This window comes from Salarias fasciatus, unplaced genomic scaffold (genome assembly GCF_902148845.1).
Source record: "Salarias fasciatus unplaced genomic scaffold, fSalaFa1.1, whole genome shotgun sequence".
NCBI lineage: Eukaryota > Metazoa > Chordata > Actinopteri > Blenniiformes > Blenniidae > Salarias > Salarias fasciatus.
The window spans coordinates 369,018-439,202 of record NW_021941396.1 but is presented as its reverse complement, the minus strand read 5'-3'; the positions used below and the strand labels follow the sequence as shown (position 1 = coordinate 439,202).

General features: G+C 44.0%; 5 protein-coding genes, 1 long non-coding RNA gene and 1 pseudogene across 6 annotated transcripts; 6 read left to right on the top strand and 1 right to left on the bottom strand.

Moving 5' to 3' along the window:
- Window positions 1-246, bottom strand: part of LOC115385636 (chymotrypsin A-like) — a 2,031-nt pseudogene extending 1,785 nt beyond the window's left edge.
- An 8,677-nt stretch (window positions 247-8,923) lies between these two features.
- Window positions 8,924-10,966, top strand: LOC115385639 (chymotrypsin A-like). Its single transcript, XM_030087707.1, has 7 exons — window positions 8,924-8,981; window positions 9,092-9,195; window positions 9,268-9,347; window positions 9,871-9,949; window positions 10,027-10,207; window positions 10,419-10,552; window positions 10,805-10,966. Exons 1-7 carry the CDS (start codon window positions 8,930-8,932, stop codon window positions 10,964-10,966), a joined length of 792 nt encoding a protein of 263 aa, XP_029943567.1. The 5' UTR covers window positions 8,924-8,929.
- Window positions 10,967-38,669: 27,703 nt separating this feature from the next.
- On the top strand, window positions 38,670-40,612 carry LOC115385640 (chymotrypsin A-like). Its single transcript, XM_030087708.1, has 7 exons — window positions 38,670-38,727; window positions 38,838-38,941; window positions 39,014-39,093; window positions 39,617-39,695; window positions 39,773-39,953; window positions 40,065-40,198; window positions 40,451-40,612. Exons 1-7 carry the CDS (start codon window positions 38,676-38,678, stop codon window positions 40,610-40,612), a joined length of 792 nt encoding a protein of 263 aa, XP_029943568.1. The 5' UTR covers window positions 38,670-38,675.
- Window positions 40,613-51,662: 11,050 nt separating this feature from the next.
- LOC115385634 (uncharacterized) lies at window positions 51,663-52,599 on the top strand. The gene is made up of 4 exons (XM_030087704.1): window positions 51,663-51,768; window positions 51,906-52,009; window positions 52,102-52,374; window positions 52,477-52,599. The coding sequence occupies exons 1-4, from the start codon at window positions 51,663-51,665 to the stop codon at window positions 52,597-52,599; spliced, it is 606 nt and encodes a 201-aa protein (XP_029943564.1).
- Window positions 52,600-52,727: 128 nt separating this feature from the next.
- On the top strand, window positions 52,728-53,213 carry LOC115385641 (uncharacterized). Its single transcript, XR_003931158.1, has 3 exons — window positions 52,728-52,796; window positions 52,921-53,109; window positions 53,200-53,213. It is a non-coding gene; the product is annotated as an uncharacterized LOC115385641 (long non-coding RNA).
- An 8-nt stretch (window positions 53,214-53,221) lies between these two features.
- LOC115385633 (uncharacterized) lies at window positions 53,222-56,616 on the top strand. Its single transcript, XM_030087703.1, has 13 exons — window positions 53,222-53,262; window positions 53,355-53,483; window positions 53,646-53,708; window positions 53,883-54,002; window positions 54,093-54,155; window positions 54,293-54,355; window positions 54,581-54,700; window positions 54,791-54,853; window positions 54,949-55,077; window positions 55,237-55,299; window positions 55,790-55,828; window positions 56,100-56,555; window positions 56,602-56,616. The coding sequence occupies exons 4-13, from the start codon at window positions 53,949-53,951 to the stop codon at window positions 56,614-56,616; spliced, it is 1,065 nt and encodes a 354-aa protein (XP_029943563.1). The 5' UTR covers window positions 53,222-53,262; window positions 53,355-53,483; window positions 53,646-53,708; window positions 53,883-53,948.
- A 2,384-nt stretch (window positions 56,617-59,000) lies between these two features.
- On the top strand, window positions 59,001-64,416 carry LOC115385632 (uncharacterized). Its single transcript, XM_030087702.1, has 2 exons — window positions 59,001-63,969; window positions 64,063-64,416. Exon 1 carries the CDS (start codon window positions 59,001-59,003, stop codon window positions 63,522-63,524), a length of 4,524 nt encoding a protein of 1,507 aa, XP_029943562.1. The 3' UTR covers window positions 63,525-63,969; window positions 64,063-64,416.
- Window positions 64,417-70,185: the final 5,769 nt, after the last annotated feature.

Here is a 70,185-nt window from a genome sequence, read left to right as displayed (position 1 = left end):
GCCAGGAGTGAGGCACAGCCTCCTCGCCGTTGACGATACGAGAGTACCCAGTGACGACAGGAGGAATGGCGGGAGTGCCGCAACCTGGACATGTTGGAATGTGGAGAGTCCCGACTCAATGTTCTGCCACGATTCAATCAGAAAACTTTAAAGAGACGTAAGAAGTCAGCGTGGTGGATGTGGCGCTGTCTCACCGTAGGCGGCGCCAACAAAGGCAAGGCAGGACAAGATCCAGAGGAAGGCCATGGCTCGATCATGGTAGAAGCGTGTGAGCTGGGAGCTTTTATAGCCACCAGCTTTGATATGATTGGACAGACATGGAAGGATGTCTTATCAGAGAACGGTGGGAAAATGGACAGCAGGAGTCAAACCGTGGACCAACTCAAACACATTTCCACAGTAGGCCAACACAGCAGTTCTTCTCTTTTGCCAGTGATCACAGTTTATCAGTGAACAACTTCTAAATCAAAGATGTCAGAGTGACGCTGCCCTAACGTGCTCACAGTTTGGAGACAATCTTTGATTCTCTTGAGGCATTCTAAAGTGCAGGAGTAGAACCAAACCCTCAGGTAGAACCACGGCCGTATGAAGGGTGAAGACAGAGAAAGACCCACACACACACACACACACATATATATATATATATATATATATATATATATATATATATATATATATATATATATATATATATATATATATATACATATGAGGGCTGTCAAATGATTAAAATTTTCAATCAGATTAATCACAGCTTACAAATTAATCATGATTAATCACAAATAATTGCAATGTCTAACTATGTCTGAAATATCCCCTTTTTTCCTGTACTGCATCAACAAAAAAAACGACAGGACATGATTATATATATTTAACACGTGATGTGTTTTATATTTAAGGCTCCAAATAAAAATAAATTTTCAAAAAACTAAAACATGCACACCATAATGTGTGTGTGAGCAGCGCTCCCTCTGCAGTCCCTCTAAAGTTGGCTTTTGGCAGGAGTTACATTTTTAGGTCTGTAACAAATGTAGCACCACAAGAAAAGTAAAATGAAGAGATACTACACTTTTTTCTTGCACAATTAAACAGGTGATTCTAGCCAGTGTTCCTTTTTGTGGGGAAAACAGAAAACTGCTTCAACATTTTTTTAATCAAACAAGTAGAATCCATGGTGCCAGCTGGCTTCTCTCCCTCCATACTGCTTTCTTCTCCTGTTTTGATAAATGAATTGACTCCAGGCCTCCTCTGCCTCCTGTCTGCTGCCCGTCCAGCTTCACATGTCCACGTGGGTGCGCGTTGGTCCGCGTGACGTAAAAATCGTCATGAATTCCTGTCCGCTAGTTTCCACGCAGACCGATCCGCGGACGTCCGCGCAGCAGACCAAACATGACGGTAAAGTGAAAGTAGACGGAGCTCCAGCCTGATGGCTCCACTTAAAGACATGGAAGAGTGAAAAACTGGTGGAAAGAGAGAGAGGACTGTCTGGAGGGAGGAGGAGGTCTGCAGACAGAAGTGAAAGTAAACTAATCGCTCCAGCGCCGCCTCCGCGATCAGAAACAGAAAAAAAAGGCTAAATAAACTTTAATACTTAATGATAATGTACTGACAGTGTATGTGCTTAATTTTCTCTAAATAATCCGTAATAAAGGAACAGATAAACAGTCTGTAGAGCCGAAAAAGCTTCTCGATCAGCCGAGGCTGAGGTGAGGCTTCTTCTTCTTCTTCTTCGGTTGCAGGCAGCTTGCATTCCACGCGGGTGCACTACTGCCACCCGCTGGTAGAGGTGAGGCTTGTCATGATGCGCATGCGTTAAACTGCGTTAAAAATTTTAATGAGATTGATTACATAAATTAATTAATCAATAATCAATATTAATAAATTAATATCAATTAACGCGTTATTTTTGACAGCCCTAATATATATATGTATATATATATATATATATATATATATACATATATACATGTATACTGTTTTTTTCAAAGTAGCAGTGTGGTGCTGTTGGATTCATTCGACTGCTCCATGTGCTGTGTTGTGACTTTTGTCAATTTCTAATGTTTAATTTCAATCTTTCAAATTCAGGTGTTCAAACAGTTTTGGTCATTTTTCTGATAATCCTACATCAGATGTGGACAGTGGACAGTTTAAATCCCAATCTCTCATCTTAAAATATTTGAATGCAATCAAGAGGTTTTCTTTCTAATGAGCTGATGTTTGTTTCATGAGTATTTGTCAAAATCTAAACCTCTGATTGGTTGTAGCCCAGCCAGAAACATGCAAACTAATCCTGTTTTTTACACTGACTGAATGAATGCTTGAAAATGAAGAATGTTACAAGGAGAATCAGAGCAGCAGATTGTTCAAAGTGTTTCATTGAAACTGATCAGTCCAACATGGTTCCTCAAGCACTTTCCATACAGTAAACTGCAGCTCAGAGTTCTTTCCATGTGAACACAGAGGTCCTCTCTTCACCCACACACCTCTTTATTCACAGCTGACTCTGCAGTATCATGAGCTGATTTCACAAGTTGCAATGCACACATGTTGAACGTACTGATAAAGGGTGCCAATGGGAAAGTCAGCCTTTCAGCCAGGTGGCCTTTCGCTCTGCAGACACGTACATTAGTTCTGATGTTCATCTTATAACTTGCAGACCAGTGTTTAATGGGCTCTGTACTGTCTCTGATTCAGTGAAGCCTGGTAAAAGTGGCCTATAAAAAAACTGTGTTCTCGCCACCCCGGCGGTATTGTGTCTGTCTCCTTCAAGCTCGGGTCCTCTACCAGAGTCCTGGGAGCTGGAGGGTTCTGCAGGGTCTACCAGAGTCCTGGGAGCTGGAGGGTTTTGCAGGATCTACCAGACGCCTGGGAGATGGAGGGTTCTGCAGGGTCTACCAGAGTCCTGCGAGCTGGAGGGTTCTGCAGGATCTACCAGAGTCCTGGGAGCTGGAGGGTTCTGCAGGATCTACCAGAGTCCTGGGAGCTGGAGGGTTCTGCAGGGTCTACCAGAGTCCTGGGAGCTGGAGGGTTCTACAGGATCTACCAGAGTCCTGGGAGCTGGAGGGTTCTGCAGGGTCTTCCAGAGTCCTGGGAGCTGGAGGGTTCTGCAGGGTTTACCAGAGGCCTGGGAGCTGGAGGGTTCTGCAGGGTCTACCAGAGTCCTGGGAGCTGGAGGGTTCTGCAGGATCTACCAGAGTCCTGGGAGCTGGAGGGTTCTGCAGGGTCTACCAGAGTCCTGGGAGCTGGAGGGTTCTGCAGGGTCTACCAGAGTCCTGGGAGCTGGAGGGTTCTGCAGGGTTTACCAGAGGCCTGGGAGCTGGAGGGTTTTGCAGGATCTACCAGACGCCTGGGAGCTGGAGGGTTCTGCAGGGTCTACCAGAGTCCTGGGAGCTGGAGGGTTCTGCAGGATCTACCAGACGCCTGGGAGCTGGAGGATTCTGCAGGATCTACCAGAGGCCTGGGAGCTGGAGGGTTCTGCAGGGTCTACCAGAGTCCTGGGAGCTGGAGGGTTCTGCAGGGTCTACCAGAGTCCTGGGAGCTGGAGGGTTCTGCAGGGTTACCAGAGGCCTGGGAGCTGGAGGGTTTTGCAGGATCTACCAGACGCCTGGGAGCTGGAGGGTTCTGCAGGGTCTACCAGAGTCCTGGGAGCTGGAGGGTTCTGCAGGATCTACCAGACGCCTGGGAGCTGGAGGGTTCTGCAGGGTCTACCAGAGTCCTGGGAGCTGGAGGGTTCTGCAGGGTCTACCAGAGGCCTGGGAGCTGGAGGGTTCTGCAGGGTCTACCAGAGTCCTGGGAGCTGGAGGGTTCTGCAGGGTCTACCAGAGGCCTGGGAGCTGGAGGGTTCTGCAGGGTCTACCAGAGTCCTGGGAGCTGGAGGGTCTACAGGGTCTACCAGAGTCCTGGGAGCTTGAGGGGTCTGCAGGATCTTAGCTGGTCCTAGGATTGTGCTCTTCTGAACAGAGCTCTCAGATGTTGTTCCTGGTCTCTGCTGGAGCCATCCTCCCAGCTTGGGGGTTCCTGCTCCCAGTGTCCCGATCACTACTGGTATCACTGTTGTCTTCACGCCCCACTCTCTCTCTCTCTCTCTCTCTCTCTCTCTCTCTCTCTCAGTCCTTGGTGCTTCTCCAGCTCCTCTGCTCCTTCTTCCTGATGTTCCATCTCTTGGGATTGCTCCATCTATCACCACAGCTGTCTCCTGCTGTTCATCCTCCACCACTATGTCAGGTTGATTGGCCATCACCTGCTGGTCAGTCTGGATCTGGAAGTCCCACAGGATCTTGGCTCGATTGTTCTGGACCACCTTTGGAGGTGTCTCCCATCTGGACCCTGGGACCTCCAGTCCATACTCGGTACACATGTTCCTGTACATGATGCCCGCTAACTGGTTGTGCCGTTCCATGTCTGCCTTGCCTGCCAGCATCTGACCCCCTGCTGTGATGGTCTGTACTGTCTCTGGGGCTTCTTGGCACAGTCTGCACCTGGGGTCTGGTTTGGTGTGGTAGATCCTGGCCTCTGCTGGTCTTGTGTTCAGGGCCTGTTCTTGTGCAGCCATGATTAGTGCCTCTGTGCTGTCCTTCAGTCCAGCCTTTTCCAGCCACTGGTATGTTTTTCCAATGTCAGCCACTTCTTCAATGTGTCGGTGGTCCATGCCATGCAGGGCTTCGTCTGTCCATGATGGCTCCTCTGGCTCCTCCTTACTGGGCTTTTGGTGTCTGAGGCATTCACCTAGCAGATCATCACCGGGGGCCATCTTCTTGCTGTACTCATGGAGGCTCTTGGTTTCCTCCTGGATCGTGGCTCTGACACTCACTAGTCCTCGGCCTCCCTCCTTTCTCTTGGTGTACAGCCTCAGTATGCTGGACTTAGGGTGGAACCCTCCGTGCTTTGTAAGGAGCTTTCTTGTCTTGATATCAGTGGCTTGCATTTCTTCCAGTGGCCAGGATATTATGCCAGCAGGGTATCTGATTACTGGTAGGGTGTAGGTGTTTATGGCCTGGATCTTATTTTTGCCATTCAGCTGGCTCTTCAGGACCTGTCTTACTCTCTGTAGGTATTTGGCTGTGGCTGACTTTCCAGCTGCCTCCTCATGGTTACCATTTACCTGTGGGATCCCCAGGTACTTGTAGCTGTCCTGCACATCTGTTATGTTCCCTTCAGGCAATTGAACTCCTTCAGTTGTGATCACCTTCCCTCTTCTAGATACCATTCGTCCACACTGATCCAGTCCGAATGACATCCCGATGTCATTGCTGTATATCCTGGTGAGGTGGATCAGGGAGTCGATGTCTCGCTCATTCTTGGCATACAGTTTGATGTCGTCCATGTAGAGGAGGTGGCTGACAGTTGAGCTCTTGAACTGGTATCCAAAGCCGCTCTTGGTAATGATCTGGCTGAGGGGGTTCAGGCCTATCAGAACAGCAGGGGGGACAGGGCATCACCTTGGTATATGCCGCATTTGATGCTCACCTGTGCCACTGGCTTTGAGTTGGCCTCTAGACTGGTCTTCCACAGCCCCATTGAGTTCTGAATGAAGCTCCTTAGAGTCCTGTTGATGTTGTACAGTTTCCAGCACTCCAGTATCCACGTGTGGCATTGAGTCAGAGGCTTTCTTGTAATCAATCCAGGCAGAGCACAGGTTGGTGCTGCGGGCCTTGCAGTCTTGGGCGATTGCCCTGTCAACCAATAGCTGGTGTTTGGCCCCCTGGTGTTATTGCCAATCCCTTTTTGTGCTTTACTCATGTACTGATCCATGTGCCTACTTATCTTGGCCGCTATGATGCCTGATAGGAGTTTCCATGTGGTGCTGAGGCAGGTTATAGGCCGGTAGTTTGATGGTGTTGTTCCCTTCTGGGTGTCCTTCATGATGAGGACTGTCCGACCTTGGGTTAGTCACTCTGGGTGGGTGCCTGATATTAGCAGCTGGTTCATTTGTGCAGTTAGCTTCTTAAGCCAGTAGGTATGAATCCTGGAGCTGTCCAGCTCTTCATTTTGGCCACTCTTGCCTGTACACCTGCTGTTGTAATTACTACTGGGTCTTGTTCTGGGAGGTTGCTGTGCTCTGCCTGCAAGCCTGCCAGCCATTGGGCATTGGTGTTGTGTGACACATTTTTCTCCCAGATACTCTTCCAGTATTGCTCAGTCTCAGCCCTCGGTGGGTCTGCTGTGGTCTTACTACTCTGCCACTGAGAGTAGACCTTAGCTGGATTGTTGGAGAACACCCTGTTTATCCTCCTGGTCTCCACTTCTCTGGTGTATCTCTTTAGGCGGGTAGCTAGGGCTGTGAGTCTTTGCTTAGCAGTCTCCAGTGCCTCAGTTATTGACAGCTTTCTGTATTTCTTGGGAAGTTCTTTCTTGAGATTCACCCCTCTGCTGAGTTCTGTGAGGAAGCTGACTTCCCTCCGTGTTGCCATGATTTTTGCCTCTGGCCTTCTTTTCCATGGAGGTTCTTGGTCACTCTGGCTACTCATGCTGTTCATCTTGTAGCCAAGCATCTCTAGGATGACTGTTTCTGTTGCATATATCAGCTGATTGGTCTCAGTGGTGGTGCTGGTAGGGATAGTTAGCAGTGCTGTGTTCACATCTTCCAGTAGAGATTCCGATGGTACTTCATCATTACTTAGCCTTGGCAGCCAGGAGGGTGTTGAGTTCCCCCAGGACGTCATGATCTTCTCTCTCAGGTCAGCTGCTCTCGTGTTCAGCTCTGTTATTGGGTCTTGGTACCCAATCTCGTAGGACCTGTCATCCTGGCTCCCCCTTGTTGTAGCATCTTGTACCATGGGTGAGGTGCTGGGTCTTGGTACCCATTCCTGTTGCACCTCATCAATCTCCAACTGCGACAGTAAGTTCCTCTTGCGGATATTTGAGCACTGACTTAGTAGATGTTTCTTAGTTAGCTTGGATGTTGGGTTTCGAAGTAACCATTGTTCCCACATTCTCTGCATGTATCCCAATTTGCTGGGATTACTGCTGTAGTAGCATTCCATTAACGCTCTGTTCTCCGACCTACTCCACGAGTGTCTTGTTCCAGTAGCCAATTTGTCATCAGTATGCCCTGGTTCCACAAAAACTGACGCGGACCTTGTTGACCTGGGCGACGTCCGAGCCGGTATGACTCTGTCATTTATGGTGTTGCTCATGCTGAGGTGTGGACATGTATGTGTTAAGGGCCTTGTCCAAGGGTCCAACTGGATTACCATACGCCCTGACCGGGATTCAAACCCCCCGATCTCCTGTTCCAAAGTCTGTGTCCCTAACCACTAATTAATTTATGTAATCAATCTCATTAAAATTTTTAATGCAGTTTAACGCATGCGCATCATGACAAGCCTCACCTCTACCAGCGGGTGGCAGTAGTGCACCCGCGTGGAATGCAAGCTGCCTGCAACCGAAGAAGAACAAGAAGAAGCCTCACCTCAGCCTCGGCTGATCGAGAAGCTTTTTCGGCACTACAGACTGTTTATCTGTTCCTTTATTACGGATTATTTAGAGAAAATTAAGCACATACACTGTCAGTACGTTATCATTAAGTATTAAAGTTTATTTAGCCTTTTTTTTCTGTTTCTGAATCGCGGAGGCGGCGCTGGAGCGATTAGTTTACTTTCACTTCTGTCTGCAGACCTCCTCCTCCCTCCAGACAGTCTCTCTCTCTTTCCACCAGTTTTTCACTCTTTCCATGTCTTTAAGTGGAGCCATCAGGCTGGAGCTCCGTCTACTTTCACTTTTACCGTCATGTTTGGTCTGCTGCGCGGACGTCCGCGGATCGGTCTGCGTGGAAACTAGCGGACAGGAATTCATGACGATTTTTACGTCACGCGGACCAACGCGCACCCACGTGGACATGTGAAGCTGGACGGGCAGCAGACAGGAGGCAGAGGAGGCCTGGAGTCAATTCATTTATCAAAACAGGAGAAGAAAGCAGTATGGAGGGAGAGAAGCCAGCTGGCACCATGGATTCTACTTGTTTGATTAAAAAAATGTTGAAGCAGTTTTCTGTTTTCCCCACAAAAAGGAACACTGGCTAGAATCACCTGTTTAATTGTGCAAGAAAAAAGTGTAGTATCTCTTCATTTTACTTTTCTTGTGGTGCTACATTTGTTACAGACCTAAAAATGTAACTCCTGCCAAAAGCCAACTTTAGAGGGACTGCAGAGGGAGCGCTGCTCACACACACATTATGGTGTGCATGTTTTAGTTTTTTGAAAATTTATTTTTATTTGGAGCCTTAAATATAAAACACATCACGTGTTAAATATGTATAATCATGTCCTGTCGTTTTTTTTGTTGATGCAATACAGGAAAAAAGGGGATATTTCAGACATAGTTAGACATTGCAATTATTTGTGATTAATCATGATTAATTTGTAAGCTGTGATTAATCTGATTGAAAATTTTAATCATTTGACAGCCCTCATATGTATATATATATATATATATATATATATATATATATATATATATATATATATATATATATATATATATATATATATGTATGTATATATATATATATATATATATATATATATATATATATATATATGTGTGTGTGTGTGTGTGTGTGTGTGGGTCTTTCTCTGTCTTCACCCTTCATACGGCCGTGGTTCTACCTGAGGGTTTGGTTCTACTCCTGCACTTTAGAATGCCTCAAGAGAATCAAAGATTGTCTCCAAACTGTGAGCACGTTAGGGCAGCGTCACTCTGACATCTTTGATTTAGAAGTTGTTCACTGATAAACTGTGATCACTGGCAAAAGAGAAGAACTGCTGTGTTGGCCTACTGTGGAAATGTGTTTGAGTTGGTCCACGGTTTGACTCCTGCTGTCCATTTTCCCACCGTTCTCTGATAAGACATCCTTCCATGTCTGTCCAATCATATCAAAGCTGGTGGCTATAAAAGCTCCCAGCTCACACGCTTCTACCATGATCGAGCCATGGCCTTCCTCTGGATCTTGTCCTGCCTTGCCTTTGTTGGCGCCGCCTACGGTGAGACAGCGCCACATCCACCACGCTGACTTCTTAGGTCTCTTTAAAGTTTTCTGATTGAATCGTGGCAGAACATTGAGTCGGGACTCTCCACATTCCAACATGTCCAGGTTGCGGCACTCCCGCCATTCCTCCTGTCGTCACTGGGTACTCTCGTATCGTCAACGGCGAGGAGGCTGTGCCTCACTCCTGGCCTTGGCAGGTGTCTCTGCAGGTGAGCACAAACACACACACATTCATACACAAGCACTGGTGTGCAGAACCCTGACTGTGGCTGCCCTTTCAGGATTACACTGGCTTCCACTTCTGCGGCGGCTCCCTCATCAACGAGAACTGGGTTGTGACGGCTGCTCACTGCAACGTCAGGTAAATCAGACACACACTACACCGTGACCTCCACTTCAGCCCCCTGCTGTGCTGCAGCAACACATAGAAATGAAGGCGCTGAGAAACAGGGTCAGTCAAGACAGTAAAGTCAAATGAAGTCAGAGGCCTCGTCCTCTGACTGAGTTCAGAGACAACAAGAACCCAGCTGTTTGGATCAGGCTTTGTCCTGCACCGTGGCACTAAACAGCCTCATCCAGGAGGCTGCTCAGCTGGAACTCATCTGCTGGAGGTCTTGTAGAGTCATGGTTCAGAGTTCAGAGTCGGATGTACCTTATTAATCCCCAGAGGGGAAATTCTTTTGCCCCGCAGCCATTTTGACAGGCGCCCATCTGGGGGGCAATAGCAGAGTGGGGGAGGGGGAGGGAAGCCGAGGTCGATCAAACATAGCCATCCTCTGGACCTGCTCAGTGCACAGGGAGGCTGGACAAGACTGAAAGTCACCAATCAGGAGACAGCGTTTAGCGTCTCAGACTGAAGTGTGTTTCCGCTGACCTGTGGACAGGACGTCTCACCGAGTGATCCTTGGAGAGCACGACCGCTCTTCCAATGCTGAGGACATCCAGGTGATGAAAGTTGGCAAGGTGAGGGACATTTGACATCGAGACATCATGGCTTCCTCCGTCCCTACATCCGTCCTCACAAAGTCTGTGTGCGCCAGGTGTTCAAACACCCCCGCTACAACGGCTACACCATCAACAACGACATCCTGCTCATCAAGCTGGCGACTCCCGCCACCATCAACATGCGCGTGTCCCCTGTGTGTGTGGCCGAGACCGGAGACGACTTCCCTGGAGGCATGAAGTGTGTGACCTCTGGCTGGGGTCTGACCAGACACAACGGTGAGACACTTTCAGCTCCGTCCAGCCACACAACACTTCATCCTTCACACACTGCACACCTCCAACCAGCACTGGGCCAGCCACACATTACGTGTGTGTGTGAGTGTGTGAGTGTGAGAGTGTGTGAGTGAGTGTGTGAGTGTGTGAGTGTGTGAGTGACATGTCCTGTTTAACAAACGCTGTCTCTCTGGCTGTACTGTGTGTGTCACAGCCCCCGACACGCCGGCCCTTCTGCAGCAGGCCTCCCTCCCTCTGCTGACCAATGAGCAGTGCCGTCGTTACTGGGGCAGCAAGATCTCCAACCTGATGATCTGTGCTGGTGCTTCTGGAGCTTCTTCCTGCATGGTGTGTGTTCCCCACACCTGCCAGACCTTCACCCTTTCTTGGTCCATTGTTGGACTTTTGTGGAGCCGTTGTTGGTCCTGCACAGAAGTGTTGTTGCTCTTCCATTGGTCCCTTGTTTTTCCATGGGTGGTTTCTCATGCGTCCTTTGATGGACCTCTTGTCTTGCGTTTGTCTAATTTGTTTGTCCTCTCTTGGTCTTCCACTAGACCTTGACTGGTGGCACTCACGTCTTGTCTCCCGTTGGTTTTTCAGGGTGACTCCGGTGGCCCTCTGGTCTGCCAGAAGGCTGGAGCCTGGACCCTGGTGGGTATTGTGTCTTGGGGCAGTGGAACCTGCACTCCCACGATGCCCGGCGTGTACGCTCGTGTCACCGAACTGCGTTCTTGGATGGATCAGACTATTGCTGCCAACTAAACATGTTCCACGTTTTCTGAGTTCCAGCCTCAATAAAAGCTCCCAAACTCAAATTGCCTCATGTGGTTCATGTTTTCCCCTTGAGGTTCTTCATCATCAGGTTCCTCCGTCTCCTCCTGCTCCTCCTTAAAGTCCCTGTGTCTTCCCTGTCCCACCATCCGTCCCTGTCAATGATGCCTGTCTCCACACCTCCAGTATCTCACCTTCCTATTGGCCTACTGAGTCTGGTCTCCTCCCTCCTGGTTTAGTTTAGTTTAGTTTAGTTTAGTTTAGTTTAGTTTAGTTTATCTAGCACATACAATAAAATATACCACATAGACAAGTGCAAATTAAAAGAAACAGTGCAGGGAGGAGCGAGCAAGCCAAAAGGCTTTTGAAGAGCCCCCACCTAATAAAATTATACAGATATCGTTAGAATGAAAAAATAAAATAAAATACAAAACACGACAAAAAGCATCTTAAACTTTCATGCAAAACATAAAAGAAAGAAAGAAGAAAAAAGACAAAAGAAAAGAAAATTGCTGTTGACCTTATAGGGACATGCTCATGAAAATGAACATTTTGCTGATCAAATATAGGCAACACTGAAAATAAACTAAAAAATACAAATTAGCAGTCAAGGGAAAAGCTGAAGTACAGAGCTCTCTTGGCTACACTTTTGGATTAGATGCTCTCTTGACTGACTTTTGAAGATGGATAGAGACCTACAATTTTTGACAATGCGGTACCAACTGTTCCAAACTTTGACACCTCTATACCTAAACAAAAATTGACTTCTGGATTTAAAGATGCTGTAGGCAGGATTTGGCATCTCCGCCATCTTGCTTAGGTTTACCTAAGCAAGATGGCGGTTTGACCCATCTAAGATGGTGATTTGAAACCCAGCACAGCCAATCCTGTCCTGTTTTCTCTGACATCACGCCCTTACGGAAGTTGAGCCCCTCCCACAAGAACGTGCGATGAACGCCCCTCGACCAATCACGGTTAGAGCCTCATGGGCTCTTCTGATTGGTCAAAGATACCTGGAGCTGTGGAGATTCCTTTTCAGCTCAGAACAGAGACAGATGGAAACGCTGCGCCCTCGCGGTAGTGCAATTATGCTACACTCCTAAAGGATTATCAATGGATACTCTAACATTTAATCCAAAGAAAACACAGAAAAATTAGCATTGACTAGCAAAATCCTGCCTACAGCAGCTTTAAGACATTTGGGCGGATGCAGAGCTGAGGCCTGTCGTGTTGAGTAAGAATGAAAATGAGAATTTGCTGCAAAGTATGTCCTAAAATGCTCAGGGACCTTTTCTTCTGATGAAAATATCTTGTACATAAAAATGCATGTTTGATAACTCTTAATATCGAAGATAGTGAGAATCTGGAGCTTTTTAAAGAGCAACTCCGTTTTTTTTTGACACCTGTACCTTATTTATAGGTGTGTCATGCTCATATACTCACTTAGACAAACATGATGCAGCTCGGAGTCCAGAAGTTATTTAGATCCAACCGATTTAGCGGGGGCCACGGCAGGGGAGCTTTAGCACGGGACATAGTCTCTGCAAAATCACTCATTTCGGCTGTATTTCTTCATCCATCGCCAGTGTTATCATAAAGTCAGCTCGTCTACCGTCTTCAGGTGGGTCAGCTGACAGTTTTCGCTAACTTAGCCACAATTAGCTCGGATGGGAACATTGCAGCTCCTCTCCCCAGCAGAGAGGCAGTCTGAGTCGGCTCTGCTCTGCTCTGATGGGATCTGCTGTGCTTAGGTTAGCTCTTCTCAGGATTGGCTCCTGGGCTCTTGGACCTTGGGCTCTCGGCCCTGCCCGCCCCGGGCGTCCGGCGCCCGGGGTGGACCGGCTCCTGCCGGTCGTGGCTCCGCGGGGCCCGGGCCCCGGGGCTGCCGGGGTCCCCGGCCGGGGCTTTCCTCTGCCCCGTTTCTGGACCGGAGCGGGGGCGTCTGCCTGGGGGGGCGGCTTGGATCCGGGCTCTGTGATGACCGCCGGCTGTCTGGGCTCTGAGGGCCTCTCTGGCCTGCTTCTGGCCTTCTCAGGGGTCAGAGGTCATATATGCATGATCACTGTCACCATCATATTTGCATGATCACGCTGATCTTTAATCACTCTTCACATACTGGGTTACCTTGTCTTCTTGTGGTGGTTAGACTAATGGTGATCTGTAGCAGACCTCTCTTGATGCACGCCCCGAGTTTACTACTAGTTACTACTAGTTACTACTAGTTACTACTAGCTATATTCTCAAAGAAAAAAAAATAGGTTCGTGGTGCCCTTGCATTTCCTTCCTTCCCTACACCTCCTTTTATTTTTGTGGCCTGGTCTGTTCACTAATATGGTTCGTCAGGGGGAAAGAAAAATGTATGTGTGTATATATAAATAAATAAATACATATATATATATATATATATATATATATATATATATATATATATATATATATATATATATATATATATGTGTGTATGTATGGTTCTGTCAGTTCTTGTGTTGGTTGTCGGCTCTGTTTTGGTGTTGTCCAGATTGGGGTTTGGGATGGTTCTTGGTTGTGTGTGGTGCGTCGACTACACTGCCCTGGTGAAGAGGCCATCCCATAATACCCCCCAAGCTCTGCGGTGGTCAATCTCAGATCCAATCCGAGTGAAAACAAAGTTGCTTCAGGGGCTCAGCCCTTCCACGCCAGAGGCCCCCAGGGCCGTCCAGACTCCAGTCCAGAAACTCTTCCTCAGCTCTCTCAGCCACAGTTCCAAGTTAGAATGAAATTATTATTACAACCCAATTGTCACTAATCATTAGCAATTGATTGATAAGAATCAATCAAAAATTTAGGGACATCTTTGGCTCTTTATGTTTAGAAATTAGCTTTTACAATTCAATCAACTATGAAATAGTTCTTTTATCTAGTCAATCATCCCCACAGGTAAGGCATTACTTCCTGAGTTAAATATTTAACAGAGGAAACATTTGCACTCACCTGGTTTATGTTGTATTTAGATCCCGGACGAGCCCCAAACTGTTGTGGAATTTTTGGTGAATCAGAGCCAAAGATGAGGAGTCCAGGTGTTGACGCTGCACAGGGAGGATTTATTGAGGACTGCAGAGGAAGCACACACAGATCAGCTGATTGAGAGCAAGGCTGCTGCTCCGGGGAGAATCCAGCCCGACTCTGCAGGACTTCTGGCCACGCCATCTCATATAGCGAGATCTCAGGAGACCAGCAGACGCTGTTTCCAAGTGACTTCAGACAAACAGAGCGGCCTTCACACTGTGTTCCTGAGAACTTTGAAAACAAAGCTTTATTCCATATCATTACAGGACAACATCCAGGTAGAGTTAATGTCAAGAACAAAAAATTACATTCATATACTGTGTAGGCCCTGCAGTATTTTAATATTATTGACGACAATGTTTATAATGTAATTTAATGTAATCAATACTTTTCATATCATTCAAACATGGACCTGTGTGCAGACGTCTGAGTCAAACCCACCATGGCTGCTGAGGACCTTCACAGGCTTATGAATCTGCCATCCAGGCCTTGGCTGCTCCCTGTTTCTGATGACTGAATGGAGCTTATTGGTGTCCTTGGGGTTGAGTGGGAGCCAGAACACTTCATCCCCGTCAATCCAAGTGCTTGGAATAATTTCTACAGCACCACTACTAAGTTTAACCATGTACCATTGTTTGTTTGTCCTCTCACTCATCTTGAGGCAGACTATTGAACACACAAGCAAAAAAAAGGGAACCGATTTCATGAATTATCAGACAGATCAAATGAAGTTTTTGGAAACTTCATGTCTTTATTAATTAGTATGGACAATTGGGACAGCAATAAATTGTGTTTTGTCAGGGTAAAGTATGTACTTTTTGACAATATGCTGAAGCTTTGCCACACTGACTGCCATGTTCAGCCCCCAAACTGTAAACACCCCAATCCTCTCAGAGGGAAACGGATACTGGGCGAAGGACTCTTTCTTGGTCAACTTTCGAAAGATGACAAAGGTCTCTTGAGCCTCTGGGATCCTGACAATGTTTTCAATAAGTACAATGTCGTCAAGAATCAGAAAACAGTTATCCCCAGACTTGGATGACAAAGTGAACTTCTCTGTTTGGAGCTTGCGGTATTGCTCTCCATGTCTAGTGCAAGATGTCAGTGGGCCGTCATGGTGAGGATGCATGAATTTGTGTCCTGTCTTGACAGAGATTGTGGTCTGCACCGAGAGAAGAGACACCGCAGACAGCGGAAACCATTGACATCTCAACCACACCGCGAAGAGTTCATCTGCAGTGGCTGCGGCAGGATCTGCGGATCCCGTATTGGCCTCTACAGCCACGCCCGGCGCTGCAGCTCCCTGACTGTAAATCCACGGCACAAACCCCCCCCATGATCTCTCGAGATCGATGGAGCCAACATGGAGCCAACTGACAGAGATTGTGGTCTGCACAGGTTTTTCTGAAAGCCTTTTAATCACTTGTTGTAGAGGCAAGTGAGGCTTGCGCAACAGGCGCTTCAGCTGACCCAAGTAATTCTCGTATGGAAAGGCTGATATGTTGTCTAATGGACCAAAGAGATGGTATTCTGCTGCCAAGTGTGTCAGCTGATGTACATTATATGTTATTTCATTTCTGCCATACAACTGCCCAAAGTGCCTCACAAATGAAATTAACAGTTCTTGAGCAAAATCAATTATCTGTTTAGATGACTGTGGAGACAACAGTAGATGCATGGCCACTGAAAACAACATAAAATGGTTGTACATTGCAAGGGGAATTATGTCTCTCAGTACTACTGGGCCAGCATAAAGCATGAAGCACCGCAGCTCTGTTGCCTTCCACCGATCTATTTCCGACAGTTGCCTGGGTTTGCGAGAAAATTCAGCAGGCGTATAAGATTTTAGTCTCATCAACTTTAGGGAAATATCTTCAATTGTTTTACTGGGCAGCCTAGTGGCGAGTGACCTGCCTTTAATCCAAATATACAGCAACTTCCTAGTTACCCCCAGACAGCATAGATGCATGTAGTCTAATGGGAACACTGTCACCATCTTCACCAGACCAGCAAGTGGGGGCAGTGTTTGACACAAGTGGTGGTCTTCATCAGTCATAGAATTAAAGTCTGTGTCCGTTCTCAATTTGACATTTGTGTCTGGATAGGTCATTTTGTTGTGCCATTCACCAACTTGAAAACACTTGTCACATCCAGAGTAACCATTGTGGCTTTCAGTATTTTTTATGAAAGCCCGAGCTGGGGCGTCGCACACAAATGAGCACACTTCAACCAGTATCTGCTTCCCATTGTGAACAACTCCTTTTTTTAGAATGTCAGCAAGATCCTTAACAAATGGGCCCAGGAATTCAAAGACACTTTTTGGCTTGCTAAAGCCACAGAAGAGGCCGACAAGGAATGGGGATCTACTCAAATGTAGGTTAGTTGTTGCTCGGATAGGCCAGAACTGAACTTTGCTGCTTTTGAATAGTGGCAGACCATCAATGTTAAACTGGAGCTTAATTTTAGACAAATTACCAGGCAGCTTCAGAGACTTTAGTCTTGACATCAATCCTGTGGCTAGGCCAACATGGTAATATTCTCCCCCCTCTATTTTTATTGTTTGTATTTCACCTTGTGTCCTTAAAATTGGTCGAGCATCTTTTGGCAACTCGGGATGAAATGCACGCAAAATGCTCAAGAGAGCAGTCAGTGCCACTAATGATACTGAAAATGTTGAGGCCCAGAATCTCAAGCTTGTGATTAAGACTTGTATTGTTGGGGGATCATCATCCACATGATCCACATCTTCATCATGTCGATGATGATGATGATGGTGATGAGTAAAATGATCAGTGTCATGATCATCATCAGGGTCAAGATAATAATAATAATAAACTTTATTTGTATAGCACCCTTCAAGATCATTGAGTCACAAAGTGCTTTACACATAAACAACAAAGGATGAAAAACAGAACAAAAAACAACACAAAACGGGAAAAGAAACAACAAAATCACAGAAAAGCCAGACTGTAGAGATGCGTCTTGAGCTGCTTTTTAAAGGAGTCGACAGAGTCCGCTGATCTTAGATTAACTGGGAGGGAGTTCCAGAGAGTGGGAGCCACCAGACGCCCGGTCACCTTTAGTTTTCAGTCTGGAGCGAGGGACTCCCAGCAGGCCCTGGTCGGAGGACCTCAGGGACCTGCTGGGAACATAAGGCTGTAACAGATCTGTGATGTAGAGCGGTGCCTGGCCACGCAGAGCTCTGGACGTCACCACAAGGATTTTATATTGTATTCGAGACTTAATGGGGAGCCAGTGAAGAGCAGATAAGACTGGAGTTATGTGGGACCTCCTGGGGGTCCTGGTCAGCAGTCTGGCAGCGGCGTTCTGGACCACTTGCAGGCGATCCAGAGATGTTTTTCTGACACAGGTAAACAGCGAGTTGCAGTAATCCAGGCGTGAGGATACAAACGCATGGATTAGCATCTCCATCTCATCTTGAGACACAATGGGCCTCAGTCTGGCTGTTCCTCAACTGGAAAAAGCAAGAACGGATCAGAAGTTTCACATTTTGATCCAGAGTCAGAGCCTGGTCTACAGTGACACCTAGAATTTTAACGGAGGGTTTAATCATGGAGGTATGGAGACATGAACCATCTTTGATCCTAGGCACAAGACAAGATGATCATCATCACAATCCAGACGATCATCCTCATGATCAAGATGATCATCTTCTTGATAGTGATGATCATCTGGATCAAGATGATGCTTGGAATTTGATGTGCACTCAGGCGCAGCATCCAATGATGCATGGCTCTCACCCACTGTTGATCTCACAGCTCCTATAGCTGCCTGGCCCTTTGCTACTGGTGAAATTTTCACCTCAGTGTTGGCTTTTTCAAAGTCATTGAGTATCTCTGACTCACAAGCCTTTACCATAGACAAAACTCTACGTCTCTTTGTCCACCGTGATTCCATTTTGCTTTTCGTTACTTTTTTTTTTGCTTTCTCTTGAAGTGAAGTTTGTTTTCTATTTTGATCTGTAAGAGAAAGGAAAAAGCAAACATTAGTGTTGCTAAACATTTATTGCCAGAATGTGTATGTAACCCAGTGCTGAAAACATGGCTTAAAAAGATAAACATCGATTAAAAACCCTTATTTCACAATAAGGATAAATAGTGATTAAAAACACAAATTGTTTTTTTTTTTAAATAGGTTCATTAAAAATGTAAAAACCCTAAAAAAAATTTAATAAAAACAGAAAATAACTAAGAAAAACAATACAATTCCTGAATCACCATTTGTTTGCATTACCACTCCCAGCCACTGGGGGCGGGGTTCTCTCCAGTCTGCCTGCACGCAGCTTCTGCTGGTCAGAGCCAGACAGCAGACTGGGAGAGATCCTCACCACCAGAGCTAACGTGGTTTCCAGATTTGCTCTCTTTTCACTCTTTCCACCTCTTTACCAAGAGCCTCCAACGTCACCTGCCATGCCTTATCTACCTGAGCTCACCCATGTCAATATTCTCTGTCTGTCTGTCTGAATGCTGGATGATTTGTTTAATTAAAAAAAAATCATAATTTCTTTCAAGATTCTTTTGAAATTGCAGTCACAGCATTCACACCCATATTCCACAGGTATTGCAACTTTCTCTGTTTAATGTTGGTCTATATACAGAGGTGCACATGATATTTTTTGTCTGGTTCTCAGGGGAGAACCTTGGGTTGTTACTTGGTCCTCATATTTTTAAATATTTTTTCCCACGCCTACCTACACGAAGAACAAAATAGAGGGACGTGTGGACAATGTTACATAGCCTGCTTTAATTTCAACTGAAAATGAAGAGAAGCTGTGGAACAGAATGTCTGAAACCTTGCAACTTTCACAAAATATAATGGTGTTTAAAGCTCTGAAAAATAAAAGTGCTCGTACAATATCTGCTTTTTATCACTTAAACCAGCGGTTTTCAAAGTGTGAGGCGCGCCTCCCCTGGGGGGCGCCAGAGAGCTTCAGAAGACGCGCAGCGAGCTTTTAGTCCGTGTGCGGCTGCCGTACAGGGTAGACGAACCAGAGCAGTCCAAGGCAGACAGACAGGCATCGATCTGATAAAATTATTATGGATTATTATGGGACGTGCATGCGGTGGCGCGTCAAATTCTGGATTATTTGCTTATTTCAAGACATGTTTCGGACAAAAGGCTATACTTTCTAGCTTTGTCTGGATGCATACGTTTGGACTGTGGCAGTTTTTGCTGGATTATCTGGATTATGGATCATCTGTGATGAGTTTTGAGCCTTCAAAGGTGAGTTGCGCTGTTTATGGTATTTTCTGTTTGTTGGACAAATGTGTTTATATTACCCGCTGTGGTAATCACATCTGAAAGTGGTTTATACCGACGGATTCATGAGAATTTAAGCTTTCTAATGATACATAGTGTGTCTGTGGAATTTGCAAAATGCGTCTGGATATTTGATAAATGCATCTGGAGATGGCGGCAGGCTTGTTAAAAAGGACGACAATGTTGAATATTTCAGTGTCGCTAAACATCAAGCTCTATGTTCCACAGGAGGATTCAGAGTTTTAATGGAAGAGAACAATCAGTAACGTACCTCCATATGACTTTCGGATCCTCTGTGAAGGCAGCAGACACGGTTTCATCCTCATCCTGGATAAATAATATCTTTCAGTATATTTGCGTAGATTTTTCCAAACTAACATTTAGCAGAAATATTCTGAGCATTTCCTGCTGACAGTTTCAGGCTGGTTGTAGCATGAAGGGACTCCAGCAGCAGAGAGAACCTTCACAATCTGGGCCAAAAGAAGAAAAGGACAGGAAAGACAAAACATATATTTGTATCAATAACATTTTTAAAATATACTCAAATAATAGATAATAATATGAGATTAAATAGGATTAATTATTTAACATAACATGATATAGATGTGTGACATAAAACAGCTGCACAGTCCATCAGCCACTTAGTATTTATGCTACTTTACAATGTTAAACATGCTTAAAAAGATGAACCTCAGTGAGATTATGCCGAGGTCTGTTGAACAATGTGTTTATATTTCATCTTTAGCTGCTGCCATGTGGCTTCTTCCCCGCGGGATTACAGCTACATGAAATACCTTAACTGGTGACCATTCAAACAGTTTCCCTGTAATAATATTTAATATTCAATAATATTCTGATATAAAGGAAGACATTTAAACTTACTCATTGTCACGGACAGCAACTTTCTGCCACGCCATCTCCCTCTCCTTCGCTGCTGCAGCGTGTTGCATTTTTTTCTAAAACTGTGTTCCAGCTTCCATACGTCGCGCTCCGCTTCTCTGTTGCCATGGCGACTCGTCGAATCAGCGCTCCATTGATGCTGGCTTTTTATAGTTGTCGTGCACGTGAGGAAGTCCAGGTGGAACTACTTGAAGTTGAGTAATCCAACTCAAATCAGCTGTTGTGGAACCGAAAACTCAGCTTTTTCCCTTCAGAGAAGATCCACAGAGTTCAGGATTAATCTCAGGGTTTTTTCAACCTGCTTGGTGAAATAGACCCCTGGTCTCTGTTCTGGCGTAATGTTTGTCTTTGGTACTTGTTGAGTTTGGCCTTGATTCAACACTTGTGGCACGCCGGTTGGTCTAGATAATGGCATGCATCATTGAGGTTTCTTCCCCCTTGCCAGTGTTTGATCATTAGTATTATTATAATAACGTCGGCCCCTAAATCGTCGTTGATTTGGTCTCATCCTGTCTCGTCCTCATCCTCTGAAGCCTGGTAGTGTTGATACAAACGGTCTATACTCTCCCAGAGTTGTGTATTGTACAGCATCATTCTTAGCTTTTTTTTTTTTTTTATTATTATTGGCAAACAATCCAGTTGCATCTAATTCTCTTGTCCTTTTCCGTAATTCCACAGGACTCAATGAAAACAAGTCTGGTGTGTGTGTGTGTGTGTGTGTGTGTGTGTGTGTGTGTGTGTGTGTGTGTTCTGATCTGAGGAAGTCATTTGACAGTCAGGCGTCCTGTCTAGGTGAAGAAAGCAGAGACACGTATTTTCTGTCTGATTTAAGGAAGTTGAAGGAACTCGGACGCTGACGATGATTCTCTGGAGGTGAGAAGCACATCAGGCCTGCAGAGACGCTCGGTCTGGCTGTGAGTGTTTGAAGCTACAGCTGCTGATTCTGGAAGTGAGTACAAACAAGGCCTTACAGCCTCACCATGCAGAGGTGCTAAAGCCATTTGTTTGCATCAATTGACGCTTTTGTGGTTTTCCACAGTTTTCCCAATGTGTATTTAGTCTGGTCAGGTCAATCAGAGAAGTTGACAAACGGATGAAAGAAATAAGTTCGATCAGATTCCCTCGTTCCGTGTCTTCTCACAGAATGTTCTTTAAAGCATCTGAGTATCGACCCGTTTTGCTGTTTTTGGGGGCCAGTTGTATTCCGGGGCATTCTTGCAGGCCTGTACTACAGCCATTTCCTGCTCCTTAGTGAAGCCATCTTTATTCTTACGGAGTCAGTAACCCCCCTGTGCAAATAGATCATGCTGAGAAACTGCTCTGGAATTCCTGTTCTCAAATGAGTGGACTTTATGGTGAACGATACATGACAACGTTATGGAAAAGCTTCTTACTTTAGCAGATGTGATAACACGGGTACTTCACTGTAAGAACGGGCTGATGAACAGGTGTCTGAATATGCAGAAAGATTTCTTAAATGTTGGAAAGAAAAGGTAAAATTAAAAGTGTCGCATAAAGCCGAACCTTTCTTTGTGTCAATGATCATTAATGGACTGGGAACACAGGATGCTGATACTTTAAAGAATTAGCAGCCCCAGACGTGTTTTCATTGAGTCCTGTAGAATTACGGAAAAGGACTAGAGAATTAGATGCAACTGGATTGTTTGCCAATAATAAAAAAAAAAAAAAAAAAAAAAAGCTAAGATTCGTGCTGTACACAACTCTGGGAGAGTATAGACCGTTTGTATCAACACAACCAGGCTTCAGAGGATGAGGACGAGACAGGATGAGACCAAATCAACGACGATTTAGGGGCCGACGTTATTATAATAATACTAATGATCAAACACTGGCAAGGGGGAAGAAACCTCAATGATCAGAGACTGTGAGCAAAGGAAAAGAAAAAAAAGAGATGAAGCTAAAGTAGCTAGACCCACCGGAGTGCCACAAGTGTTGAATCAAGGCCAAAACTCAACAAGTACCAAAGACAAACATTACACCAGAACAGAGAGCAGTTTCCTTTCTGTGGAGAAAAACTTCTACACAATGAAGAGGCCGACAGTATTGGGACGCTGACGGTGATCAAATAATAATAATGATAATAATGATGGTTATTCAGACACAAGTTTCAGATACACCGGTAGAAATACCAAAGATTTGTTTAAACATTAAAGGGAAACCAATAACGTGTCTCATAAATGTAGGTGTATTTTTTCTCTTTATTCGTCAGCAGGAGATATACTGTCCATGAAGTAATGACACTGTTCAGACTGTCAGCATTTCTGGAGTCCCACCAAGAGAACCGCTGTCAAAACTGTTACCGGTCGAGAGAGATGGCTGGAAATTTCAACATGTGTTTGTGATTTAGAAATGTTTTCAATATTAGGAAAAAGATATGCTATCAAAATCAAGATTATATAGCGTTTGTGCTCCAGAGTGAGTAACAGTAAAACATCCCAAACATACATCAGACGGTAGGACAGTATTTCACTGTTTGGCAGAAAGCAGCCTCTGTTTTGCTAAATGTTGATGTGGTGACTTGACTGTTCACAATAGAGGGAATCAGAACATTAGCATCCTGTCAAGCAGACCGGTAGATAAACCATTCTCAGACAGAGTCGTGAAGAAGGATGAATTAGTAGAAAGTCCACAAATACTGTTTGTCTCTCTCCAGAGGGACTGGTGTTATTATTAAAAGATGTGCACGGAAACACTGAACCATTCATCGGTGCAGTTACAAATGATCATTGGGTCAGGGACTAAAATGCTTGACATTTGTTACCAGTTTCTCCATAGACCACCAGATGATGAAGATAACAGCTAAAATGTTATTGTTTGGTCGTATGATGAGGACACTTTGCATTTTTTCATTAAAATTCTGCAAAATACAATGAAAGCAGAAGTTCAGTTGGATGTGTTGTTACAACCTCCGTCAGTTTGAGCGTCTGTTCCATCTAAATTATGGACGCAGCACGCAGATCATGTAGGACTGCTGGATATGGAACCTTATCAAGCAACAATTAACTATGCAGAATATCCTGTTTGTTAAAACAGTATCCCTGATCAGAGGAAAAAGAAATGGGGTCAGACCAGTGGTTCAAACACTGCTGAAACGAGGAGTCATTGTGTGTCTCCAAACAACACCCCAATAAAAACCCCATTCAGTAAAACACAAAAACAGTGGCTCAGTAATTCAGAGATGGTTCAGTTTTAAAGTATCAGACGAGCAACAGAGTCACGTTATATGTAGGGAGTGCTATAAACAAGATACAGGCAAGAGTGGAAGCACAACTAATCTTTACACCACCTAAAACAGCGGCGCAAACTGCAGTACGGAGTGATTACTGTCTGTCAGAGTAGAAAAAGAGTGACAAAATGTATATTGAGTTGAAATTCTGTTTCTTGTGCAGCTGGTTGAGACTGTTCAGAAAAGAAATTGCTACAGGAACAAAAGGAAAAGCTAATGTAGAGCTGATGTTTATATTTGTTTCTTAATCTAAGCACTTTATTTTGTTCTTTCTTTGTTCTTATATAAATGCTGCTCTTACAAGGGGTTGTCATATTTTGTTCTTTGGTAATGTTTCTGTGGATTTGTTAGAAAGGAGAAGAAAATCTGTATTTGCAAATCATGTAGGATTGCTGGCTGTGGAACCTTATCAAGCAACAATTAACGATGTGAAATATCCTGTTTGTGTTAAACAGTATCTCTTATCAATGGAAAAAGATCTGGGGATCAGGCCAGTGGTTCAATCATTGCTGAACCGCAGAGTGTCATGTCTGTCTCCAAACACCACACCGATAAACCCCATTTTTGAAACCAGGAACAAAGAAGCACAGATTTGCACAGGACCCGAGGAAAAAAAAAAATGTCAGCATCATTCCTTCAACTCCGGTTGTACCAGATGTTAATGCTATCTTAGTATCAATACCAGCCAGAGTGAAATGGTACACAGTTGTGTATTTGTGTTCTGCTGTATACAGGAATACACAGGATTTGTTTAGTTTCACCTTCTGTGACCAACAATATCGCTTTACAAGATGAACGTTGTTTGTTTGTTTGGTTTTTTTTGGGCAGTCCAACCGTCTACGCTGCAGCTGTGAGACAGCAGCTTTCAGAGCTGACATGACCTGCTGACTCGGTTTTGTTTGGCGTACATCGACAACATCAATTTGAGTTTATAAAAATTATTAACCAGTTATTCTGATTTTATTGAAGGCTGTGTCTACGCTTCCTGATTAAGTTTGTGTGGCTTTAGTTTGAATATTTTAGAATGAGACTGTCTTTGAATGATTTTATTATTCATTTATACTTTTTGTATTTTATACACTTTTTAAAAACCTTCCCTTCTTTTGAGAAAATTTCACGATGCTTATCACAAAGGACGCTACATGTTTCAAAGTTTTCAGAGCAGTAACTTAAAATTTCAAGTTAGGAGCAGATTTGGTTATCTTCAGGTCACAAATAGAAACACTTTTGATTATCTGCTTTCTATGTTAAGATGAAACCTGTGTTTTTTGTTTGGATCATAATTTTTAGGTTTACCTCTGGAGAGCTTTAGAAAGGTCATACAACCACCTAAAGTGCTACAGACACCCAGAGATATCTGTTTGTAGTAAAATGTAATATCTGACAGACTGTTTGAAAATTGTATGATTGAAAAATGTTAATGAGTTAAATGTTAATGAGTCTTTTTTCACTTTCTGCAGTTCCGGCTCATAGAATGAACCTTTGATCACTTCGCCGTCGTAATCTTTGAGTTTGTATACTGGTGGAGTACGCGGAATGCATTCTGACACCGTAAATACTTCATCCGTGAAACTCTGTTCGTATTTTTTTATTGAAGGCCCCTCGCAACTTGGATATTCTGACAACATCGCCCATCTTAAATCCTACCTTTAATTTTTGTTTTCTCTTGTCTCGTGGTGTAGGCGTACCGCACAGGTTGTGAAACACTCGAAGGCCCTTAGTCACATCAGCCGGGCGCGTTTTTATACTGCTGTGGTGAGTGTTATTATAGCTTTTTACTAAGTCTGGTAGGACTTCCACGTACCGACGCGTGTTCTTAGCAGTAAAATAGTAGTCTTTAGTGTTCGGTTAAATCTTTCCACCACGCAGGCTTTTAGATCACTGGCTGTTGCAAAATGTATGATGTTGTGTTTCCTCATCAGAATCTCAAAACTTTTGTTGAAAAATTCTCTTCCCGCATCAGTCTGTAGTTTTTCAGGCGTCTGGCTCTCGCGAAAGACGGACTCAAAGGCAGACACCACCTCCGCCGTGGTCTTCTTTCTCAAAGCTCGCACGTACGCTAATTTGGAAAAAACATTGATGACCGTGAGTAAATACTATACCCATCATTTTCGTCGGCTAACGCCCGCATATCACAAAGGTCTGCCTGAAATTGTGTGAGAGGTCTTGTAACAAAAACTCTATTCCTTGGAAAATGTATCCTAGCCGGTTTATGCAGAGTATAGGTGTCTTGAGACGATAAAAAATGTTTCACATCTTCCATCCTAACTTTCTTCGCGCCCGGCTTCCTACCCTAAATTGACAATCCAGCTATGAGCCCCGGGCGCAGAGCAGTCGTGTAGAACGCTCCTCTGTTGATCTTGTTGATCCCGTCACTAATCCTGCTCCCGGATTTTTACAAGTCAAGCATGGAGGTTTACCTAGGCTAACAGAGACTGTCTGTCCATAGTGCTCAAAGCATTAGAAAAAAGTCAATGGGTAAAAAGCTTAACACCTGTACGAGACAGAATAACTCTTCCAGTAGGAAATACATAAAATGTGGTCTACTAAACATTAGAGCATTCTCCACTAAATCTCTGTTAGTTAATGACCTTATCGGTGACAATAACATTGATCTCCTTGCTCTAACAGAAACTCGGCTTCAGCAAGATGACTATGTGAGGCTCAATGAATGTAGCCCTCCAACCTATGTTAATTTCCAAACAGCTAGATCAACAGGTGGAGGTGGAGGTGTGGCAGTGATATCCCACTCCAGTCTTCTTCTTAAACCCAAAACTAATGTTAAATTCAACTCTTTTGAAAGCTTAATACTAACGCTTGTCCAAATTGGAAGAATCAAAAGGCTGTGCTATTAATTATTGTGTATCGACCTCCTGGTCCTTACTCTGACTTTTTAACTGAGTTCTCAGAGTTTTTAAGCAATATAGTATTGACTCATAACAAGATCCAAATCCAAATCCAAATTTATTTATATAGCACATTTTAACAACTAAAGACAGTTTCCAAAGTGCTGCACAGACAACAAATTCAACATGACAATACAATAAAAAAAAAAAAAAAAAAAAATCAGAATAAAATAACAATAAAAATATAACACAATATAGAAATATGATTAAAAACCCAGAGGACCACACAACTCCACGGTGTTAAAAGCCAGAGAATAAAAGTGGGCCTTAAGACGAGACTTAAAGCACTCAACTGTGGGAGCTGTTCTGACGTGGAGGGGCAGAGCATTCCAGAGTTTGGGACCAGCCACAGAGAAGACCCTGTCCCCACGGGTCTTAAGTCTCGTCTTAGGCACCACGAGCTGGAGCTGGCCTTCAGACCTCAAGGCGCGCTGGGGCTGGTAAATTTGGATGAGGTCTGAGATGTACCGAGGGGCCAGTCGACTTAAGGCTTTAAACACAAACAATAAGATCTTAAAATCAATTCTGAAACGAACAGGGAGCCAGTGCAAGGACGCTAACATGGGGGTTATGTGATGGTATTTCTTCCTCCCAGTTAAAAGGCGTGCCGCAGAGTTTTGGACTAACTGTAAGCGGGAGAGAGCGTTGGGATAGAAGTCAGTGACCTAAATGTTCTCCCTCAGAACCCCATACTCTCAGACCATTTCTTAATTACTTTTCAGGTTTTGATTGAAGACTACTGTGCTCAAAAAGATAAAATTCAGCTGATACGGACATTATCTGAAAAATCTGTGGCTCGGTACAAAGAATTGATACAACCTGCATTTGCTGCATTATCTTGTGAACTCACAGAAATGAGTTTATTGACCAGTGGTGATAATAGTGATCAGTTTGTTGACAGTGCTATGCACTCACTAAAATCTGCCCTTGACGTAGTGGCTCCGTTGCAGCTGAAAACCAATCGACCCAGGCGCGTTGCTCCATGGTTTAATTCTGAAACCCGTGTTCTCAAACAAAAAACTCGGCAATTAGAAAGACTGTGGCGTAAATCTAAATCAGAACAATCTCTGAAGGCCTGGAAATGTAGCTTGCTAAGCTATAAACAAACTCTTTTTAAAGCCAAGACATTATATTACTCTTGTTTAATAGAAATAAACAAAAATAACCCTCGGTTTCTGTTCAACACTGTAGCCAGACTGACAAACAGTCATACTGTAGTGGAACCAGTAATCCCAGAATCTTTAAACTGCCATGACTTTCTTAAATTCTTTAATAATAAAATCATAACCATCAGAGGTAAAATCAGTGAAGCGCTTTCCTCAGATCAAGCTCAGGGAATCCAGCCACTGCCTCCACCTGAAATACCTGAAATACTAGATAGTTTCTCATCAGTAAATGGGGCTGAGATTACTTCAATTGTAATGTCTTCTAAAACTTCGACCTTTCTCCTAGATCCAATTCCAACTAAGCTTTTCAAAGATATTCTTCCAGTTATCTTAAATACGATCATAACTATAATAAATACATCTCTAGAAATTGGCTATGTGCCACAGTCATTTAAATTCGCAGTAATCAAACCATTGCTGAAAAAACCTAATCTTGATCCTGATATTCTAGCTAACTACAGACCGATATCAAATCTGCCTTTTATTTCAAAAGTCCTGGAAAAAGTTGTGGTTAAACAGCTTTGCCGCCACCTACAGGACAATAGTTTATTTGAGAAATTTCAGTCAGGATATAGAGCTTATCACAGCACTGAGACTGCGTTAGTTAAAGTCACTAATGACTTGCTATTGGCGGCTGACGCAGGTCTAGTCTCAGTCCTGGTTCTCTTAGACCTCAGTGCAGCTTTTGATACAATCGACCACAATATTCTCCTGCAGAGGTTAGAATGTGAGGTTGGCATCAGAGGAAAAGCCCTCTGCTGGTTCAAATCCTATTTATCTAATAGGTACCAATTTGTTCACGTTAACCAACAGTCCTCACCGTGCTCCCAGGTCAGTTATGGGGTTCCTCAAGGGTCCGTGCTCGGGCCAATTTTATTTCTGTTATATATGCTTCCTTTAGGGAACATAATTAGAAGTCACGATATCAATTTTCATTGCTATGCAGATGACACACAACTGTATTTATCTATGAAACCTGATCAAACTAATCAAATAGACAGACTCAGTGACTGTATCAGAGAAATTAAATCCTGGATGACTACGAACTATCTCCGTCTTAATCCTGGCAAAACAGAGGTCATTATACTAGGCCCCCATAAACTGAGAGAGTGTCTATCTGAACAGATTATCACCTTAGATAACGTCAGTGTATCCTCCTCCTCTACTGTGAGGAACCTCGGGGTCTTATTTGATCAGGATATCTCATTTAAAGCACACATCAACCTGGCTTGTAAAACAGCATATTTCCACTTGCGCAACATAGCTAAAATAAGAAACATTCTACCTAGAAGCGATGCAGAAAAACTCATCCATGCATTTGTTTCTACTAGACTGGACTACTGCAACTCCCTTCTTGCAGCCTGCCCAAAAAGAGCATTAAAAACTTTCAGTTGGTTCAAAATGCGGCCGCCAGATTATTAACCGGAACTAGAAGACGTGAACACATTACTCCCGTTCTAAAATCTCTTCACTGGCTTCCTGTCGAGTTTAGAGTTAGATTTAAAATCCTTCTCCTGACTTACAAAATCCTAAATGGGATGGCTCCGACCTATCTCCAAGATGCTTTAACGCCTTATCAACCAATCAGAGCACTTCGCTCTCACAATGCAGGGTTACTGGTGACTCCTAGAGTCTCTAAATGGACACTAGGTGGAAGAGCCTTTAGCTATCAGGCACCGTTTTTATGGAACCAGCTTCCAAGTGGTGTCAAAGAGGCAGACACAGTCTCCACATTTAAGGTTAGGCTCAAGACGTTTCTCTTCGATGCAGCCTATGATCAGGTCAGCTAGGGACTCTAAACTAAACTAAACTAAACTAAACCAAACTAAATTAAACTAAACTAAACTAAATCAAACTAAACTAAACTAAACTAAACTAAACTAAACCAAACTAAACCAAACTAAACTAAACTATCTAAACTATACTAACTAAATAGTAGTTTAAATACTAAACTATCTACAAAGCTGCCCTAGGAGCTAGAATGCTGTGGGAAGTACGGTGCACTGAGCCCTGTCCTCTAATGTCTGAATGTTCTTCCCTTTAGTCCCTTCATTGCTTTTCCCCTGCTGTCCCCCCCTTCGAGGGGGAGTCTTCTCCAGTTTCAGTTGCTGACTCCACTATCACGAGGGCCTACAAACAAGCTCCGTCCGGACCGGGAGGGCACTCCTGTCGGTCCTGCCCGCGGACTGGCTTCGGTTCTACTTCTGGGATCCGTGGTTCTTGTGCTGGACCGTCCAACGGACTGTCCTCAACATAGTCCTAGGCTTTACTTCTTATTGTCTCATGCTAGCTGTTGCCAAAGCTGTCCGTCCCTGGGAGAGGGATCCCTCCATACTGTGGTTCTCCCCAAGATCTCTTCTTCTCCCACTGGGTTTCTGGAGTTTGTTCTTGCCGGATGTGAGGGTCTAAGGCGGTGGTTGCTTCGTTCTGTCTCGTTACTGTGAATTTGACATATTAATATTATGCTTATTCATTGTTTTTATTTTTACCAACCAATGTAACATCTTGAAGCCTCTGAGGCAACTGTTGTTGTGATACTGGGCTGTACAAAAATACATTGATTGATTGATTGATTGATTCATGGCACACTTTTCTGTCATCTCTAAGTACAATATAAATTCACCCCCTCTATCAATCTATCTTGCTCCTACTCATCCCTTCAGATGTGTCAACACCTGACCCCTCATAAAAACTTCAAAAGACCTCAGAAGGGAGGAAGTTTGGGAGGGGGGGGGGGGGGGTGTGGAGACAAATGCGCAGTGGACAAACAGTGAACAAATGGTGGACAAAGACAAGAATGCTCCTTACAATGCATGGAGGGTTCCACCCTAAGTCCAGCATACTGAGGCTCTACACCAAGAGAAAGGAGGGAGGCCGAGGACTAGTGAGTGTCAGAGCCACGATCCAGGAGGAAACCAAGAGCCTCCATGAGTACAGCAAGAAGATGGCCCCAGTGATGATCTGCTAAATGAATGCCTCAGACACCAAAAGCCCAGTAAGGAGGAGCCAGAGGAGCCATCATGGACAGACAAAGCCCTGCATGGCATGGACCACAGACACATTGAAGAAGTGGCTGACATTGAGAAAACATACCAGTGGCTGGAAAAGGCTGGACTGAAGGACAGCACAGAGGCACTAATGTCAATGTCAATGTCAAATTTATTTGTATAGCACATTTACAACTTGAAAGCCCAAAGTGCTTCACAATAAAAATAAAGCAATATAAATACAACAATAACATAATACAAATGACATTAAAAGGAAGAAAAACATCCATTAAAAAATGAAAAGACAGTGACTACAGTGAATGCTCAGCTCAACCCGTCGAACGCCAGAGAGAAAAGATAAGTCTTTAATGAAGTTTTAAAGTGCTGAAGTGTCTGTGCAGCTCTGACATGCAGAGGGAGGCTGTTCCAGAGCCGAGGGGCCGCCACAGAGAAGGCTCCGTCCCCTCTGCTCTTCAGTTTGGACCTGGGAACATCCAATAATAGCTGGGAGGACGACCTCAAGGTTCTGGTTGGAGTGTGAGCAGACAGCAGCTCGCACAAATAATCAGGAGCCAGGCCATTGAGGCATTTAAATACAATGAGGAGAACTTTAAACTGGACCCTGTAAAAAACTGGGAGCCAGTGTAATGAGGCCAGGACTGGAGTGATGTGCTGCTGACGCTTGGTTCCAGTCAGCAGACGAGCTGCAGCATTTTGGACCAACTGCAGTCTTCCCATAGATGTCTGGTCTAAACCAAAATATAGAGAGTTACAGTAGTCCAGGCGAGCTGTAATGAACGTACGCGTGACTCTCTCAAAGTCTCTGGCCGGCAAGTAAGATTTTAACTTTGAAAGCAGTCGCAGCTGGAAAAAGCTGTTTTTCACCACTGCGTTGATTTGTTTATCCATCTTAAAAGCAGAATCTAAATAAACACCAAGGTCTTTCACAGAAGGCTTTTTTAAAGAAGATAAAGGGCCAAGAGCAGTGTCTACACCCTCGAGAAAGGCCGGATCACCAAACACTACAACCTCAGTTTTTTTATCATTTAAATGCAGATGGTTCAGAGCCATCCAGTCTTTGACGTCTTTCAAACAACATTTCAGAGATTCGAAGGAAGATGAATTATTCTTAAAAGGCACATAAATTTGAACATCATCTGCATAGCAATGAAATGAAATATTGTGCTTTCTAAAAATCAATCCCAAGGGTAATAAATAGATGCCAAAAAGAATTGGGCCGAGAATGGAACCCTGAGGAACACCACATATCAGGGGAGCAGGCTTGGATTCGTTGAGGCCAATATAGACAGAAAAAGTTCTGTTGTCCAAATACGAACGAAACCAATCGAGGGCCGTGCCTTTGACACCAGCACACATTTCCAGCCGAGACAGCAGAACGTTCTGGTCTACTGTGTCAAAGGCGGAGGACATGTCCAACAGCAGGAGAGCAGCAGAGTTCCCAGTATCCAGCGTCACAAGAATATCATTAAAGTAACAGCAGGAGCGCCGTCTCAGTGCTGTGCTTTGCTTTAAAACCTGATTGGAATTTTTCACAAATGTCATTTTGGGTAAGATGGGATTGTAGTTGGTTGAAGACCACTTTTTCCAAAACCTTGGAGAGGAATGGAAGTTTAGATATTGGCCTATAATTAGAAAGCTCATTTGGGTCCAAGTTGTGTCTTTTAAGAAGAGGCTGCACAACTGCATGTTTAAAATCTGAAGGGACACCACCAGACGCCAGTGAGGCACAACAGGACCAACAGAGTCAAACACCTCTTTAACTCATTTAGAAGGAAGACAATCAGTTGGACAAAAAGAAGGTCTCAGACAACTGACAATCTTGGCTAACTCACCAAGAGTGACCGGCTCAAAGTCTTCCAAGCTCACAGGACAGAGAGAGGCAGCATCAATGACTGGAGCAGAAGGCAGTGAGACAGAGGACACAGTGGACACATTGAGACAGAGGACACAGTGGCAGAAACCTTATCAATGAACTTTCTAAATTTTTCACACAGTGCTGTAGAGGACAACAAAATACCACTGTTACGTGGATTTAAAATACTATTGAGAACATTGAAGAGCACCTGTGGTTTGTGACTGTTGGACAAGACAAGGTTAGACATATATTGAGATTTTGTAGCTTTAACAGCTCTTTGATAGGCTGTTAAAGAGTCTCTCAACATTTGCAAAGAAACATGCAGTCTGTCCTTTTTCCATTTTCTCTCAGCGCGTCTGCACTGACGCCTGAGAGCTCGTGTGTCCTCATTAATCCACGGTTCGGAGGTGTGTCCCGTTTTTCTTAAACGTAGAGGAGCAATGGAATCCAGAATGCTTAAGCAAGTAGAATTAAAAAGTCCGTTTAACTCCTCTACGCTCTCCCAGGATGAGTCTGATAGGCCCGCATCAAGAAAAGCAGCAGAGAACTGAGGCGCTGTAGAAGGGTTTAGTGCACGCCGTGCACGCACCTGAGCACCGGACCGTACTGAGCAGGGCGGCGTTACCAAGAACAAAACCGGCAAGTCGTCAGAAATGCGAGTGTCACAGATTTCATTTAAACACACATTCAAGCCATGGGACAGAACCAAGTCCAGAGTGTGGCCTTTTTCATGGGTTGGACCGTTTACCCATTGTGTGAGATTAAAAGAGTCAACAAGATTTAAAAAGTCCCTCACCATGGGCTTGGATTCGCAGCACACATGAATATTGAAATCGCCGGCAACCAGGAAACAGTCAAAGTATAAAGAAATCCACACCAAAAGTTCAGAAAACTCCTTAATAAAATCCTTATGGAACTTGGGTGGGCGATAGACAACAGCGCACAGCACAGGAATGTCACACAGCTGTGTAACCAGCTGGATTTCAAAACTGGAAAACAGGCATTGGGGGGTTGTCTCACTACAGTGCAAACACGCACGAAAAACTGAGGCTAGCCCTCCGCCTCTACCTGAGGCTCAGGAGAGCTGAAGTCAGGGGGCAAAAGTTCAGAAAATGGCATAAACTCACCACTCTGAAGCCACGTCTCAGTTAAAAGCAGTAAATCCAATTTTCTCGATGAGATAAAATCGTGCAGAATGAACGTCTTGTTAGCGATGGATCTCACATTGAAGAGAGCCACGCGGAGACAAGCGTCCTGTTTATCCGCCGGGTCGGCTCTTCTCAGCGGCCGGAGGTTGTTGTAGCATACACCACGTCCACGGTTCCAGCGGCGGCTTCCAGTTAAAGTGGTTCCAGGGAGCAGCTGATCCGCGGCGGCGGGGTCTCCCACAACCGGCTGCAGCCGACGCACAGCGCGCACCTTCAAAGGCAGGTCGGGAGGGTGAAGCCCGGGGCAGCAGGATCCGGGACCAGGAGCAGGAGCCAAACGCAGGTGAGCTCCAGCTCGCGCAAGCAGGCCGGCTCGTTTACCCCGTCGTTTGGGGCGTCTCCTCCGGGGCGCGGCGCACGGTGCTCTCTGCAGAAACGCCGGGACAGACGCCAGGAGACGCGGAGGACTGTCCCAGTGATGTTCGCCAGTGCGTTTTAAAAGTGATCCATAAGACTCTATAATGTGAAAAAGCGACTGATGATCGTATACGAGTATGGCTGAAACATCCAAAATGTAGTGGCTGAGAAGAGCTTTCTGAATGAAAGCTGGGTTGAACTGGGTTGAACTAATCATGGCTGCACAAGAACAGGCCCTAAACACAAGACCAGTAGAGGCCGGGATCTACCACACCAAACCAGACCCCAGGTACAGACTGTGCAAAGAAGGCCCAGAGACAGTACAGACCATCACAGCAGGGGGTCAGATGCTGGCAGGCAAGGCAGACATGGAACGGTACAACCAGGTAGCGGGCATCGTGTACAGGAACATGTGTACCGAGTATGGACTGGAGGTCCCAGGGTCCAGATGGGAGACACCTCCAAAGGTGGTCCAGAACAATCGAGCCAAGATCCTGTGGGACTTCCAGATCCAGACTGACCAGCAGGTGACGACCAATCAACCAGACATAGTGGTGGAGGATGAACAGCAGGAGACAGCTGTGGTGATAGATGGAGCAATCCCAAGAGATGGAACATCAGGAAGAAGGAGCAGAGGAGCTGGAGAAGCACCAAGGACTGAGAGAGAGAGAGAGAGAGAGAGAGAGAGAGAGAGAGAGAGAGAGAGAGAGAGAGAGTGTGGGGCGTGAAGGCAACAGTGATACCAGGAGTGATCGGGACACTGGGAGCAGGAACCCCCAAGCTGGGAGGATGGCTCCAGCAGAGACCAGGAACAACATCTGAGAGCTCTGTTCAGAAGAGCACAATCCTAGGACCAGCTAAGATCCTGCAGACCCCTCAAGCTCCCAGGACTCTGGTAGACCCTGTAGACCCTCCAGCTCCCAGGACTCTGGTAGACCCTGCAGAACCCTCCAGCTCCCAGGACTCTGGTAGACCCTGCAGAACCCTCCAGCTCCCAGGACTCTGGTAGACCCTGCAGAACCCTCCAGCTCCCAGGCCTCTGGTAGACCCTGCAGAACCCTCCAGCTCCCAGGACTCTGGTAGACCCTGCAGAACCCTCCAGCTCCCAGGACTCTGGTAGACCCTGTAGAACCCTCCAGCTCCCAGGACTCTGGTAGACCCTGCAGAACCCTCCAGCTCCCAGGCCTCTGGTAGACCCTGCAGAACCCTCCAGCTCCCAGGCCTCTGGTAGACCCTGTAGAACCCTCCAGCTCCCAGGACTCTGGTAGACCCTGCAGAACCCTCCAGCTCCCAGGCCTCTGGTAGACCCTGCAGAACCCTCCAGCTCCCAGGCCTCTGGTAGACCCTGTAGAACCCTCCAGCTCCCAGGACTCTGGTAGATCCTGTAGAACCCTCCAGCTCCCAGGCCTCTGGTAAACCCTGCAGAACCCTCCAGCTCCCAGGACTCTGGTAGACCCTGCAGAACCCTCCAGCTCCCAGGCCTCTGGTAGATCCTGCAGAACCCTCCAGCTCCCAGGCGTCTGGTAGATCCTGCAGAACCCTCCAGCTCCCAGGCCTCTGGTAGATCCTGCAGAATCCTCCAGCTCCCAGGCGTCTGGTAGATCCTGCAGAACCCTCCAGCTCCCAGGCCTCTGGTAGACCCTGCAGAACCCTCCAGCTCCCAGGCCTCTGGTAGACCCTGTAGAACCCTCCAGCTCCCAGGACTCTGGTAGATCCTGTAGAACCCTCCAGCTCCCAGGCCTCTGGTAAACCCTGCAGAACCCTCCAGCTCCCAGGACTCTGGTACACCCTGCAGAACCCTCCAGCTCCCAGGCGTCTGGTAGACCCTGCAGAACCCTCCATCTCCCAGGACTCTGGTAGACCCTGCAGAACCCTCCAGCTCCCAGGACTCTGGTAGACCCTGCAGAACCCTCCAGCTCCCAGGACTCTGGTAGACCCTGCAGAACCCTCCAGCTCCCAGGACTCTGGTAGATCCTGCAGAACCCTCCAGCTCCCAGGACTCTGGTAGATCCTGCAGAACCCTCCAGCTCGCAGGACTCTGGTAGACCCTGCAGAACCCTCCATCTCCCAGGCGTCTGGTAGATCCTGCAGAACCCTCCAGCTCCCAGGACTCTGGTAGACCCTGCAGAACCCTCCAGCTCCCAGGACTCTGGTAGAGGACCCGAGCTTGAAGGAGACAGACACAATACCGCCGGGGTGGCGAGAACACAGTTTTTTTATAGGCCACTTTTACCAGGCTTCACTGAATCAGAGACAGTACAGAGCCCATTAAACACTGGTCTGCAAGTTATAAGATGAACATCAGAACTAATGTACGTGTCTGCAGAGCGAAAGGCCACCTGGCTGAAAGGCTGACTTTCCCATTGGCACCCTTTATCAGTACGTTCAACATGTGTGCATTGCAACTTGTGAAATCAGCTCATGATACTGCAGAGTCAGCTGTGAATAAAGAGGTGTGTGGGTGAAGAGAGGACCTCTGTGTTCACATGGAAAGAACTCTGAGCTGCAGTTTACTGTATGGAAAGTGCTTGAGGAACCATGTTGGACTGATCAGTTTCAATGAAACACTTTGAACAATCTGCTGCTCTGATTCTCCTTGTAACATTCTTCATTTTCAAGCATTCATTCAGTCAGTGTAAAAAACAGGATTAGTTTGCATGTTTCTGGCTGGGCTACAACCAATCAGAGGTTTAGATTTTGACAAATACTCATGAAACAAACATCAGCTCATTAGAAAGAAAACCTCTTGATTGCATTCAAATATTTTAAGATGAGAGATTGGGATTTAAACTGTCCACTGTCCACATCTGATGTAGGATTATCAGAAAAATGACCAAAACTGTTTGAACACCTGAATTTGAAAGATTGAAATTAAACATTAGAAATTGACAAAAGTCACAACACAGCACATGGAGCAGTCGAATGAATCCAACAGCACCACACTGCTACTTTGAAAAAAACAGTATACATGTATATATGTATATATATATATATATATATATATACATATATATATTAGGGCTGTCAAAAATAACGCGTTAATTGATATTAATTTATTAATATTGATTATTGATTAATTAATTTATGTAATCAATCTCATTAAAATTTTTAACGCAGTTTAACGCATGCGCATCATGACAAGCCTCACCTCTACCAGCGGGTGGCAGTAGTGCACCCGCGTGGAATGCAAGCTGCCTGCAACCGAAGAAGAAGAAGAAGAAGCCTCACCTCAGCCTCGGCTGATCGAGAAGCTCTTTCGGCACTACAGACTGTTTATCTGTTCCTTTATTACGGATTATTTAGAGAAAATTAAGCACATACACTGTCAGTACATTATCATTAAGTATTAAAGTTTATTTAGCCTTTTTTTTCTGTTTCTGAATCGCGGAGGCGGCGCTGGAGCGATTAGTTTACTTTCACTTCTGTCTGCAGACCTCCTCCTCCCTCCAGACAGTCTCTCTCTCTTTCCACCAGTTTTTCACTCTTTCCATGTCTTTAAGTGGAGCCATCAGGCTGGAGCTCCGTCTACTTTCACTTTTACCGTCATGTTTGGTCTGCTGCGCGGACGTCCGCGGATCGGTCTGCGTGGAAACTAGCGGACAGGAATTCATGACGATTTTTACGTCACGCGGACCAACGCGCACCCACGTGGACATGTGAAGCTGGACGGGCAGCAGACAGGAGGCAGAGGAGGCCTGGAGTCAATTCATTTATCAAAACAGGAGAAGAAAGCAGTATGGAGGGAGAGAAGCCAGCTGGCACCATGGATTCTACTTGTTTGATTAAAAAAATGTTGAAGCAGTTTTCTGTTTTCCCCACAAAAAGGAACACTGGCTAGAATCACCTGTTTAATTGTGCAAGAAAAAGTGTAGTATCTCTTCATTTTACTTTTCTTGTGGTGCTACATTTGTTACAGACCTAAAAATGTAACTCCTGCCAAAAGCCAACTTTAGAGGGACTGCAGAGGGAGCGCTGCTCACACACACATTATGGTGTGCATGTTTTAGTTTTTTGAAAATTTATTTTATTTGGAGCCTTAAATATAAAACACATCACGTGTTAAATATGTATAATCATGTCCTGTCGTTTTTTTTGTTGATGCAGTACAGGAAAAAAGGGGATATTTCAGACATAGTTAGACATTGCAATTATTTGTGATTAATCATGATTAATTTGTAAGCTGTGATTAATCTGATTGAAAATTTTAATCATTTGACAGCCCTCATATGTATATATATATATATATATATATATATATATATATATATATATATATATATATATATATATATATATATGTATGTATATATATATATATATATATATGTATATATATATATATGTGTGTGTGTGTGTGTGTGTGGGTCTTTCTCTGTCTTCACCCTTCATACGGCCGTGGTTCTACCTGAGGGTTTGGTTCTACTCCTGCACTTTAGAATGCCTCAAGAGAATCAAAGATTGTCTCCAAACTGTGAGCACGTTAGGGCAGCGTCACTCTGACATCTTTGATTTAGAAGTTGTTCACTGATAAACTGTGATCACTGGCAAAAGAGAAGAACTGCTGTGTTGGCCTACTGTGGAAATGTGTTTGAGTTGGTCCACGGTTTGACTCCTGCTGTCCATTTTCCCACCGTTCTCTGATAAGACATCCTTCCATGTCTGTCCAATCATATCAAAGCTGGTGGCTATAAAAGCTCCCAGCTCACACACTTCTACCATGATCGAGCCATGGCCTTCCTCTGGATCTTGTCCTGCCTTGCCTTTGTTGGCGCCGCCTACGGTGAGACAGCGCCACATCCACCACGCTGACTTCTTAGGTCTCTTTAAAGTTTTCTGATTGAATCGTGGCAGAACATTGAGTCGGGACTCTCCACATTCCAACATGTCCAGGTTGCGGCACTCCCGCCATTCCTCCTGTCGTCACTGGGTACTCTCGTATCGTCAACGGCGAGGAGGCTGTGCCTCACTCCTGGCCTTGGCAGGTGTCTCTGCAGGTGAGCACAAACACACACACATTCATACACAAGCACTGGTGTGCAGAACCCTGACTGTGGCTGCCCTTTCAGGATTACACTGGCTTCCACTTCTGCGGCGGCTCCCTCATCAACGAGAACTGGGTTGTGACGGCTGCTCACTGCAACGTCAGGTAAATCAGACACACACTACACCGTGACCTCCACTTCAGCCCCCTGCTGTGCTGCAGCAACACATAGAAATGAAGGCGCTGAGAAACAGGGTCAGTCAAGACAGTAAAGTCAAATGAAGTCAGAGGCCTCGTCCTCTGACTGAGTTCAGAGACAACAAGAACCCAGCTGTTTGGATCAGGCTTTGTCCTGCACCGTGGCACTAAACAGCCTCATCCAGGAGGCTGCTCAGCTGGAACTCATCTGCTGGAGGTCTTGTAGAGTCATGGTTCAGAGTTCAGAGTCGGATGTACCTTATTAATCCCCAGAGGGGAAATTCTTTTGCCCCGCAGCCATTTTGACAGGCGCCCATCTGGGGGGCAATAGCAGAGTGGGGGAGGGGGAGGGAAGCCGAGGTCGATCAAACATAGCCATCCTCTGGACCTGCTCAGTGCACAGGGAGGCTGGACAAGACTGAAAGTCACCAATCAGGAGACAGCGTTTAGCGTCTCAGACTGAAGTGTGTTTCCGCTGACCTGTGGACAGGACGTCTCACCGAGTGATCCTTGGAGAGCACGACCGCTCTTCCAATGCTGAGGACATCCAGGTGATGAAAGTTGGCAAGGTGAGGGACATTTGACATCGAGACATCATGGCTTCCTCCGTCCCTACATCCGTCCTCACAAAGTCTGTGTGCGCCAGGTGTTCAAACACCCCCGCTACAACGGCTACACCATCAACAACGACATCCTGCTCATCAAGCTGGCGACTCCCGCCACCATCAACATGCGCGTGTCCCCTGTGTGTGTGGCCGAGACCGGAGACGACTTCCCTGGAGGCATGAAGTGTGTGACCTCTGGCTGGGGTCTGACCAGACACAACGGTGAGACACTTTCAGCTCCGTCCAGCCACACAACACTTCATCCTTCACACACTGAGTGACATGTCCTGTTTAACAAACGCTGTCTCTCTGGCTGTACTGTGTGTGTCACAGCCCCCGACACGCCGGCCCTTCTGCAGCAGGCCTCCCTCCCTCTGCTGACCAATGAGCAGTGCCGTCGTTACTGGGGCAGCAAGATCTCCAACCTGATGATCTGTGCTGGTGCTTCTGGAGCTTCTTCCTGCATGGTGTGTGTTCCCCACACCTGCCAGACCTTCATCCTTTCTTGGTCCATTGTTGGACTTTTGTGGAGCCGTTGTTGGTCCTGCACAGAAGTGTTGTTGCTCTTCCATTGGTCCCTTGTTTTTCCATGGGTGGTTTCTCATGCGTCCTTTGATGGACCTCTTGTCTTGCGTTTGTCTCATTTGTTTGTCCTCTCTTGGTCTTCCACTAGACCTTGACTGGTGGCACTCACGTCTTGTCTCCCGTTGGTTTTTCAGGGTGACTCCGGTGGCCCTCTGGTCTGCCAGAAGGCTGGAGCCTGGACCCTGGTGGGTATTGTGTCTTGGGGCAGTGGAACCTGCACTCCCACGATGCCCGGCGTGTACGCTCGTGTCACCGAACTGCGTTCTTGGATGGATCAGACTATTGCTGCCAACTAAACATGTTCCACGTTTTCTGAGTTCCAGCCTCAATAAAAGCTCCCAAACTCAAATTGCCTCATGTGGTTCATGTTTTCCCCTTGAGGTTCTTCATCATCAGGTTCCTCCGTCTCCTCCTGCTCCTCCTTAAAGTCCCTGTGTCTTCCCTGTCCCACCATCCGTCCCTGTCAGTGATGCCTGTCTCCACACCTCCAGTATCTCACCTTCCTATTGGCCTACTGAGTCTGGTCTCCTCCCTCCTGGTTTAGTTTAGTTTAGTTTAGTTTAGTTTAGTTTAGTTTAGTTTAGTTTATCTAGCACATACAATAAAATATACCACATAGACAAGTGCAAATTAAAAGAAACAGTGCAGGGAGGAGCGAGCAAGCCAAAAGGCTTTTGAAGAGCCCCCACCTAATAAAATTATACAGATATCGTTAGAATGAAAAAATAAAATAAAATACAAAACACGACAAAAAGCATCTTAAACTTTCATGCAAAACATAAAAGAAAGAAAGAAGAAAAAAGACAAAAGAAAAGAAAATTGCTGTTGACCTTATAGGGACATGCTCATGAAAATGAACATTTTGCTGATCAAATATAGGCAACACTGAAAATAAACTAAAAAATACAAATTAGCAGTCAAGAGAAAAGCTGAAGTACAGAGCTCTCTTGGCTACACTTTTGGATTAGATGCTCTCTTGACTGACTTTTGAAGATGGATAGAGACCTACAATTTTTGACAATGCGGTACCAACTGTTCCAAACTTTGACACCTCTATACCTAAACAAAAATTGGCTTCTGGATTTAAAGATGCTGTAGGCAGGATTTGGCATCTCCGCCATCTTGCTTAGGTTTACCTAAGCAAGATGGCGGTTTGACCCATCTAAGATGGTGATTTGAAACCCAGCACAGCCAATCCTGTCCTGTTTTCTCTGACATCACGCCCTTACGGAAGTTGAGCCCCTCCCACAAGAACGTGCGATGAACGCCCCTCGACCAATCACGGTTAGAGCCTCATGGGCTCTTCTGATTGGTCAAAGATACCTGGAGCTGTGGAGATTCCTTTTCAGCTCAGAACAGAGACAGATGGAAACGCTGCGCCCTCGCGGTAGTGCAATTATGCTACACTCCTAAAGGATTATCAATGGATTGTTGGACTTTTGTGGAGCCGTTGTTGGTCCTGCACAGAAGTGTTGTTGCTCTTCCATTGGTCCCTTGTTTTTCCATGGGTGGTTTCTCATGCGTCCTTTGATGGACCTCTTGTCTTGCGTTTGTCTCATTTGTTTGTCCTCTCTTGGTCTTCCACTAGACCTTGACTGGTGGCACTCACGTCTTGTCTCCCGTTGGTTTTTCAGGGTGACTCCGGTGGCCCTCTGGTCTGCCAGAAGGCTGGAGCCTGGACCCTGGTGGGTATTGTGTCTTGGGGCAGTGGAACCTGCACTCCCACGATGCCCGGCGTGTACGCTCGTGTCACCGAACTGCGTTCTTGGATGGATCAGACTATTGCTGCCAACTAAACATGTTCCACGTTTTCTGAGTTCCAGCCTCAATAAAAGCTCCCAAACTCAAATTGCCTCATGTGGTTCATGTTTTCCCCTTGAGGTTCTTCATCATCAGGGTTCCTCCGTCTTTGTGTTTTTACCCTGATGTCTCACCACTAGTGGAGGCTGGCAGAGAGCTCTTCTAGTGCTGGCAGACTGAAGAGAAACAGGGATTGAGTAAAACTACAGCTAAATGCTGTGCAGTTGCACACAGTTGGTGGAGAAATGTGGCACATTACGCAGAGACGGTGTTCTGTTGTCCTACTGTCAGAGCCCATTGAGAAAATACATTTAATTTGTGCAAAGTTCAGTAATGATAAGGAACAATAAGGTTTGAGTGTGTTTTTGCTCAACTGATTATCAGTAAGAAACTCCACTCTGTCATCAGGTGCAAAAATCTTTCGGCCATATTTTGATGGCAGGGCGGAAAATTCGTAAACCGCGTATTCGTGTTTTCGACAGGCACAGAAGAGGGTGTCTGACCAGTCTGCTGCGCTTGCGCCGAGATGGGCGTGGCTGCACACCAGGGGGAGGGGTCAATTGAATCAGCTGGGCGCTCCGCCGCTCTGCGTGAGCACCGCAGCGTTCGGCACCACTCGGCATTGCTCGGACACGCTCGCCAACCCCCCCCCCCCCCCCCCCCCCCTTCGCTCGGCAACTCCCGCATGAAAACCCATGTGGAATACATCCGAGCTACGCCCCTGGCTGGATCTGTTGATAATTTACCTCAAAGGCAGGTTTCCAGCTTGTCAGTGTCATAAAAGATGCATCTCCTCTGTTCTGTGCAAAGTAATGGGAGAGTGTGTGCATGCGTGCATGCGTGTGTGGTGCATACTGTTTGATGGCGCGGTTTTTATTAGGGGGCCAAGCCACGGATGGCCAGGGAGCGCGTATGCATCGCATACGCGTTCCCAGGCCAGCCAGGCTGGGAACCCTATTGTATTTGGTCGGATTTTTATTATTATTAGGGGGCCAAGCCACGGATGGCCAGGGAGCGCGTATGCATCGCATACGCGTTCCCAGCCAGCTGTGCTGGGAACCCTATTGTAATTGAAAGGATTTTTATTTTTTTTTTTTTTATTTTTCCGTATGTAAAAGTCCCGCTGCAGCCCAAACCGTACATGGGAGGGCGGTGCAATTTGGTGGCTTGGTCCCAAACCATGGTCCGACGGCATACGCAAAAAATCAAATGAGTCCACCACTAGGTGGCGCTATAGGCCACATAAACGTGTTTTGGTCTGTAACTCCCACCCCGTGTGTCGCACACTCAAAAAACTTATATCCTCAGATTCCCTGAGTAGAGCTGAATCAGGTGGGCTAGGCCACGCCCATTTCCGCCTATAATTTTTTTTCGCTAGATCGCAAAAACTGAAAAACATACTTTTGCGAACTCCGTCTAGGGGCTTTGTCCGATCCGCGTGAAAAGCAGCACATAAAGTCTTCAGAAGGGTCTGACCTTAAGTTATCAAAAGAATTTTGCTACGTTAAAATATGCGGAAACTGTTTTTGACTACACTTTAGTAGCTAGCTAGCTAAACACAAAGTTTCACAGATCTTGGTCATAATAAATGCAAACGCCACCAAACTTAAGATCCTGGGTTGCCATGTGACTGTGGGTGGATTAACCCAATACCGCGAGCACTGGCCACTAGGTGGCGCTGTAAAGATGGGAAATTTATATCTCCTAAACGGCATGACCGATGCTTACTAAACTTGGTAGGTATGATCCTAATTCACTCCTGAGGTAATATCTTGAAGTTAATCTTGATTGGTCAAAGTGGGCGTGGCCTATTAATGGTGTCCAACTGCAGCCCCAACCGTACATGGGAGGGCATTGCAATTGAGTGGGAAGGTTCAGAACCTTGACGCAACCCACTACGCTAAAAATCAATTTCATCGTCCACTAGGTGGCGCTATAAGCCATGCAAACGCGTTTTGGGCTATAACTCCCACGCCATATGTCGCACATTCCAAAAACTTACGTGCTCTAATTCCCTGAGTAGAACTGAATCATTTGGGCTAGGCCACGCCCATTTATGTCTTTAGTTGTTTTCGCTAGATAGCAAAAACCAAAAAACATACTTTTCCGAACTCCGTCTAGGGGCTTTGTCCGATCTGCATGAAAAGCAGCAGATAAAGTCTTCAGTAGGGTCTGACCTAAAGTTATCAAAAGAATTTTGCTACGTCGAAATGTACGCATCGTGGGCTTGACTAACATATGCCAGCTAGCTAGCTAAACACACGGCTTCACAGATCTTGGTCATAATAAATGCTAACACCACCAGACTTGAGATGCTTGGTTGCCATGTGACTGTGAGTCTATAAGCCCATTTTGGTGAACATTGGGCACTAGGTGGCGCCATAACTCATGAATATGCGTTTTGGGCTATAACTCCCACGCCATATGTCGCACATTCCAAAAACTTACATCTTCTAATTCCCTGAGTAGAACTGAATCATTTGGGCTAGGCCACGCCCATTTATGTCTTTAGTTGTTTTCGCGAGATAGCAAAAACCAAAAAACATACTTTTCCGAACTCCGTCTGGGGGCTTTGTCCGATCTGCATGAAAAGCAGCAGATAAAGTCTTCAGTAGGGTCTGACCTTACGTTATCAAAAGAATTTTGCTACGACAAAATATGCGTAATGTGGGCTTGACTAAACTTTACCAGCTAGCTAGCTAAACACAAGGCTTCACAGATCTTGGTCATAATAAATGCTAACACCACCAGACTTGAGATGCTTGGTTGTCATATGACTGTGGGTCTATCAGCCCATTTTGGTGAACATTGGCCACTAGGTGGCGCTATAACTCATGAAAACGCATTTTGACCCGTAATTTTTACCTTTCAAATCACATCTTCTTAAACTTGATGTCGACATGTTCCATTAGCACAGTGGCATCATGGGACATAGGCCATGCCCACTTCTGCTACTAAATCACTAAAAAAAGGGGAATAAACAGGCATAGTTCATTTAGGGGTATAACCAGTAAAGGTGTAGTAACCAACAGTCGCCACATGGTGGAGTTTATTGTTTGTGAGCAGTGTCTGTGGTGAAAGCAGGCTTTCTCTGTGTGAACTGAGAGATTGCAAATGAACAACTTCATGAATCTTTTTGTGACAAAGAAGTATTTGGTCCAATAGGCTCTATTCACAACTCAAACACTTCCTGAACTTCAGGAGGCTCCTTGTTTCCTGTCTTTCGTGATAGGATGAGCTGATTAATACAGGTGTGTCTGAAGTTGTTACAGAGGTCAGACACACCTGCATTAATCAGCTTTTCCTATCATGAAAGACAGGAAACAAGGAAAATCCTTAAGTTCAGGAAGGGGTGAAGTTGTGTATAGAGTACATCACTCTATCAGAGCAAAATCAGAGTTGTAGAAATGACTGGAAAGTCAAGAGAGCCATGACATTATATTCTTTACAAGTGCATGTAACACTCTGACCTCAACTGTATTGTGTTTACAATGTCATACTGTCTGAAAGACGAACGGAAACGGCATGATATCTGAGTAATTTACTCTTTTCAAAGCATGTATGGTTAAAACAGAGTTCTCAACACTGAACTCAATTCACTTCTGTCTTATTCAGCCAGTGGCTGTGTGTTAACTTTGGTCAAAATTGGCGAAAAGGCGGGGGCAGTAAACAGAGACATCAAGTGACGTGAAAGTTGATCAGAGTTGCACTGCGTATGGTGAGCGTGACGTGGGCCTTGCTGGTGGGGGTTAGACGTCAGCTCCTGTCCCGACGCACGCCCCGAGCCCGGGGTCCCTCGTGGCGAGCTTCTGAGGGCTCCGCTGAGTCCGGGGTCCGAGTCGCGCCGGAGGCTTGGCCCCCTATGAGCACTGCTTGCAGTTCTAGTTATTAGGGGGCCAAGCCACGGATGGCCAGGGAGCGCGTATGCATCGCATACGCGTTCCCAGCCAGCTGTGCTGGGAACCCTATTGTAATTGAAAGGATTTTTATTTTTTTTTTTTTTTTTTTTATTTTTCCGTATGTAAAAGTCCCGCTGCAGCCCAAACCGTACATGGGAGGGTGGTGCAATTTGGTGGCTTGGTCCCAAACCATGGTCCGACGGCATACGCAAAAAATCAAATGAGTCCACCACTAGGTGGCGCTATAGGCCACATAAACGCGTTTTGGTCTGTAACTCCCACCCCGTGTGTCGCACACTCAAAAAACGTATATCCTCAGATTCCCTGAGTAGAGCTGAATCACGTGGGCTAGGCCACGCCCATTTCCGCCTATAATTTTTTTTCGCTAGATCGCAAAAACTGAAAAACATACTTTTGCGAACTCCGTCTAGGGGCTTTGTCCGATCCGCGTGAAAAGCAGCACATAAAGTCTTCAGAAGGGTCTGACCTTAAGTTATCAAAAGAATTTTGCTACGTTAAAATATGCGGAAACTGTTTTTGACTAAACTTTAGTAGCTAGCTAGCTAAACACAAAGTTTCACAGATCTTGGTCATAATAAATGCAAACGCCACCAAACTTGAGATCCTTGGTTGCCATGTGACTGTGGGTGGATTAACCCAATACCGCGAGCACTGGCCACTAGGTGGCGCTGTAAAGATGGGAAATTTATATCTCCTAAACGGCATGACCGATGCTTACTAAACTTGGTAGGTATGATCCTAATTCACTCCTGAGGTAATATCTTGAAGTTAATCTTGATTGGTCAAAGTGGGCGTGGCCTATTAATGGTGTCCAACTGCAGCCCCAACCGTACATGGGAGGGAATTGCAATTGGGTGGGAAGGTTCAGAACCTTGACGCAACCCACTACGCTAAAAATCAATTTCATCATCCACTAGGTGGCGCTATAAGCCATGCAAACGCGTTTTGGGCTATAACTCCCACGCCATATGTCGCACATTCCAAAAACTTACGTGCTCTAATTCCCTGAGTAGAACTGAATCATTTGGGCTAGGCCACGCCCATTTATGTCTTTAGTTGTTTTCGCTAGATAGCAAAAACCAAAAAACATACTTTTCCGAACTCCGTCTAGGGGCTTTGTCCGATCTGCATGAAAAGCAGCAGATAAAGTCTTCAGTAGGGTCTGACCTAAAGTTATCAAAAGAATTTTGCTACGTCGAAATGTACGCATCGTGGGCTTGACTAACATATGCCAGCTAGCTAGCTGAAAACACGGCTTCACAGATCTTGGTCATAATAAATGCTAACACCACCAGACTTGAGATGCCTGGTTGCCATGTGACTGTGGGTCTATCAGCCCATTTTGGTGAACATTGGCCACTAGGTGGCACTATAACTCATGAAAACGCATTTTGAGTAATTTTTACATGTTAAATCACATCCTCTTAAACTTAATATCGACATGTTCCCTCAGCACAGTGGCATCATGGGACATAGTGCACGCCCACTTCTGCTACTAAATCACTAAAAAAAAGGGGAATAAACAGGCATAGTTCATGTTAGGGGTATAACCAATAAAGGTGTAGTAACCAACAGTCGCCACATGGTGGAGTTTATTGTTTGTGAGCAGTGTCTGTGGTGAAAGCAGGCTTTGTCTGTGTGAACTGAGAGATTGCAAATGAACAACTTCATGAATCTTTTTGTGACAAAAAAAAGTATGTGATCCAATAGGCTCTTTTCACAACTCAACCACTTCCTGAACTTCAGGAGGCTCCTTGTTTCCTGTCTTTCGTGACAGGATGAGCTGATTAATACAGGTGTGTCTGAAGTTGTTACAGAGGTCAGACACACCTGCATTAATCAGCTTTTCCTATCATGAAAGACAGGAAACAAGGAAAATCCTGAAGTTCAGGAAGGGGTGAAGTTGTGTATAGAGTACATCACTCTGTCAGAGGAAAATCAGAGTTGTAGAAATGACTGGAAAGTCAAGAGAGCCATGACATTATATTCTTTACAAGTGCATGTAACACTCTGACCTCAACTGTATTGTGTTTATAATGTCAGACTGTCTGAAAGATGACAGAAACGGCATGATATCTGAGTAATTTACTCTTTTCAAAGCATGTATGGTTAAAACATCAGAGTTCTCAATACTGAACTCAATTCACTTCTGTCTGAAATGTGTAAACTTTGGTCAAAATTGGTTAAAGAGGGCATAATAAACAGATATCAAGTGACATGAAAGTTCATCAGAGTTGCACTACATATGGTGGGTGTGACTCGGGCCTTGTTGGTGAATGTTAAATGTCAGCTCATGTTCACCCCAAGCTTGTCGTCTTTGTGGTGAACTTCTGCTGTCCTGTTCTGTTGTGAATCTGGGGTCTGTCCACAAGCACAAGCACTGATTAGAAGCACGCACGTTGTTACAGAGTTGCCAATTTACTATTCTTTATTATGTTTTTGTGATGTGGACAAATCATTCAATAGTTGTAAACAAAATTTAATTATTCGCTCATGCATAACATACATACATACATAATTTGTAAGCTCTGACACATGAAATGCTTTCCTTGATTTCACCACCAGGGGTCCTTGTGGGGCTCTGAAAAGCTCAGAGTAATGAACCTATTTTCGAAACAATTTGTTGAAAGCTTTGTTGCTTCAGAAAGCTTCAGTTTGCCATCAGTATTTTATGGTGTATGTGTGTGTGTGTGTGTGTGTGTGTGTGTGTGTGTGCGCGGGCGCGCAGGGTGGACCAGGGGGTCTCATACCCCCTTAATGAGACATAAACCCCCCTGAAAACATGATTTGTGAAATTTTGGGAGGGGCCCTAAATATTGGCAAAATGCTGTTTCCCCCATGTATTTCCTTGATTGATTTTTTGTTGTTATTCTTGTATTATCATCATCATGGATCAAGTGCAGAATTTGGCCAATTTGCGCATGACTACTTCATTTAAATAAAGATGCCGTCCTGGCTGCAGTACTTGTCCTCACTATTGAAGCGTGGGGGTGCTATGACTTAAACACCGCCCCCTGACAGCCGCGGTATAGTTCGCACACTGTGTATGTGTGTGAGTGTGCTTTTTCCATAAAACCGCTGATATAGCTTCAGTGCGGTGTTTCAGATTAACTGATTTCCTTGTTACCTGGTGAAAGACTTCCTTTAGCACTTCCTGCTTCTGCTGCAACTGGCAATAGATGTAGAAAACAAAGTCATAAAAGGTTTGACCTGGCTTTTGGTTTGGTTTGTAACATCTACCATCAACATGGAACGTTTAAGAAACCCAGTCGCAAATTAGTAGGGAAACCAGTTATTCTAAAACACCGTCTCCTCTCCGGTTTCGAGACACTACTCTTCCGCTAGATAGCTGCTGCGTTCATTGACTGGAGCGAGCTGCGGAAAACTGAAACCCAGTCGTTCACATGAAGGCAGCGGTGACAGCTGGACTCATAAAGCACACAGAAGACACGTGAAGGAACCGTGGATAATTTCTCATAGAAACGGCTGTCAGACAGCTGTGAACTGGCTCTTGTCATTGATTTTTTTTTTAAAAAAAAGCCGTTCAAACGATCAACTCGTTCATTGAACGCAGCACTACTGTTTTGACTGACAGCGCATTTCAGCCAATCAGCGCTTCAAAACAAATACCTTATCGAAATGTGTTCTTTAAAGGCAAAGCCATGCGAAAACGTCCTTTCCTGTTCGGAAGGCACCAAGCCAGAGCCTTGTTCTTGCTTAATTGTTCAATACTTGGTATTTTGCCAATAACTTTACTTATTTTAGCTTTCAGACGATGGTTAATGCTGACCTCCCCATGTCTGTTTTGGAAGAAGGTGCGCACAGTGAGGCGTCACTTCCGGCTTTGTCACCGGAATTCCCCCCAAAAATTTGAAAAAAACCCGCAACGCTGATCGGCTCGTCCGTTGCATTGCTCGTTCGTATTCTCTTTTTATTGCCTTATCCTCACACAAACGGATACCAGCTACCATTGGATAACGAATTTTCTGGACAGAATATTCGTTTATTCCCTTGCTTTTTGTGGCGATTTTTCCGTTTATCCTCTTCTTTTTTGACGATTTGTTCCGGCTGGAAAGTCGTCATTCTCTGCCCCTCTCCTTTTGTCTCTCCGCCTCTTGCTATTCTTTGGGACCTTCCTTCGAGAAAGGGTGAGTAAATACCTTGATTTTTTTAAAATACGGACTCATTAAAGGAATACTCATACTCCTCAGTCCAGCTTTGATTCCTATTGACTTCCAGAAATCGAGCTAAGCTAACTAGTTGGTAACTGGTCACCTCGTGTCCAGGTGTTTCTGGAATTGTAGAAGGTCCGACATTCGTAAAGTAATGTAATGATTACGCCTTTGTGTGAGAATGTTTCTACATTTTGTGGTGCATTTCTGTGTGCTTCCGACCACGAATTTGATAAAATCAGTACTTTATTGTCAGTTATTATAATTTAAGTTGAGATTATTTCAAGCATTCCGCTTTTCCCCGTGTGGTTGTCATGCACAAACCAAGTAATGATTGTTTTTTAATAATTTTTCACTAAATGGAAAGTGTCCTGAAGGGGTGAAATAATTTATTGTTAAAGATGCAGTTAGTTTTTTGAGATTGTTCCCGTTTTTAGAGATCGCTGTGAACACAACTGTTAGGTTTTTTTTTTTATTTAAACAGTCAGACCCTGCACATAAGCACAACCGGAAGTGACCAACGGTGTGCCAGTAATGTTACAAAATAAAATACCCTGCGCACTGCACAGCCAATAGTTGCATATTTACATTTTTTTTCTGCGCAGCTGGGTAGCAAATGATCCATGCATTACTGGAGGGCTCAACATCTGTTTTAGTGTAATAACTAAGCGTTTGTGTTATTGGTGTTTGAGACTGGGACTGTTTTCTGGTCAGAGTAATAGTGTGTGTGTGTGTGTGTGTGTGTGTGTGTGTGTGTGTGTGTGTGTGTGTGTGTGTGTGTGTGTGTGTGTGTGAGAATGCTATCATTGTGAGCTCTCTGCTCTCTACTCTGTCACTCATAGTGTCTTCTGTTAGCACGATTCCACGTTTGCACCTTAAAAATACTACATGTCGTCTATAGTTCAATTGTCACAATAGTATATAGGTTGTAGCTGCACTGTTGGTAATATTTTTTACACGTTTTTTATTCATACTTAAAACTCTGAAAGTGCTGCTGAGGGTTAGGTGGGCCTGCTTCAGCGTTAATTGAGTGTGTAGTTGTGTCATTGTGGAGTGCTCCTAAAATGACATGAGCTTTGCATTAAAAATGTGTAGTTTGTTTTTCCCTAACACACTGTGAAGTTAAACCCCAATCATTTTGTGAATTTTGGTGAATACAGCACAAATGCAGCTGTGTAAGAGATCAGATTTTAATGCAGAAAACACAATGATTTTAGGGTGTTATAATAGCCATGTGCTGATGATATGGCGTGTTCATGTTTTATAGTTTTGTACTTTATTACAACATTCTGTGTATTAGACAGTTGCACAGTAATGAATACAAGGATATTTTCTGTTTTCACAAGATTACCCTAATGTTGGATAAAGTAATAAATCATTTTCATCAGTTGTATTTGTGTGTTTTAATGTGTTTATGCTGACATTAAGTGTATTTCTGTTCTCTTCACTCTTAGATGCCCAGGGGCAAAGGTTACAGACGGTCTGAAGCTGCGAAGCTGAGGCTCACTGGGCGCCGCCAGGATCCGGAAGTGCGATTTGGCAGTACCACCTTTAAAGCACGTAAGTCATTACTTGTTAAGTTCATATTGTAAAGTGTCAGTTGCTTTGGTGTGAACTACTTTGCACTTAATTCACAATTGCTACTTTTAAAAGATAAAGTGAGTCTTATTTTAGCATTGTGTATGTTTCCTATACAGTCCGTGGTACAGGGTACCGCCATCCGGTTCTGAGCTGGCCAACTTCACCGTTCACAGACAAGAGCCATAAGTTGGTTGTACCAGCTCACTCCCCAGACAAAAAGGTAAATATTGTTGTAATATTTACTCAGTCATTATCTTTGTGATGAGTAATTGTAGATTGTTGTTCTAAAAAATGATTTCTCTGTTGTTCCAGTTCATTCTGGTTGTTGGGGACTCTCATCTACGTGCACTGGTAGATGGGTTCGTCCAGATGCCAGAGGGATGCTTGTCCTTTGGCTTCATGTCAACGCCGGGGGCCTCAGCAGCGCAGCTGAGGACTGAGGTTGAACACGCTGTTCTCCCTCAGATCCCAGAGGCAGTCTGTCTGTTGGCTCCTGGCAATGACTTGACTGCCAGCCAGACCATTGAGGAAGCTGCAAAGGAGTTCAGGAGGCTCCTGTACTCCATTTGCAAGCGCTGGCCAAATGTAAGTGTATTTTCCTGAGTTCAAAATGTGTTTTATGTCTGATAGTGACAGTGTTAATGCATCGGCTGCATGATCTGTAAAATGATAATGTACATTTGTCAGGTGTGTGTCCTGGATTTCCCCCGGCGCCTGACCATGACCATGGACCACCAGAAACTTCTGAGCCAGGAGTACCATCGTGTTGCAGCACAGATGGGTATGTATTGGCAAATATGTGTACTTTAATTGTATCAAGGAAAATGTGTAATTAAGCAGAGTAAAAAATGTTTGTAGAATTCATTGTGATTGTACACACTTCACAAAAAGTTGCAAGTTGAATCTAAACTAAATGTATAATTTTATTTATTCTCCAAGGAATCCGCTACTTGGACACTGATTCCCATTTCCCCACGTGCCACCGAGAACTGTGGTGCAGTGATGGTGTAAGTAAAATTTATTTAGTAGAAGTTTTGACATATTGACCTTTTTGTTGATATATTAAGTTAATAGCAGATCCATGTTTTCAGTCAGAAAGTTGTCAACCAATCTTATCATTGTGTTCCTCAGGTTCACCTCAGTGACAGTGACGGAATGCCCATTCTGTCACAGCTGCTCTGGACGGCTGCCTACCTGCAGCTGAATGAGACAGTGCCAGAGCCAGAGGTCCCAGCAAGGTCGTCACTCCCTGTTCCTCAGCACCTCCCCCAGGTGGTTGAGACACCCTCAGAGTGGACAGTCGTTAGACCACGCAGGAAGGTAATGTGGCGTTTACTGTAATTGTGTGGTTGACAGTATTTTGAGTAATTCAAATGACTCACATAATTAATCCTTTATTTGTAATTACAGACGACGCGACCAGCAGACCTTGATGGGCCCAGTGCTGTTAAAAAGAGAGTGGTTGAGCAGGAGGTTTGTCATATTTACTACATACAGTGATTTATTGATAAAACTTTAACTGTACTTGTTTGGTAACATGTAGTCTAATCGTCTCTTCTTGTCAGGGGAACGTGGTGCTGAAGGAATGTTCTGTCGTGCTAAATCCTGTGAGGTTCAGCAGAGAACTCCTGGATGTGTTGGGAGATGGAAATGTTCCTGCTCCTGTTTCCAAACCATTTCCGGCACAGCAGAAGGTAAATTGCATGTTTTGAATTTGAAACATCTGATGTTTTCTGCTTGATGATTTTACACATTTTATGATATAAATCACGAGCAGTGTTGTTTCATATAGTTTAAACTGAGTAATTCTCCAAAAAATGTTTTCAGTATGTTTTTTTGTCTTTCTCTTATTTTAGAAAACTGTGAGACAACGTCGGCCAAGAACTGTTGCCTCCCAGAAGAGGGTGATCGAGTCAGAGGTACATCTTTGCATATCCAATATTACCTTCTTTTTTTTTTTTTTTTTTGAGAAGTAGAGTAATACTTATCAGTGACTTCTTTTAATATTTCATCTGTTACTGTTGGCATATATGAGTTCTGAAAGGGGTCTACAGGTTTCATGGTGTTTTTTTTCATATATTTATTTTTCTTAGGAGGAAGGACCTGTGCTGGTGGCCAAGACTTCTCCCATCCCATCGCCTGTTCGTGTTGCTACAGTGATGGAGAAGGCCAGCAAACCTCCTTCTGATCAGTCACTGGAAAACACCAGGAAGGTAATGTGGTGTTTACTGTAATTGTGTGGTTGACAGTATTTTGAGTAATTCAAATGACTCACATAATTAATCCTTTCTTTGTAATTACAGACAACCCGACCAGCTGACCTTGATGGGCCTGGTTCTGACAATAAGAGAGTGGTTGACCACGAGGTTCATCATCTTTACTACATGCAGTGATTTATTAATAAAACTTTAACTTACTTGTTTAGTGACATGTTGTCTTATCAACCTGAGTTATTCTCCAAAAATGGTTTTGATATGTTGTTTTTATCTTTTTCTTGTTTTAGAAGACTGTGAGGGAATGTTGCCCAAGAGCTGTTGCCTCCCAGAAGAGGGTGATCAATCCAAAGGTACGTCTTTACATATTTAATATTACCTTTTTATGTATTTATTTATTTATTTATTTATTTATTTATTTATTTTTGTTTGAGAAAAAAGTAGTCGAGTAATGCTAATCAGTGACTTCTTTTAATATTTCATCAGTTACTGTTGGCATATATGAGTTCTGAAAGGTGTTTCATGGTGTGTGGTTTTTTTTTTTTGGTTTTTTTTTTACATATATTTATTTTTCTTAGGAGGAAGGACCTGTGCTGGTGGCCAAGACTTCTTCCATCCCATCGCCTGTTCGTGTTGCTACAGTGATGGAGAAGGCCAGCAAACCTCCTTCTGATCAGTCACTGGAAAACACCAGGAAGGTAATGTGGTGTTTACTGTAATTGTGTGGTTGACAGTATTTTGAGTAATTCAAATGACTCACATAATTAATCCTTTCTTTGTAATTACAGACGACCAGACCAGCTGACCTTGATGGGCCCAGTGCTGCTAAAAAGAGGGTCGTTGAGCAGGAGGTTTGTCATCTTTACTACATACAGTGATTTATTGATAAAACTTTAACTGTACTTGTTTGGTAACATGTTGTCTAATCATCGTCTCTTCTTGTCAGGGGAACGTGGTGCTGAAGGAATGTTCTATCATGCTAAATCCTGTGAGGTTCAGCAGAGAACTCCTGGATGTGTTGGACAATGGCGATGTTCCTGCTCCTGTTTCCAAACCAGTTCCAGCACACCAGAAGGTAAATTGCATGTTTTGAATTTGAAACATCTGATGTTTTCTGCTTGATGATTTTACACATTTTATGATATCAATCACGAGCAATGTTGTTTCATATAGTTTAAACTAGTAATTCTCCAAAAATGATTTCAATATGTTTTTTGTCTTTCTCTTATTTTAGAAGACTGTGAGGGAACGTCGCCCAAGAGCTGTTGCCTCCCAGAAGAGCCTGATTGAGCCAGAGGTACGCATTTGGAAGAATGAATTAGCATCATGATTTCACTCCAAAAAAAAATTAGTTTAAAGACAGGTGAACAGATTTCTTTGTTCCACTTGACTGATTGTGTGTGTAATATGTGATTGGGACACACCACAGGCCAGTGTTGGTCAGAACCATTCATAATTAATACAATAAGCCGTACTGATGCAATTCCTGTCACTTTTGATTCGGGGGGGGGGGGGGGGTGCTATATTGTTTAATTGTATTATTGGACTCGAAAATGTGTAAACGCCAAAAAAGTTGGCCTGAGGATTAGAAATGGATGTCGGGTTCATATAAAACAGGCGGATCTCAAAAATAAAATGACTCAAAAACGAAATGAAATAAAATTATTCCCAAAACTGAGTGTTGCGTTTCTTTTTTCCTTGCGTGTATTATCTTTAATTGAACACTGCCTTTAAATTTTTAAATTACCTACAGCATGTTAAGTGACTTGGCATAATTGTACTTTTAGGAGCGAACCATGGACCGGCAGGTCGAGGTTGTGCGGCAGGCAGAGGATGTGCAGCAGGTTTGTCTTGCTTTAGATTGAATGACATTTAAACTGTTTCTACTCAGTGGAAGCATATGTATAAATATAGCTAACCTATGTGTTGTCACACAAGCTACTTATTTTCTCCTACTGTTTGAACTTTGTAACAAACTCTTGGGTTTATATTATAATCAACATTTGACACATTTGTGTACATATTGTGATATAGTTTTTCAGCTCTTGTATAGCTACTTTAATTAATGCCTAAATGTTTGTGTGTTTTATTCATCAGGGCTGTGATGCAGACAGAACACCAGTGGACCACGTGGATGACAATGATACTCCCACTTCGTCTGATGCCGCCCATGATGTCCAGGATCACGTGAAATGTGACCATGTCAGGTCTTTTATTCGTGGGTCCTTTAATCAGGGCGATCCACGTTTTGGTGAAAACAAAGGGAAGCAATGTGCCACAAATAGTATCACTGCAGTTATGACTAATGTGTTAAAAAGTGCTTGGACTTGGACAACGACTGACCTGGACAATGTTTTGGTGAATGGTAATGACTTGTACACTTACGTGAAGGACAAGCACAAGGTTAGTGTTTTAGAAGGTAAAGGTTACATTTTGGTGAAAGAGCTGCCTACAGAGTATGAGTTACTTGACAAAAAGTTTTGTTTGGAATACATGGAGTCATTAAGTGGACACATTGATGTAGAAGAGTATCACCCTGCTGTTAAAGATTATGTAATGCCTCTAGATGTTGCTTTCCAGAGGGCCATGCTTAATGCAGATGCTTGTTTGTTGAACATCAAGAAGAATATCTGTGCGGTTCTTAAGCAACGGGATCAGTTTGCCGTGTTTGATCCACACGCACGTGGTGCTGATGGTGGTTTGCAACATGATGGCACTAGCATTGTTGCATGCTATGATACATTGGATGCAGTCTACACACACATCACCAACCTTGTACACTCACTATATGTGAATGCTGCACCTGATAGTGTAAAGCCTTTTGAAGTCACTGGTGTTAAGGTTGTTGTTGTATCATCACAGACAGTGACAGAGGCAGCAGATCATGAGCAGCAGTCTGAAACAGGGACAGATGAGACTGAGCAGCAGTCTGAAGCAGGGATAGGATCAGATGAGACTGAGCAGCAGTCTGAAACACTGACAGAGGCTGATGACATTGATGAATCATCAGTTTGTTTACTGTCTGAGACAAATGCCAGCAATGTAACATTTAAGTGTTTGACATTAGCCGACAAAAGGAGAATCTGCACCAAACTTGACATTGTGCCCAGTTTGAGTTGTGAGGATGTTGTTGCTGATTGTTTAGATATTGAACAGCCACAACCATGTACTACCATTGACATTCAGGGAGATGGTAATTGTTTCTTTCGATCTCTGTCACATGTCTTTAGTGGTCTCGAGTCACATCATAGAACTGTTCGCTTAGCTGTTGTGAAGCATGTTGAACAGAATCCTGATGTGTACCGTAATGTTGTTAGAGAACAGTTTACGTCTGTTCAGCAGTATGTTAATGATTCGCGCATGAAATATGTTGGTACTTGGGCTACGGAAGTTGAAATTCAGGCTGCTGCAAATTTGTTTAATGTTGACATTTATACATATAGTGAGCAGAAGTGGTTAAAGTACGGTTCAAGTGGTGCAGCAGCTAGAAACAAAGCGATTTATATCAAACACTGCAATGAATGTCATTATGAACCCATTGAATGTGTGAAAGATATCTCTAGTAAATGTTTTAGTTTAAGAACCTTGGGTGAAACTAACCATGGAAAGTCGAGATCTGATGTCATTTCCACTCCTAAAGCTTGTAATAAGAAGCAGAAGAGAGAAGAGAGGAAGAAATATGCTGATAACAGTGAATTTAGGCAATGTAAAATAATGAAAGTACAACAGAGATATTCAACTGACAGTACATATAGACAAAAACTACAGCAGGCTAGTGTTAATAAGTATGCTACAAATGAAGAACACAAAGTTAAGATTATAAAAGCTATTAAAGATCAATATTCTACCAATGAGCAGTTTAGAGCAAAGGTAATAAAGACAGGTGTACAGAAATACGCTTCAGATGAGCAGTTTAGAGCAAAGGTAATACAGAGAGGTGTACAGAAATACGCTTCAGATGAGCAGTTTAGAGCAAAAGTAATAAAGACAGGTGTACAAAAATACGCTTCAGATGAGCAGTTTAGAGCAAAAGTAATAAAGACAGGTGTACAAAAATACGCTTCAGATGAGCAGTTTAGAGCAAAAGTAATACAGAGGGGTGTACAAAAATATGCTTCAGATGATCACGTCAGAGCTAAATTTAAACATGGGAGCATTTCAAAATATGCCAGTTCTCCTGGGCATCGTGCTCAAGTTAAACAATATGGTGTTAAAAAGTATAAATCTAACGCAGTGTATGCCCAGTCTATAAAGAAGCGCAACCAGGAAAAAAGACTTAATGACATTCTGAAAAAACATGATATTGATTTTGTTATTGAACAATTTAGAGAAATGGTTAAACAGGGGCCAAAATATGTTTGCTGTGTCTGTCATAAATTATTGTTCCAACATCAGGTACTTGAATGTAATAAAGAACGTTATGAAAAGAAGGGAGCGGCAGTAGCTGCAGTAGCAGATAAATGCATAACTTTAACATATCTTCATCAATGTGGTGATAAATGTACTGCAGACTGCACTGTAAAGTTGACGCATGTTGGCAAACTGTGGATTTGTCATGGCTGCAACAGCAAAATAATTTGTGGAAAAGTACCTGATCAAAGTGTAATTAATAATCTGCAATTAGATCCTATTCCACAAGAACTCAATACACTAAACCCTTTAGAACAGCATTTAATAGCACCGCATATTCCCTTCATGAAGCTAGTAGCTCTACCCAAGGGAGGACAAAATGGCGTCCACGGTCCTGTGACCTGTGTTCCATCAAACACCAATGCTGTTAATGTGCTTCCTAGGTTAGAAAATCAGGATTTAATGATTCGAGTTAAATTAAAAAGGAAACTCTCCTACAAAGGACATTATGAATATCAATATGTCAACACAAGTAAAGTTCATAGTGCACTGGAAAACTTAAAACAGAATAACAAATGGTATAAAGATGTGGAAATTAATACTGATTGGAAAAATCCGCTTGAAAAAGACACAAATGATGATGATAAAATGGACAACGCTGAAGATTTCGACACACAGGACGAGCACATTAATGACCAGCAGCAGCATGGCATGTACTTGGACACATGTATGCAGCCAGTAGATGTTGCACAGGAAGTACTGGATCACCATTTTGACAGTGTTCTATCAGTAGCCCCAGCAGAAGGTAACACTCCTGTACGTTTGCTTACAGATGTCAGCAATGAGGCTAAATGTTTTCCTGCTCTCTTCCCAAAGGGAACTGGTACTTTTCATGACACCAGACCGCACAAGTTGACATTGAGTCGCTATCTAAATGCTAGAATTCTTAATGCTGATGGTCGATTTGGCAGTAATGTAGAGTACATCTTTTATGCACAGTACTTATCAGAAATTAATCAAGTTGTGTCAAATGTTTCTATAGCATTAAGAAAAGGGCATCATGGAGGAGAGAGCAGTCAGATTACATCCTCAATGCTTGCTAGTACAGACTTTGTAAATAATGTGCTACGTTGTGACATGGGCTACAAATTTCTGAAACCTATACGTGGAACACCTGTCTTTTGGCAGCGAGTCCAGAAAGACTTGTTTGCTATGGTCAAGCAGCTCGGTATTCCTACCTGGTTCTGTTCCTTTTCATCGGCAGATTTACGTTGGACAGAATTGATGCAAACTTTTATGGAAGTGCAAAATGTTCAAGGCAATGTAGATGAGATGGACTGGTCCCAAAAATGTAATTTGCTCAACAATAATCCTGTCACAGCAGCAAGAATGTTTGACCATAGGTTTCGTTCTTTTCTACACGACGTGATCATGTCTCCTGCTCAGCCAATCGGTAAGATTATTGACTACTTTTATCGTGTTGAGTTTCAGCAGCGTGGATCTCCACACACACATTGCTTGTTTTGGGTGGAGAATGCACCGAAGATTGGCAGGAACACAGATCAGGAGGTCATAGACTTTATTGATAAATATGTAACATGTGACCTCCCACCTGAAAGTGATGATCTGCATGAGGTTGTGTCCAGTGTTCAAATGCACAGCAAGAAACACTCTAAAAGTTGTAAAAAGAAAGGCACACCATGCAGGTTTAATTTTCCGCGACCTCCAAGCAACAAAACATTTCTGTGTAAGGCAAAAACAGAGCAGCAGCAACAACAGCAGCAGCAAGAGCAACAGGATAACTCTGACGGAGCACAGCAGCAAACTGATGTTAAAACAACTGACCCAGCGACAGTAGCAAAAGAGATCATCAGGAAAGTTAAAGTCGCTCTTTCAAATGAAGAAGCAACCTTTGACAGTGTTGATGCTCTCTTTAGCTCCATGGGTATCGATCAGTCAGTGTTTGAAAAGGCTATGCAGTTAACTACCAAAAAAACTAGCGTGGTTCTTAAACGAAATGTTGATGATGTTTGGGTAAATCAATACAACAAAGATCTCTTGCGTTGTTGGAATGCAAATTTAGACATTCAGTTTGTATGTGATGCATATGCCTGTGTAGTATATATCATCTCCTATATATCAAAAGCAGAAAGGGAAATGGGTTTGCTACTTAAACATGCACAGAATGAGGTGAAAACAAAGGAAAATGTTGATGCAAAACAGGCCCTTAACAAGTTAGGAAGTGTGTTTTTGCATAATAGAGAAGTATCTGCCCAAGAAAGTGTATATCGTCTCACCAACATGCGATTAAAGGAGTGCTCCAGAAATGTCGTATTTGTTCCAACCGGAGACAATATAGTCAGGATGAGTCTTCCTCTCAATGTAATTCAGAAGAGAGCAGAACAAGAAGACCTTAACTCGGACAAAATCTGGATGACCAGCATTACTGATCGTTACAAAAGCAGACCTAAAACAGATGAGTTTAAAGACATGTGTCTCGCTAGTTTTGCTTCAGAATACAGAGTTGTGCCCAAAAGTGAAAAATGTCAAAAGAATGTGATTAAACTGGGTAATGACTGTGGTTTGGTAAAAAAGAGGACAAGGACAAATGCGGCTGTTGTGAGATATGCTCGCTTCTCTCAAACAGAATATCCTGAAAAGCACTACCAAAGCTTGCTTCAGCTGTTCTTGCCTCATTATACAGACCAACAGGTGAAACCCAAACAGTTTGTATCCTTTCAAGAGTTTTACAACACTGGTTCTGTCACCACCAGCAGCAATGAACTTAAATCTGTAAAAGAAGTGGTTGATTTGAACAGGTCCAAGTTTGAAAAAGAAGCTAAAGCAATGGAACTCTGTGAAGAAGCCTTAGAATGTGATGGCTTCCCAGAAGACGCCTGGGCTGATCTATGTCCTGAAGCAGAACTAGAACGATTGGAAAGTGCAGAGGAAATGACTGCTAACAAAGACTTGTTTCCTACGGAAAGAGACGTTATTCCAGATTTACAACCAGAAACAACACCTGTGTCCATAGAGTTCCCAAAACAGAAAATGAGTCATTCTGAAGCACAAACTATCATGAGATCTCTGAATGAGCTACAGTCACAGGTGTTTTACACAATACAGAAGTGGTGCTTGGATACAGTAAACGGTCACAATCCTGCACCTTTTCATGTCTTCCTTTCGGGCGGGGCGGGCACAGGCAAATCCCACTTGATTAAAGCTTTGTACTACGAGACCACAAGACTGTTAGCCAGACTGTCACATAATCCAGATGCCGTTCATGTTTTGCTTACTGCTCCTACAGGTGTAGCTGCTTATAACATTAATGCTACTACAATACACAACACCTTTGCTATCCCTACTAATGTGTCATTGCCGTATCAGCCACTAAAAGAGGAAAAAGTCAATACTTTAAGAGCTGCTTTGAGAGATCTCAAAATATTGATCATTGACGAAATTTCCATGGTTGATCACAAATTACTGGCATACATACATGGCAGAGTGAGGCAAATTAAACAATCTGGCGACTTTGCTCCCTTTGGTAATGTGTCTGTAATAGCTGTTGGAGATTTTTACCAGCTTCCGCCGGTAAAAGGAAAACCTCTTTACACAGACCAAGCAGGGATCGACCTATGGGGCAGTACGTTTAAACATGTAGAGCTGACAGAAGTAGTGCGACAGAAAAATCAAGACTTTGCTGTGACACTAAATCGCATCAGAAAACATAAAAAAGGAGACAAACTCAACGCCCAAGATGAAAAACTGTTAAAACAATGTCAGACTGGCTTGGGTGATGACACAGAGGACCTTCACATTTTTGCAACAAACAGTGACGTAGATGCCCACAACTTTAAGATGTTACACAAGGTATGTTCAGATGTTGTCCAGATTAAAGCACAGGACTTTGAGAAAAATCCTCAAACAGGACGATTTGCCCAAAAGACAACTTCACATGCGTTCAACAAACACACACATTTAAGTGCATTGTTGAGTATCGCTCCAAACGCTCGTGTTATGCTCATTAAAAACATAGACACTTGTGATGGTCTTGTTAATGGAGTCCTTGGCACTGTTTCTCTTATCAAATGTGATGAGAAAACCAAAGTCCCAAAACTTATCTACGTGAAATTTGATGACGACAGGATTGGCAGTAAATTAAGAGCTAAATTTCCTTGTACAGTGCCTGGTCTTCAAAACGCCACACCGGTTGGGCTTGACGAAGACAAAGTCCCCTACAGAGGTGGAATTAGACGACAGTTTCCCTTGCGTCTAGCGTGGGCCTGCACAATCCATAAAGTGCAAGGCTTAACGTTGGAGAAAGCAGTGGTGTCCTTTAAAAAGATTTTCTCTGCTGGCCAAGCTTACGTTGCTTTAAGCCGCGTTACATCTATAGAGAATCTTATTATTCAGGATTTTAAAGCCACTGCTATTTATGCAAAAACAGACATAGATGATTGTTTGCAGAAAATGGGAAACTACATTGAGACTCCATTAACAAGACCAGATGCCTCTCTGAAAGTCTGCTTACTTAATATCCAAGGCTTACAAGCACACATAGCAGACCTAAAACACGACCGCAGGATGTTAGATGCTGACTTGCTGTGTCTCACAGAAACATGGCTGCAACACAACACAGCACAGGGTAACATTGACATGGCAGGATGGACATTTCACTGTAAAGCGAGGTCCCAATCCTACAGTAACCAGGGAGCTTTTTCTGCTTTACAGAAGCAACAGCATGGCGGTGTTGGCTTTTATCATAAAAACCACATCATTTCCAACATTATCAATCTGCCATGCAGTGAGTTGGAAGCAATAATTTTTAACATTCAGCCTATGAACCATAATTACATAGTGCTGTACAGACCACCATCATACCAAATTGGCCTGTTTAAACAAAACCTCAGTGCTGTAGTCAGTCACTTTAATGCATTATCAGGAGGTAAAATAATAATGGGTGACTTTAATGATAATGCTGTTGTGTCAAAGTCTATGGAGAACTTCATGACACAACATGGCTACAGTCAAATCGTTACTTGTCCGACAACAGAGAACGGTACACTGATTGATCATGTTTACATTAAAGATATCGACGCTGCAACTGTCGAAATCCAACTGATGTCAACATACTACAGTTACCATGAATGCCTTTGTATTCATTTTAAGTAGGGCAAACAACATTCAGCTCTGAAGGTGGAAAGTCTGTAGTACCGCATGGGGTGGGGCTCTTTTATTGAGCTTATGAACTTTTTCATGTGTTAGCAACCCTCATCATGCACTTGAGATATCATTTCTGGGTTCAACGTCATGCAGATGCTTGTATGAATCAGTTTTATAGTGCAGGGGAACATTATAACCGGTATGTTATTTATATGTTATTATAAGTGACGACAGACGTGTCCCTAACTGTTTTACACTTCAGGACCTGTGTGAAAATGTGTGGGTTTTTTTGAGTTATATATTTACAGGAGTGCAACAAGCAGTTGGAGCAGAATGATTGACCAACCAAGAGGCCACAGACCGACCCGATCCAGAAAAAGGCCAGAGAGTCCCAGACTGTCAATAAACCTAAAGACATGCAGAAGCAGACACGATTGATTCCCTGCTTTCAGAGGTATGTAAAACAATGTGACTAATCCCTTGTATAAAACAGATCCAATTAATGCTGATCAGCAACTGAAAACTGCTTTCTCTCTCCAAAATACAGGTCCAGCGAAGAGAAACACATCATAGGGAGCTGGCAGAAATGGAAGCTGAACTGAAAGATGACGCCCCAAGAGGAACAACAAGCATGTGGCCCATATAAGAGCAAAAGGAAGAAAGACAACAGAAACAGGACAAACAGTGACTACAGACACTGAGCAGCCTCCTCTGCTCAAGGACAATGACTACAAATTGAACATTTAATAAAAAGGCACACATGTGATTTCTTGCTCTGTCCTATCTCCTTCTCTTTCTGTCCCCTCACCCCAACCGGAATAGCAGAAAGCCGCCACCTCTGAGCCTGGTTCTGCAAAGGTTTCTTCCTGTTAAAAGGGAGTTTTTCCTTTCCACAGTCGCTTATGCTTGCTCATGTGGATCTGTTGGGTCTGCTGCAATCGGCACTTTATAAATAAAGCTAAATTGAACTAAATACAATGTGTTTTTTTCTTTTTTCTTATCACTTGACAATTGTCCTATTACATTGAATTTTTTTCCCTTGTTTGGGTGTGTAATTACATGTATTTTTGCACAACTTTTAAAAGCTCATTTTCTAACATTTCAAGGTCTTGTGAATGTAAAATCCAAAAACAGATGTCTTATGTGTCCTATCTGTTCAGTTGTAGACTTGTTTTTATGTACATATTGCTTATGCTAGTTGAAAGAGGTCATGTGTCTCAAATCTCATGTTCTTTGATCTCAGGATACTTGATTTTATACATACATGGTTTTTACTATAGATCTTCTGCAATAGTTTTACAGAAATGTTACAAAATTAAGTTCTCTACATCTGACATGACTGAAGTTTCCATGTGTGAAGCCTTATCAAGATGAGACTCCAAGCCTGACATTATTGGATATCCATAGTTCTAATCCTTGTGTGCTTTTTGTATATTGAATATAATAGTTATAGAAAAAAATTTATAAATATTGAGGAAAAGTGGAAACATTTAGGTTTGGTTATCACCAGTGCATTTTTTGGAGTGCCAACATTCTTTTAATAACTTTTAGTGAAACCCATCTGTAGATAATAGGCACAAAATTTCATACAGACAGCACTTTAACTATAGGATGACTTTATTGAAAAATACAAGCGTTTTGATTCAAATTCTTCCAAAACAATATGTCGCACATTTAAATGAGTCACTCAGTATGCTTTGGGAATTAGTTTTAATTCATGAGTTCTGTAAATAGACATAGTGATGCAGTTTGCAGCAGAGATAGTGCTCACAAATGGAAATCTCCATCTTGTGGTGAAACTTTGTTACTACACTCACCATGAATCATGCCTGTGTATTCCAGATGGAGTACAACAATTGCTTACAACTTGAACAAATAAAATCCAAAAATATTAAACTAAAAGACACAAAAATTTAAGATTACAATTAACAACGGTGTCTGTCTTATCACTGCTATTCCCTGTTGAAGAGTGATGAAGTGCACAAAATGCATTTATTCACAGCAGTTTCTCCAGTTATTGTTCCCTTTTTGTCTTAGAGTGACAAAAATGTATGCCTTGGAATACAACATGAACTCTAAATAATTTTACTCTTTTCATAGTAGTTTATGTATGGTTAAAAAGTCACAGTGATCAACATTGAACTCAAGTAACTTCTGTCTGAAGTCAATGAGGGGCTGTGTGTTAACTTTGGTCAAAATTCGCCAAAGGGGGGCGCAGTAAACAGAGACATCAAGTGACAAGAAAAGTTGATCAGAGTTGCACAAGGTATGGTGAGTGTGATGTGGGCCTTGCTGGTGGGGGTTTGGCATCGGATCGTGTCATGACGCCTGCGCTGAGCCCGGGGTCCATCGTGGCGAACTTCCGGTTAGGCATCAGGTCGTGCACCGAGCCCATAGTGCCTCATGACGAACTTCAGCTGGCTCCGCTGAGTCCGGGGTCCGAGTTGCGCCGGAGGCTTGGCCCCCTATGAGCACTGCTTGCAGTTCTAGTTAGGGGGCCAAGCCACGGATGGCCAGGGAGCGCGTATGCATCGCATACGCGTTCCCAGGCCAGCCAGGCTGGGAACCCTATTGTATTTGGTCGGATTTTTATTATTATTATTATTTTTATTTTTCCGTATGTAAAAGTCCCGCTGCAGCCCAAACCGTACATGGGAGGGTGGTGCAACTTGGTGGCTTGGTCCCAAACCATGGTCCGACGGAGGACGCAAAAAATCAAAATAATCCACCACCAGGTGGCGCTATAGGCCACATAAATGCATTTTGGGCTATAACTCCTAAACCGTATGTTGTATGTTCAAAAAACTTATATCCTCAGATTCTATGAGTCAAACTGAATCACCTGGGCTAGGCCACGCCCATTTCCGCCTAGAGTTTTTTTCCGCTAGATCGCAAAAACTGAAAAACATACTTTTGCGAACTCCGTCTAGGGGCTTTGTCCGATCCGCGTGAAAATCTGCACATAAAGTCTTCAGTATGGTCTGACCTAAAGTTATCAAAAGAATTTTGCTACGTCAAAATATGCGCAACGTCGGCTTGACCAAACTTTGCCAGCTAGCTAGCTAAACACAAAATTTCACAGATCTTGGTCATAGTAAATGCTAATGCCACCAAACTTGAGATCCTTGGTTGGCACGTGACTGTGGGTGGATGAGCTTAAAGGCGAAAACCTTGGCCACTAGATGGCGCTGTATAGCCTGGAATTTTATATCTCCTAAACGGCATGACCGATTTTTACGAAACGTGGTAGGTATTACCCTAATTCACTCCTAAGGCAATATCTTGAAGATCATCGCGATTGGTCAAAGTGGGTGTGGCTTATTAATATTGTCATGCTGCAGTCCAAACCGTACATGGGAGGGGGATGCAATTGGGTGGGATGGTCCAGAAGCTGAATGCGATGGACTACACAAAAAATGGAATTAATCGGCCAGCAGGTGGCGCTATAAGCCATGCAAACACGTTTTGGGCTATAACTCCCACGCCGTATATCGCACATTCCAAATACTTATATCCCCTGGTTCCCTGAGTAGAACTGAATGACTTGGGCTAAGCCACGCCCATTTCCACTATGATTTTTTTATCGCTAAATGGCAACAACTGAAAAATATACTTTTTCGAACTTCTTCTTGGGGTTTTGTCCAATCTGCACAAAACTTGGCAGATACAGTCTTCAGCTTGTTCTGACCTAAAGTTATCAAAAGAATTTTGCTCCATCAAAATACGTGTAAATGACGCTTGATTAAACTTTACTAGCCAGTTTGCTGAACACAAACTTTTGCATATCTTGGTCATAATGAATGCTAGTACCACCAAACTTGAGGTCCTTGGTTGGCATGCAAGCCCAGAGTCTATCAAGGTGAGCTTCTGCGGGCTCTGTGAAATCTGGGGTCCGAGTTGCGCCGGAGGCTTGGCCCCCTATGAGCACTGCTTGCAGTTCTAGTTAGGGGGCCAAGCCACGGATGGCCCGGGAGCGCGTATGCATCGCATACGCGTTCCCAGGCCAGCCAGGCTGGGAACCCTATTGTATTTGGTCGGATTTTTATTTTTTTTTTTATTTTTCCGTATGTAAAAGTCCCGCTGCAGCCCAAACCGTACATGGGAGGGCGGTGCAATTCGGTGGCTTGGTCCCAAAGCATGGACCGACGGAATACGCAAAAAATCAAATTAATCCACCAGTAGGTGGCGCTATAGGCCACATAAATGCGTTTTGGTCTATAACTCCCACATCGTGTGTCGCACATTCAAAAAACTTATATCCTCAGATTCCCTGGGAAGAACTGAATCACTTGGGCTAGGCCACGCCCATTTCCGCCTATAATTTTTTTTCAGTAGATCGCAAAAACTGAAAAACATACTTTTGCGAACTCCGTCCAGGGGCTTTGTCCGATCCGCGTGAAAATCAGCACATAAAGTCTTCAGAAGGGTCTGACCTTAAGTTATCAAAAGAATTTTGCTATGTTAAAATATGCGGAAACTGTTCTTGACTAAACTTTAGTAGCTAGCTAGCTAAACACAAAGTTTCACAGATCTTGGTCATAATAAATGCAAACACCACCAAACTTGAGATCATTGATTGCCATGTGACTGTGGGTGGATGAACCCAATACCGCGAGCACTGGCCACTAGGTGGCGCTGTAAAGATGGGAAATTTATATCTCCTAAACGGCATGACCGATGCTTACTAAACTTGGTAGGTATGATCCTAATTCACTCCTGAGGTAATATCTTGAAGTTAATCTTGATTGGTCAAAGTGGGCGTGGCCTATTAATGTTGTCCTGCTGCAGCCCCAACCGTACATGGTAGGGCATTGCATTTGTGTGGGAAGGTTCAGAACCTTGACGCAACCCACTCCGCTAAAAATCAATTTAATCGTCCACTAGGTGGCGCTATAAGCCATGCAAACGCGTTTTGGGCTATAACTCCCACGCCATATGTCGCACATTCCAAAAACTTACATGCTCTAATTCCCTGAGTAGAACTGAATCATTTGGGCTAGGCCACGCCCATTTATGTCTTTAGTTGTTTTCGCTAGATAGCAAAAACCAAAAAACATACTTTTCCGAACTCCGTCTAGGGGCTTTGTCCAATCTGCATGAAAAGCAGCAGATAAAGTCTTCAGTAGGGTCTGACCTAAAGTTATCAAAAGAATTTTGCTACGTCGAAATATACGCAACGTGGGCTTGACTACACTTTGCCAGCTAGCTAGCTAAACACACGGCTTCACAGATCTTGGTCATAATAAATGCGAACACCACCAAACTTGAGATGCTTGGTTGCCATGTGACTGTGGGTCTATCAGCCCATTTTGGTGAACATTGGCCACTAGGTGGCGCTATAACCCATGAAAACGCATTTTGATCCATAATTTTTACATTTTATATCACATCTTCTTAAGCTTAACATCGACATGTGACCTTACCACAGTGGCATCATGGGACATGCTACTAAATCACTAAAAAAAGGGGAATAAACAGGCATAGTTCATGTTAGGGGGAGTAACCAAGAAAGGTGTAGTAACCAACAGTCGCCACATGGTGGAGTTTATTGTTTGTGAGCAGTGTCTGTGGTGAAAGCAGGCTTTGTCTGTGTGAATTGAGAGATTGCAAATGAACAACTTCATGAATCTTTTTGTGACAAAGAAGTATGTGATCCAATAGGCTCTATTCATAACTCAACCACTTCCTGAACTTCAGGAGGCTCCTGGTTTCCTGTCTTTCGTGACAGGATGAGTTGATTAATACAGGTGTGTCTGAAGTTGTTACAGAGGTCAGACACACCTGCATTAATCAGATTGTCCTATCATGACAGACAGGAAACAAGGAAAATCCTGAAGTTCAGGATTTGGTGAAGTTGTGTGTAAAGTTCATCACTCTGTCAGAGGAAAATCAGAGTTGTAGAAATGACTGGAAAGTCAAGAGAGCCATGACATTATATTCTTTACAAGTGCATGTAACACTCTGACATCAACTGTATTGTGTTTACAATGTCATACTGTCTTTTTTCACTGACAGTATTAAAAACAGCCTGTGTGTCTGCTCAGTGACCTGACATGCCTAAAACCAAGCAGCAACTCATGGTAGGAACTTGGTGTCTGAAAGACGGACGGAAACGGCATGATCTCTGAGTAATTTACTCTTTTCAAAGCAGTTTCTGTGTGGTTAAAACATCAGAGTTCTCAACACTGAACTCGATTCACTTCTGTCTGATTCAGGCAGAGGCTGTGCGTTAACTTTGGTCAGAATTGGGGAAAAGGGGGGCGCAGTAAACAGAGACATCAAGTGACGTGAAAGTTGATCAGAGTTGCACTGCGTATGGTGAGCGTGACGTGGGCCTTGCTGGCGGGGGTTAGACGTCGGCTCGTGTCCCGACGCCCGTCCCGAGCCCGGGGTCCCTCGTGGCGAGATTCTGAGGGCTCCGCTGAGTCCGGGGTCCGAGTCGCGCGGGAGGCTTGGCCCCCTATGAGCACTGCTTGCAGTTCTAGTTAGGGGGCCAAGCCACGGATGGCCAGGGAGCGCGTATGCATCGCATACGCGTTCCCAGGCCAGCCAGGCTGGGAACCCTATTGTATTTGGTCGGATTTTTATTATTATTATTATTTTTATTTTTCCGTGTGTAAAAGTCCCGCTGCAGCCCAAACCGTACATGGGAGGGCGGTGCAACTTGGTG

What these genes read in the sequence shown, in the direction of transcription:
- LOC115385639 (XM_030087707.1), top strand. Translation starts at nt 8,930, where the DNA reads ATGGCCTTCCTCTGGATCTTGTCCTGCCTTGCCTTTGTTGGCGCCGCC. An exon ending in GCTGCTCACTGCAACGTCAG is followed by an intron (nt 9,348 to 9,870) that starts GTAAATCAGACA and finishes ACCTGTGGACAG; the next exon opens with GACGTCTCACCGAGTGATCC. An exon ending in GGGTCTGACCAGACACAACG is followed by an intron (nt 10,208 to 10,418) that starts GTGAGACACTTT and finishes TGTGTGTCACAG; the next exon opens with CCCCCGACACGCCGGCCCTT.
- LOC115385640 (XM_030087708.1), top strand. Translation starts at nt 38,676, where the DNA reads ATGGCCTTCCTCTGGATCTTGTCCTGCCTTGCCTTTGTTGGCGCCGCC. An exon ending in CTTTGTTGGCGCCGCCTACG is followed by an intron (nt 38,728 to 38,837) that starts GTGAGACAGCGC and finishes CAACATGTCCAG; the next exon opens with GTTGCGGCACTCCCGCCATT. An exon ending in GCTGCTCACTGCAACGTCAG is followed by an intron (nt 39,094 to 39,616) that starts GTAAATCAGACA and finishes ACCTGTGGACAG; the next exon opens with GACGTCTCACCGAGTGATCC.
- LOC115385634 (XM_030087704.1), top strand. Translation starts at nt 51,663, where the DNA reads ATGCCCAGGGGCAAAGGTTACAGACGGTCTGAAGCTGCGAAGCTGAGG. An exon ending in CTCACTCCCCAGACAAAAAG is followed by an intron (nt 52,010 to 52,101) that starts GTAAATATTGTT and finishes CTGTTGTTCCAG; the next exon opens with TTCATTCTGGTTGTTGGGGA. An exon ending in TTTGCAAGCGCTGGCCAAAT is followed by an intron (nt 52,375 to 52,476) that starts GTAAGTGTATTT and finishes TACATTTGTCAG; the next exon opens with GTGTGTGTCCTGGATTTCCC.
- LOC115385633 (XM_030087703.1), top strand. Translation starts at nt 53,949, where the DNA reads ATGGAGAAGGCCAGCAAACCTCCTTCTGATCAGTCACTGGAAAACACC. An exon ending in AGAGCCTGATTGAGCCAGAG is followed by an intron (nt 55,300 to 55,789) that starts GTACGCATTTGG and finishes TTGTACTTTTAG; the next exon opens with GAGCGAACCATGGACCGGCA. An exon ending in AGGTCGAGGTTGTGCGGCAG is followed by an intron (nt 55,829 to 56,099) that starts GCAGAGGATGTG and finishes TTTATTCATCAG; the next exon opens with GGCTGTGATGCAGACAGAAC.
- LOC115385632 (XM_030087702.1), top strand. Translation starts at nt 59,001, where the DNA reads ATGGACAACGCTGAAGATTTCGACACACAGGACGAGCACATTAATGAC.